At 46.8% G+C, this 72089-nt stretch overlaps 1 protein-coding gene across 1 annotated transcript; it reads left to right on the top strand.

Moving 5' to 3' along the window:
* The first annotated feature begins 25730 nt into the window (after positions 1–25730).
* LOC149354200 (uncharacterized) lies at positions 25731–58389 on the top strand. The gene is made up of 5 exons (XM_089577470.1): positions 25731–25977; positions 32123–32182; positions 36089–36206; positions 37406–37743; positions 57860–58389. The coding sequence occupies exons 1-5, from the start codon at positions 25857–25859 to the stop codon at positions 58048–58050; spliced, it is 828 nt and encodes a 275-aa protein (XP_089433596.1). The 5' UTR covers positions 25731–25856; the 3' UTR covers positions 58051–58389.
* Positions 58390–72089: the final 13700 nt, after the last annotated feature.

The following is a 72089-nucleotide window of genomic DNA, read 5'->3' as shown; positions in this document are numbered from 1 at the left end:
ACGTATGCCAGGCATACGTGGCAAGAAAAAAATAGTTAAAGCCACAGAAATGTTCTTATATAACTATTCCTTTCGGCAGCAACGAAGTCAAGAAGTTTTGTAAGCAATTAAGAGCGTGAAAGGAGCGGTAGGGGACGAGGCAAGTGCTAATAGAGTTACGAGTAGACCAGGCGTTAACCGTTCCACAGAACAAGCAGATATTTGGAAAAAGTACTCGCTGATAGATCGTATGCAGGGCGGATTTAAAAGAATAAATTCCCCCCCCCCTTGCTCCTTTCCTGCCTGGGATAAATTTTTATGGAAAATCCCCGTGGGCCCTATTTTTTCTACAGAGCTAGTTCAACCGCATTGTGCCAAATAGGATAAGGCGACCTTTCCTACTGTTCCCCTTCTCATCACCATTACTACTTTCACAATATAATAGCTGACGTCCTAAAGTGTGAGCACTACGTGTGTAACTAAAGAACCAAGCGCCCAGTCACCCATCGTCGCTCGTCAATGTTCATAGTGCGTGCTCCGAGGCGACCGTACGACGACTGCAATCTCTCTAATCGCAGATGCCGAGATTTTAGGAACCTCAACTTTCATCAGCCGAGGTGACAACTCAAGTGCTACTTCGACATGGGAAGCTTACGGGTTTGAGTGACCACTTGCTGGCACACCAGGAGTTATCTTTTTGAACACGCATAGGTGGTGACGTGTTGGGATTTTGTAATCTCTTCTTTGCTTCTTCCCGACCCCCTCTCCATGTATTAGGCAGCCAACCAGACGTTACACCGCGTTAAACTCCCTGGCTCTGCTTAGTAGAACGTTCTTGTGGGCTAGTTGGTTCACTGCAGAAAAGATTAGTACTGCGCGAATGGGACAGGACAGGAGAACGAGGAACACATACGACAGGTTCTGCGCATGTGTTGTCGCCTGTGTTCCTCGTTCTCCTTTACTGTCCCTTTCGCGTAGTACTAATCTTTCCTGCCTCTGCTTCACTGCCTTCTCTCTTCACTTCCTTTACAGCTGTCTTTACCGCAGCCCCCCCCCCCCCCCCCCCCCCTCCTGCTGCAGACGAGGACAAGTTCTCTTGTAGAAACATTGGCTGGCAGAATTGGGCTTCCCCCTCAACCCCTGCTAATTTTGCTTTGTGTTGCCAAGAATCCCGTCTGCCTGTCCTCTCCCTAGCGTGGTCTCACCTCTGTGTGTTTGCTTAAAATAAGCGTTTCATGAAATGCATCAAAACGCTGCCCATCTAGGGTGAAGTGTGAATGAGTTAACAAACGTACAAAGTGCATGCACAAGTACTGGATTTCGTACCAGTGTTAAATATTACGCCATCAAAAAGCGGAATTTTCACGCATCCTGCCGTCATGCGGTTGGCATAGGCAGCACAGTGCGCTATACGCGCAGCTGTCCCGGCGCAACTTCTATAGGCACAAGCACAGCTTGCGGATCTGCAGAGCTTGCGCCACCGATAAAAGCATCGTAAAAAACGAAATACAGCGTTGTGTCATGCTTCAGTGGAGCGTACTGGTGCAGACGGCTGGCTGAGAAGTGCGCCGCTGGATGTGGTCGGCAGGATTACACAGTCGCCTCTACCCTATCGCCAGGCATCGTAGAATGAATGTGGAGGCAAGGAATAAAGCGCGCGTGTCGATGAAAACAGTTTGCATCGTTTGTTTTTTCTACTGAAGCGATTATAGAAGTTTTTCCTTTGCTACTTTAAGAGCATTGGTGGAGAGCTATTTTAGCAACGATACATGCCCCCGCATTGAAGACATCATTGTGGCGCGCATCTGAAGGGTACTGCCGAGATTTAGCTTCAGGCGCCCACCTGTAATTTTATATTATGTGCGATGCTTATTGAGCGAGAGCTTCGGTATGCAATAATCTACCGAGAACCGTTTCACGAATGCTCTGATTTTCACACAGTTGGCCTTTTAATAGAGACCAATAACTCCAGATTTAAGATAGGTGCGTCAAGTTTCCATCTTGTTGTGTTCGTGAAATAGCTTTAGAACTTTCAAAAAGTTTGGTATTCTGCTATGCTCGTTGAGTGCGTGTGTGCTAGAGCGTGCATTATGTCTAACTGGCTTCACCGCTTCCGCTGTACGGGCGGCATGGGACTGACAGGAAGCTGCTTGCTATGTTAGTCATGCCCACCCTCTCGCCTCCATGTAAATGTCACAAAAATTCTTACAATAAATTAAAAAGAAACCAAAAACTCTTAGAGAGACAGCGAAACAGTTTTATTGTTTTATTTGTATTTGTTCTGTAATGACAAAGTTTGATTTGATTCGATTTATTTGTTTCCTTTCTGATACAGAAAGGGGAGCAAGAGCTAAAGGCGAAACGCCTGACGATGGCTCTTTCCCCGCAAACAGTTAGGCACAAACAGTCATTTAACATAGATTTATGCGAAAAGTTTCACACCAAAATCGTCACACCAAAATCTTCGGGGGAAATAAGAAAATGTCACAGCACTGAGGGAAAAAAAGGATAAATAAATTATGTAACGGAAAAAAATGCGTATGTAGCAAACAATAGACCGTACATGCCAACACAGAATACTTAGTACAAAGAAGCAAATGTACACAATTCTGAACATGGTTGTTGCAAGTTTAGCGCAGAGAATCAGTCAGAAAAATCCCCTGCGGTGGATTTTCTCGTCTGGAGGAGCATGCTACTGGGGAACTTTTCTGCTAAAAAGCAGTTGAAGTTGTGGAGTAGGAAGGTTAGTTTAAGATCACTTTCATTGCTGGGTTATTAAGGCGGAAGCCTTTAATGCCTCATAGTTGTAAGCAGGAGCTGTCGACAGAAATGTCACGCTGTTCAATTGGTCGAAACGGTCGTGACGTCAAAGTGCGCGAATTTCAAACGGGGCCAATTGTACTTTAGCCACTAACCATGCAACCAATTAAAGGGATCGTATAGTGATGCTCCAAGTAAGTTTGACAGAGTTTAATTAATTCCCTACTTAACCAATTAGTCAAACCTTTCTAGTCAGACCAGATCAATAAACAAAACCCAGTAAGAAATTGGCCGAGCTTGGGAATCGAACCCCGGTCTTCGGAGTGCGAGTCGAGCACGCTACCACTCCTCCATGCCAGCTCGATGGTTTGGAATGAACAAACGCGCGTCTAGTGAATACGGTGTCTTCGTTCACTCCCATCTTCCTCCCTTCCCGTTACGGCGAGGTTTAGGTGTCCACCGAGATGTGAAAGACAGATACATTTCCTTTCCTCAAAAACAAATTTACCGACGAGCAAAGCGTATTTGTCCGCGTTTCACATTGACCCAAGTTGTCGTGACGTCACCGCGCGCGAAATTTGACCGGTGTCCACCGAAATATGTGAGACAGTTACTGCGCAACTTCCTTTCCTCAAATACAATTTTCGACTAGTGTCTACTGAGATATGTGAGACATTTAATGAGTAATTTCCTTTCCTCAAACCCAATTTTCATTTTGTTCATTACGGCCCCTCTTTCTTCTTTCACTCACACTTCCTCCCTTCCTGTACGGTGCGGCTCAGGTGTCCACCGAGATGACAGAGAATTACAGCCCCATTTCCTTTCCTCAAAAAGTGTTGCGTTCAAAGGGCAACGCACCGCGCCGAACGGGTGGTGGCGTTCCTTCGACTCCGTGGCAGCGCTACAACACGCTGTCGCGTTCCACTCCTAAAGGCGAAGCTTAAGCGTCATTAATTGGCAGTTAATTAATATACCAACAAAATGTGCAGTGAACAATCGCGTAGCAGAGTGCAGCACTCAGGCTTTCGCCTTTCACCACTTTAGCCGCTAAAGTTCCTCGTAATTCTTTTTTTAGTCTAAGATTGCGTGTATATATATAGGAGCCGCTTTTGGATTTTGCGGAACGTCTTTGTTTCTATAACTCCCCCCTCAGCATTCACTGCTTAACAATAAACTTTCCAAGATACTGTAGTGAATGGAAATAAAGTTGCATTATATCCTTTATCATTTACTTCCTTAAAAAAAAGGCTTTTTGTCAGCGACAATATATTGCGTAAATGTGATAACCCCGGAACAAATTTTCCGACTCCGCAATTAAAACAAGAGTGGGCCCGTTTGCAGTCACTTAGCTAATTAAAATTTTCTCTCGGTACAAGCGACACACGCGAAGGACATTGTTGCAGTCTAACGCCATTGCACAAAGCATATTTTCACAGTTTACAGTACACAGTGTGCACTGGGCATATGTCCAGGTATGTAAGCCCCCACAGAGGCATACACATACCAGTGTATACCCCTAATGATGTTCGCTCTTTATTCTCACTATTTCAGGTGTCTGCTTCTAGCTGTATCGCATTCATGGCTGTCTCTACGCTTCTTGCACCAGCGGCTGCAGTCGCGCTGTTTCACTATAATGCCAACTGCCATTTTGCCGCACATTCGGAGAGGTTTTATTGCGCAAAACCCTCTACTTTGCTTTTTATGCCCTCAGCAAAAAACCGCAGCAAAAGAAGAGTCTTCACTTAGCATTGCCAAGTTCATACTCAGCACGTACAGACTCAGAGCTTCTAAGTTTCGGATAAAACTCAAAAAGCTTCCCTTTCTTCACTCAAATATCTCAGTTGTGCTCGGATCGCGTGCAGTTTATTTATTTATTTATTTATTTATTTATTTATTTATTTATTTATTTATTTATTTATACAAGTATCTGCAGCACCTCAAGGGCATTATTGCAGGAGGCACAATTGGAGGAAAATGAACATGTGACAAAAACTTAAAACAGCTAAGCACAGTTGGTAAAAGCAAGAAAGTAACAAAATACATAACATCGATAAGTCAGTTCGACAGCGAAAGGTCTTTAGGGCACCGCGGTGCAAAATTCACAACACAGAAATGCAAAGGGTACACTATTGCATGAAGTGCAATGCCAGCCAAAAGATATGAAGTAAACGGGATGATATTAATCTACGCCTGTCACAGGCTGTTGTAGCTTACTTCACCGTTTGTTATTTATTATTTTTTCTTCGCTCGCTCTTTCCCTCACTTCTTCCTGTAAGCCGTGAATGAAGTTCTGAACGAGAAGTTTCAATCTCGTGTATGTACCTACGACCATAACACACAAAAAGTATTTTGTCTATACTCCTTGACTGCCGAACGGGGAAAGCTGCTACTGTTACAGCGACTAGTATAAGCGAGTACTTACTTCCTTATTACTATTACTACAACTCTTATGCTACTACGTCCGCCGCGGTGGCTCAGTGGTTATGGCGCTTTGCTTTGGGACTTTAAACCCCAATAAACCAAACCAAACCATCTTATGCTACTAGTACTACTACTGTTCAATCTGCCCTTAACTGCACTGCTGCTGACACACCCAACAACAAGTAAGAATCTTAATTGTTATGTGGTCAATGTCACGGCTGTGGCACACTACGATGACGAAAACATCGTTCGTCCCAGCTAGGGCTTCATGCACAGCATGCAGCGCTGGAAACATACCCAACAATTCTGGACAAAAGCATTTTTGAGCGGGGAACCGCTTATGAACGCAGTTTTTTCATGTAATGGAAAACTTCACTACAACAATCAGCGTATTCGCAGATCACCCGATGGCAGTGTTCTATTTTTTTATATTAACGTTTTTGTTGTCATCAAAAACGTTCCCCATTGCTTTTCTATGGCAGTCGTAACTGTTCCATTCGATCGATGGAAACACTTTAAAAGAAAGATTTTGCTAATCAGTAGAATGGACAATTACCTTCAATATTTCTAAAACAGTCTCACAATTTTCCAATTTTCAAAATTTTTGTCCGAGAATGTGGACATGACAATGTATGCAGGCTGCCATTAATGGGCCCGCTTGCATGCTTCAAAGGGAGAGTGGTAACTGCATAGTAGGGGCAACGGATGTTGCAACGTTTTTTTTTTTTGGTCCTTGTTGTTCACAAACACAGTAACTAGAGTCACTGACATCGCAGATGATTCATTGCGGTGAAGTGCGGCGTACGATGTTTAATAGCCTATTTGACTGCACGATATAACTTGTTAATGATGTCGTCCTTGACATACGATCGCTCATTGAACGTTTCCGAATCCTTATTCAGAAAGCCGGATAGGGAAGCAATCAGGAAAAGGCAAGGGGGAATACCTCAACAGGCTTGCGTGAGCTGATGACTGTTGCAGCAAATTATTGAAGACCAAATAATAAAACTAAAAGCTGCAATAATAATAATAATAACAATAATAATAATAAATCAGTCAACCATTCTTTATTTCGAGTGCCTAGGAAAAGTAAGAGCCTTGGAGCTGGCGCTTTTTGGGAGGAAAGAGAAAAAGAAAGTAAACGAGAGAAGTACAGTGCAAATGCAATGCTTTCAGTGCTTTAGAATACAAAATAATTGGCAGAAGAAATACAAGTTGAGAGTTACATGAGATAAATGGGAGCATTAAATCACAGATTACAATACCAGGGTAAACAGATTAAGACAATGGGGTAATAGCGATATAGAACAGAAAAGTCAAAGCAGATTAGCAGCAGAGAAATTATGACGTGACATATACAGGGATAGATGAAAACAGCCACTGGAGCAGCGAACAAAAAGAATACAGAGAACAATAGAGCATGATAACGAGGTTAAGGGCAAAGGTTGTCCTGTACTTTCCATGTATTTTAAAAGATATTTAAGACCCATTTCTTCAGCACCTGCACCAACTTGCTCATTCGCGTTTGTTTTATTTTATTCCGTATTCTCTCTTCTTTTAGCTGGAATAGATTTTTTTTAATCGAACATTTTTGAGTTTGTGATCTTTTTCCGAACAGTAATTTTTTTGTGTATTCTCTTAGAATCAAAAATCCTATAAAAAGGCCTTCTGCGTAGATGGCTCCTACTATAGCTCGGCATCTTTGCATCTCTATGCTAATTATGCTGGAGAACGGACGAGATTTATCCCTTGTCTTGTTTTTGTTACAACGGGTAAAATGCAACAAAGAATACGTTTTGACATATTCAAGATCAAAGACAAAAATATGTTTACTTACAGTATTTTGCAGAATCAACATGCCCTAGAACATCAGCCACTAGCTATGTAGTCAGTACGACTGTCAGTTTCTCTTCTTTGCTTGTCAGTTCGCGTCTTCAGCCTCTTTTGTGGTGTGTTCTACACCTCTGTCATAAAAGTACTTTCAGCAACGGCCCACTTCACGCAACAATATGACAAAGTAGCACCTCAGTGATTTGCGCAATGCTTTAGGCTGTCACCGGAAATATCAATGAACGTTAACTGGAGTCAAGTTGCCCTCAGTCAATGTGAGCCTGCGTCTGAGGTGGTTATTCGGACATATTTTTCCGAGATCATATTTTTGTCTTCGCTCCCAGGCTACGAGGTTAAACGACTCGCACACATTTTGTGTTCTCCTCTGGAGCCACTTCTCCTCTGGAGAGCAGACCCGTGTCCAACATTCTCGGGCAAAAAATTTTGAATATTGTAAAATTATAAGGCGCTGTTATGAAAATATTGAAGGTAGTCGTTCATTCTTCCGTCGCGTAGCAAAATCTTTCTTTTATAGTTTTTCCATCGCTCCCATCGAGCAGTTAATACAGCCATAGAAAACCAATGGGGAACGCTTTTGACGATAGCAAGAACATTAATAGCAAAAAAATGCAAGCCTGCCGACGAGAGATCTGCGGGTATATTGATTGTTATAGCGAAATCTTACAATATATGAACAAAATTTCGTTCATAAACTGTGTCCCGTTCAAAAATGCTTTTGTCCACAATTGCTGGGCTTGTTATGACACCAAGAATTCGTCCGGGCGACTGTTTATGCACGACTCGCATTTGTCATCTAGCTCTTGTCCACTCACCAAGTGGCGCAGTTTTTCGCATACACCAAACGACAGGCATCGCCGTCCGTGGCAGATGTATAGAAATACTTTGTCCGAACCAGTCCGAACAGCCTAATACATGTTTACTAAGCACTGAACGTGCAGCAGCAGACAACTTTCAGAATAACCACTCGGGATGGAAACAACCACGTGCCTCACACAAGGTGTGAAAAAAAATGACGGACCATTTAGCATGGTTAGCCCAAACGCATATTAAGCGCGCTAGCACTTCGGTTTTCACTTCGGTTTTGGTTCGTGGCTCGATTTTCAAGGTCAAGCCGGGTTCAGGCAAAGATCGCTGAAATCGGACTTCAGCTCCGCCTTAGGATGTGACGCGGTAACGTTCATGACTTAATGTCCATACATGAGGAATTGACCATTCTCCATTTTACATTAATCTATATCGCTGGGAATCCTCATGCCCCTCCTAGCGCAGTGTTGAAGCGGGTAAGCGATGTGCGCTGCCCTGCAATGGCAGCTGCTGCCACCGGTGGAGCTTGTTAGACTCAGGTTTCTGTTCCCGAGCAACCTCTCGCGACTGATCATTGATTCAAATGCCACCTGCCACGGTGCGCAGATGGACCAGACAAACCGACAAAGGCGAAATCGGTGAGTGGGGCCTGTCCACTCTGCCCGCCCAGCTTTGCCCACGAACCATTTAAGTTCAAAAACTGGGCTGTTCTGGGTCTACTAGAAGGCAGAAGATTATGCAAGTCGCAGAATAATGTTGAGGAAAGTTACGGCGATCAGAATTGGTAGAAAAGCCGAAAATCTAAATTCTGCCCATTCCAGCCTTAAAAGAAACAATATATACGAATCAAATCAGTATAGGGGCTGTGTCATGAATGTAGGCAGTCAAGCAAGAAGCGAGTTCTGAACTTCAATGTGAAAAAAAGTACAATTAATGCTCAAATGGATCGAAGTCATTTGAGTACACGTTATAATGTGTGTTGTACTGTGAAAGATGGATGATGTCTGTTGCATGATGTACTAGATATGTGGGAAATGGTTGATTTTCTGGTGGTTTTCAGCAGTGTTCTATGGCAGATTCAACCAACAGGCCCGGACCAGATATAGGCTTCGAAAGCACCGCAGAGCGACGCTAGTGCTTCTGATGGGGGGCGTCATCTCTGGCAGAAAAATCGAAACTGGGGATACCCACTGCGCGCTTTCTTCCTTCGCCACTGCAATACCTCTGTCTTCCATATACGTGTAGACCTCTCGTGCTGCATCTGAGGCACGTCCCGATGCACAGTCTAGCCAATTTGAAGGTTATCACGTTCGTTCTTCTGAAAGCGGTCAAGAAATTTATTCCGCAACAAATATGACGGTGCACGATAGCGGAATCATTCGGCTAGCTGAGCTTATGCATTCTTTAAACCGTGTTAGAGGACTTCAGTCCCATTAGATAAAGCCCGAAGTGATCCCCTTCAAATCACTTTAGACTACCGTCTGCAGCGCGGCTTCAAAAAAACCTGCCTGTTTGACCGCTATTTGGGAAAACCAACGTGATTAAAGGGGATCAGCTCGTTAATTACGCGTACTCTGTGGAGCAGACGGTTGGCAACGACGAAACACGACTGAGTAAGTCAGTGGGTATATCATTTATGACGTGTATATCAAGGTAAATGATCATCTTGTTAGATGCTGAAAATGCCGAACGTTCATAAGCACTGCGAAACGAAACGGCGCACTCGATCGATGTTTTCCATTATCGAATATGTGGGGTATGCTTTAGATGTTTTGATATGGTATTCTTGTATAAGTAATTGTGTACTCTCGGGGACGAAAATTTTCGGCGTGCGGTAAAATCCTCGACGGCCGCGACTGAAAGCCCTGGGAGGGTACGAGACACGCGTGATTCATATGTTGGAAAACTGGAAGCATTTTGAGGCTTGGCATACTGTTCGCTTCATTATTTCGGTCCTCACGCCATGCTTGCAGTTTAGTTTTGTGACAATGTTGGCTTTATAAGGCGTAAAGCTTGCTACGGGAACGCTATGTTCAGTGTGAGTGGTGCTAACGGTAGACGCGCCTTGCGGTATCGTGCGCGCCACGCGCTAGCGTAAACAGCGCGGGCCTAAACACACATTCGCAACATTGTTCTCGGTGTTTTATATTCCGAAACTTCGAAGCAAATTCTTTAGTCTTAATGTTTGCTTCGTACGCGCTCTTGAAGCTTGTGGCAGAGGTGTAAAATTGATTTTAGCTGCAAAAATGTACATCGTGTCATGCGACAAGTTGCTGAATATTTGTAGAGGAAAGTTTAGAAAGGCAGTTGCCCTTCAAAAATGGCGGCAAATGTTTACGATGTCTCAGTCTCATTCCTTTCTCTGGTCGCAGCGGCCGGGATTAAATCTGACGACCTTGTGCTCAACAACCCAACGCCATAGTCAAGGGCACACCGGTGTTTGTAAAACAGGGAAACCATCGAAGCGGCTAAAAGTAGTGTGGCGAAAGAGTGCAATCTTACGATAAGTTGTGAGGGATTAGGGAGTCATCTAGAAATGAGGCTTCAAGCCTTCTTTTAAAGTTACTCCAGGATTAAGATCTGAACTCTAGATGGTGATAGCAGGAGTTAACTATTGAATATTATGTGTGATTGTGTATATAGCGATGTAGATCAGTCAGGTCACAGCTACGTGGGTGATTTGTGGCCCTTATTTAACATTTAAGTGCCGCTACGGTAGCGCAATTTCTGGCTCAATCCGCAAGGCTAATCCCATCTAAAGCTTGCAACAACCTCAGCTCAATTTAGGGAGAATATAAAAGCCAAGTAATGGCATCAGGTAAGGACCACAAAAAAAAAAACCGCAAGAGGGGAACCAGTTGCAGGGCATTAGACAGATACGTCTCAAGCTATGAACGGTTAATTATCACTATTTCTCAAAAGTAGGGCAGACGTCTGATGTATCCTTCCAGGGCTAATCTACAGAGGCGAAATTTGGAAGATAACAGAAAAAAAAACGTCTCCGCTGTGCTGAAGCCTATTGATGCAGAAAAACAATGTGGCGTCATTTTGTGCGAGACTCGGTATGCTGGGCGAAGAGAGAGTGCATGTTGTGTTTTTTTTGTTTTTTTTTTCTTTGAATCTGTTCATTTCACCCCTTCGTCAATCCCTTTCTTCACGGTAAGGTCAGTGTGTCACCCCACCACTGTAAGACTACTACACCGTCTATATCTTGAACTAATGGGAGGGTGGATGGCTTAACATGATTAGCCAGAACCTTGCTACTTCTGCTCTTACCGTCTTCGATTTAGCCCTATGCCAGTGATGCTACTTTAGGACGCTTCATCACTAGAATCCAGTGAAACCATTGGATTTATAACGACTATCGCCTCGAGCAGGGGATCTCAGTGCGGCAGAAAAATGATTACCTTAAAGGTCACGTTGATTGTTTGTATTACGTTAACGAGCTAACCGTAAATTGGAGATGCTCGATAAGAGGAAAAACATTTTTTTTTCTTCCCAGGTAGCGCTACGCTTTCTACAGCGAGGCACATTGTAATGTCTTAAAGCTATCAAGGCTACATGATAGGGAATTGCATTGCTTGACGGGTTGGAGCTTTCATCAAGATCAGGGTTTGACGGACACACAGAGAACTTCCACGAATGGTGTTTGGCGGCAGTCACGCGGTCGTATCTTCTCATGCCCCTCCTGTGGCTTCTTCTGGTCCTGCATGAAAAAAAAAACACATGTTTGAACCGGCCTACAACTTTAAGGCTTAGCGGTGCTGAACAAGCCCCGATACAGTGATGGTTGCTTATTCTCTCCCTCGAAAATTCTAGTGTAAGCGCAAATGTGTCACGTGAGGAAAAGAATTGGGAAATTTGCCTGAACGGTAGGCCGCGGTTGGCGCATGAAAAGGTTAAACTCAGATCGATGGAAGAGGGCTTTGTTCTGTAGTGCATACGTAACTTGGTTGATGATGGCAGTGGTGGCGACCATGATTACTTTACTTCTCGCAGTCGGTGATTGAAAGAAAAGCTGCTTGAAGGGGGCACCCTGGTAGCTGACGGGAGCAACGCTAGTAGGTTAGATACTGTGTAATTGCACTCTGTACCCTGCCTCCCATCTTGTTGAAACTAAAGTAGCAGCTACAGATCACACCAGAAAATAAAAATCCGAATAGTCAAAGCATCTCGCACGTAAGGAATAATTGCGACTTGCGGAAGCCAGCGGCTTCGGCACTTGTGATAGCCCGACGTACAATAGCAATCACACAGTTCAATCAAGGAACGTTCTAACGCGTGAACAGCTTTGACAACTCGGGTTCTGATTTGCTATGGCACAAGCTGTAGCTTCTGCGTCAGTGCAAGAAAATTATGATGCTAAGTACGAAGGCTTTGTCTGAGCAAGGCAGTGGAAAACAGGGAAACAGGCGGAAGTAGTGCACTGCAAGGGCTCGGGCCAGCCCAAAAGCCCGGGCCGGGCCCGGCCGGGACATGATTTATTTTGCCGGGCCTGGGTCGGGCCCGGGCCTGAAGTTGCGGGCCCGGGCCGGGCTCGGGCTTAAAGCTGCGAGCCCGAGCCAGGCTTGGGTCCGTACAGAAACAGCTGGTGTCCGACTTTTCATTCAATATTGCAGAGTGAAGTGCACAACTGCGGCATTGAAGCAGCGACACGGATGAGCTATGAGTTAAAGTACGCGCTGAGAAAAAGCTAAGCTTTATTCATTGACTTATTTATTTCCTTATTTCCACGCCGCGGTGCAGTAAGAGGAAAATTCAACCGGCCTTAATTGGCCATTGATCATTCGCGTTCCCAAAACATACCATACACTATTAGAAGTGCATTAGGGAAGAACATATTAGTTTAGGACGCTTATGGTCTTCAAGCAAATAGCATGAAATACTCAAGCATTTCAGCTTTTCGTTTCTGCTGAAAGGTGACCAGTTCGGCTATGAGCTCAACCTGTGAGATCGCGTTCAATAAAAAAATGTCATCCTACTGCTTGCTAGGCAGCTTTAATATTTATACTTCGCGGGCGGCAGAATATAACTGATTAGAATCATGGGTGAACGCAGAGTAGACTAATACGCGTGATGCAGCTCTTTTTATTTGGCTCTCGGAACTTCCGAGTTTATCTTTGCCCACCTACATGAGATCACTCTCCAAAAGACGGGCCTGCCGAGAACTACTCTTCATCACTTCCTTCTGGGTTAAAAAGAACCAACTTTCTGGAAGCCAAACTGCGGTTTCAGAACCTTTGTCGGCCAGTTCCTTATCGGTGTAGTAGCAGTCTACTAGCTTGCTCAGAGTGAGCAGTATACCTCAAGCGTTACTGTGAAACGGGCCGGGCCGGTCCCGGGCTGGGCTTCACTCCGGGATTCACGGGCCGGGCCGGGCTCACTAGAGCGATAATTTAGCGGGCCCGGGCCGGGCCCGGGCTTGAAGCCGCGGGCCTGGGCCGGGCTCGGGCTTCAGGTCTCGGGCCCGGGCCGGGCTCGGGCCTCAAATTGAGGCCCGTGCAGTGCTCTGGGCGGAAGTGAGGAATCCAAACAATTATAAGGTTGTGTGTTATCGGTTTCCTCACTGACACCAGGCACGTAGTAACTATTCAGGAAGTCAGCGTCTTTTTCTTACGGCATATTAAGAGTGTGAGGCATTTCCTCTGAATGAGGGCTTTCAAAACTACAGCAGCTTCGTGATCACCATGTAAATCTACATGTGCTTTTCTCGACCCCGGCATTTTCTCGACCCCGACAAAGAGAAAAACTTTGTCGTATTAACAATCAAAGCTGGCACTACTGCAATTCAGCCGAGTTGGCTTTTCTTTTGGTAGTAGTGTCACAAGGTAGCCATGTGGGCTAGTTGGTGTTGTCCTGTGTTGTCCGTTGTCCTGTGTTCTTCTTCTCCTCGTGTCTCGTTCTTTCGCTGGTGAAGTTATGTCTGATGTAGTAGTGTCAGGCCGACGTTATGAACTTCTTGAAGGAAAAGCCGAGTTACTTAAATTTTGCTTTTGAGCAGTTGGGTCCAATAACAGGTCCGTAGACGCGCGGTTTGGCCAAAATTTAAAGGAGGTGCAATTCTGGTGCCTTCTACCCTCTCAAGCAACTTTTACTTCAACAATTTTGTCGATATTCGCTCGACTATGAAGTTTACATGGGGGCGAGTTTTTATTGTGGCTGCATCACAGCCTTCAAGCTATATGTGTTCTATATGTGCTACAACACAACCGATAACGCAGCGCCGGAGCGCAAAATGCCGGACTCGAATCCAGTGCACCGCACTCGTGTAGTGCACACGAAAAATCGGTGTTGGGAGAATTTTGCGTCCACTGCACTACAACGTAGCGTGCACCCCGAATACCATCAGGCGCGACGCAAGGGACGAGCCAGGACGATGGACACGAACTACTTTAAGCACAAAAGGGCCTTCTTCGCGTATGGTGCGGGTCCAAGCGGGGGCATCACAACAGTAGCTGTGACCCACCTAGAACATACGGTAGCGGTGCTAGCGATTAGAAATTAAGACATCACACACAGAGAGCACGCTGCGATCGCATTAGCCGAGACCCACACCGAATTCGCATGGATCGTTACCGACTCCCAAACCGCCTACAGAAACTAAATGCTAAACAGTGTATCACTCCTCTCCTCCAAAATCTTAACCTAAGCCAGGCACCACGTCTCACACAAAGAACTCTTATGTATACATGGCCATCAAAGGGTCAAGGGAAACGAGCGTGCACACTCTGCAGCCCAACATCACCTCCCTCACATGACCATCCCAAACCCCTCACTACGCATCGTGGGATACTGCAGCACGGTCGCTTTGCGAGACAAACGTTGCCTGGACCCGCTAAGAGACTGGATAAATCAGGGCAGTGTCATCTCAGGCGCTTACAAGCCCTCTCCTATTCAACAGCCTAGATGGAGTGCACGCTATTAATTCCGAACCCTTCTCAGCTCAGTGCCAGCTCTGGCCAAAAGGCCGACCTTATCACATGGCATGGGCTTACCAAAGCAACCGAGCCATACCTCCTCTAGCGAAGCCAACGTGGGCGGATTGGGAGGCGGTGCTGTCCAGCTCCGACCTCGCGGACAAAGGTCTTTGGTTGAAAGAGCTCGGGCAGCGGCTCCAGCCAATGGAGTCCCGGACTAAGAATGCGACCAACCTCGCGAAAATAAGCATTTTGTACTTCTAATACTACTACAACTAATCACAAAACAATTGTGGAGGTTAAATAGTAAACGAAAATAAAGGTGCAACGAAAGTTTAAAACTAAATTTTCGCGCACAGCGATAATATCCCGCATTAAGGAGAGGTCGCATGCGATGCGGTTTCCCCACTTATTCTGATCGCCAGATTACAATTTTAGCCAGTGTGACGACAGTACGCAACCCTGTGTAGCCGACGAATACGTAACTTCTCGAACGGAAGCGATTGCGGGGTGAGGTAATATTGACGCTGGTCGGCGTTCCTTTCGAGGCAAACATTCCATCGATGGCTATGGATGGCATGAAAATCACAGAGTAGGCGGGCTTGCGAAAGCTGCGCGCAGCGAAAATAAAAAGTAGCTTCCTAGGAATAAAGGATAAAAAAAAACAGCAGCTCGCGATCACAGCACGTGAGGCCGTAAAGAGGCGGCGGTATTACTCCGCTATTCAATCAAAGCAGTAAACCAAATCAACGTTTCAGTGTTCCACGCCATTAAACAAATGAAGGCGTTGACATTGTTGCTATAATTTCATGTTCCGATTAGCTTTTTGTTAGGGTAACAAGAAACGGGCTCTCACTGAGTCGTGGATGCACAGTGGGTGCCGATAATCGCTGCAGGATAAACATCACTGTATACTTTAATTATATCTGAATACTACCGTAACAACGAGAGAAACAATTGCCAGACGACTATGCACAACATTGCTTTAGGACCGTCTGCGTTAATAACAATGATATCACGCCTTTTTTCTCTGGCATTTCTCTCACGAGGACATTCCCAAACGGCAAGCGTTCGAGCCCGCAGTCTCTGTGCAAGGGTGGTGGCGGACGCTTTGAGGATTTTAATATGCGCGTTGCATATTTGCGACCACAGCCGCCGTTCCTTTCTTCCCACCAGAAGGGACCTGCTTCGCGCGCCTGCTGCTTCTGCTGCAACCGCTTACCATAAATCTTTCTTCGCGTACACAGCGGCCCCGCCATATATACCAAGATTTCGCGCAGCCTTTCGGGTGACGAAAGCTCACGCGCGCCACCAGGCGAAGCCAGCCGGGCGGACGGCTAAGCGGCCGGCAGTGAAACACGAAAAAGGGACGCCCGTGCACCCCGGACTATCGGGCACAATAATAGGACTCCCGGGCGCGGGCACGAGGCCTGGCTGTGCAAACATGGCCGCGAGGTCGTGCGTTCGGCAGCCCGCCGCTCTTGCGTGGCTCTTTTCCCGACCGCCGGCGGTGTGGTGGCGTGTTGTAGACTATATGTGCTTCGGAGGCCGGGAGAAAGTGCACCGCGGCGGTTTCGTGCGGCAGATATTTGCGCTCGTATATTAATGACGACGCTGACGTCGGAGCGGGAGACGAAGTCGTGAGAAGGCACGATCGCAATGTGCCGCCTTGATGAGCGCAGCCGAGGGCCGTGATTAATAATGTGCCCTGCGGCCCGGTGGCGGATGAAGTGAAACCGATGAAGGTTGGCACGCCGCTTGAAGGGGGCCCCGATTGAGGAGGGTGGAGGGCGGAGCGCGCGAGCACTGCCGCACGTTTTGAGGGCCGCGGCGGGAAAGTGCGTCGCTCCTCCATCCCTGCACCGTTCACTTGACGTCTACGTGCGAGAAATGATGCACGGCTACGTGGCATATGCGGCAAGTGTTGACTTCTAACAAAATGTGCCGGTACTGTATATATATGTAGAGGAAATGATATATATATATATATATATATATATATATATATATAAAGAAAATTAATAAAAATGAATTGATCGGACTAGCCCTACTGCTCGTTACTAGATTTGTGCTCGTCATCCACCAGAAAACCGGAAGAAAAAGAGCAAGGAGATTAGTTCACAAGCAGATCATGCTGGAAGCCCTGCATCTGCACTGTTTGATGAAACACCTGTGCTAACGAAAACATGACTTGCAGGAAAAGGCTTTACTTTCAGTCATCTATCTGCATACTTGATACCTCAGTTGTGTTACTGTGCGCACACTTTTCTACACCTCCTATAAGTTGCTTATCTACATACCAATCTGCTGGTTTAAAAATGCCAGGGACAAACGCCAATATTTCCAGTTTACTTCCCATCCTCACTGACACGATTGCTGAGCCTGTTTTTTCTTAAATATCAATTATTATTTATTACATTAACCAGCAGCAAAAAAAATATAGTTGCCGTCTAAGAACTGCGCAGACTGAGAACTGTTCATGGACACATCCATGTACGAAGAGGCAAGGGAAGGAAAAAGAGGTGCTAATTACGGCATACACGACGGCAGCCAACAGCCCTCGAAACTAAGGAGCATAGGGGACGCTTTCTCTCTCTCTCTCTCTCTCTGTAAATGCATTTTGGGTTGAAGCTTCTAAAGGAATATTTAAGCAGTTGCAGTAGTCAGGGGCACACATGTATTTTGCCACCTGCTTTGCCTGCTGTGCGTGCGGAGTTTTGCAGCCTCTTTTTTTTTTTCTCGTGACCTTTGTGCATTTCGTGCTCCATGCTACAACTTCGTACGTAGAGATTGTACAGCCGTCGCCGTATCTCAGTTGGTAGTGCACCGGACGCGAAATTCGGATGTCGTGGGTCGGACTCCACCGGCGGTATGTGGTTATTTTTCTTCTGCTTTCTTATCAAATATCTTTAGGCCATAAAACATTAATACGTAATTTCCAAGTAATCAACGCCACAAATCGGGGGAAAAAAACGTTCCTTATGATCCCTGATTTCGGTGACTGATGCCTTCTGTCATGTACGCCATGACGAGCACCTCCTTTCCCTTCTCTTGTCTGCTCAATATCTTAACGAGGGCCTCGAATCTGGCAGTCTTGATGCCATAAAGTAGCATAAGAGAGTTCTCGCACAGCTCCCGCCCTCACCGTTCGACCATGTTCCTATGTGGCACTCGCGGTAATACAGGACGTAGCCGCCGCGTTGGCTGAGCTGTTACGGCGCTCCGCGGTTGACCCGAAAGACGCAGGTTCGATCTCGGACGCGGCGGTCGCATGCATTTCGATGGAGGTGAAATGCTATAGGCCCGTGTGCTGTGCAATTTCCGTGCATATTAAATAACCACAGGTGGTCCAAATTATCCGTAGCCCTCCCCCACAGCGTCCCTCATAGCCTGAGTCGCTTTTTGAAGTTAAACCTTGTAAACCAAAACAATACACGTTCTACATCCGCCGCTATGGACGAGTGCTGCCCTGGTGGACAAATACAAGGTTCGGTTAAACTGCGCATAAATACCCCTGAAAGCAGAAGATTAGACAGCCGTCGCCGTAGCTCAGTTGGAAGAGCATTGGACGCAAAATTAGGAGGTCATGGGTTCGGATCGAACCGGTGGCATGTGGTTGTTTTTCTTCTGATTTCTTATCATTTATCTTGAAGCCATTAAGTAATAACCCTTAATTCCCGAGTAATAAACACCAGAAATTAAAAAAAAGATCCTCTATGCTCATTGGTTTCGGTGACTGCTGGCTTCCATCATGCATGTAGAGGTTGCTTGTGTAAGTCTTTGTGCAGCCGTTTTCAAGGCTTGAAAATACAAATGTTCTTGAAAAACGGACTATTGGAGAGGGTACAGCAAATACACCTCATGTATGAATGCCCGTAAAGAAAGACGGTCGCGGCAGTTAGGAGCAACAGCCGGAGTGGGCAAAACATTAGCTCAATTGGTCTGCAAGAACGCAAGAAATATCGGGTGGGGATTGCCTCGTAATAATGGAGAGTGGGAAAAAACTCGCCGCCCATAAACATGGACTGAAAGAAGCCAAACAGCTCGAACAGGCAGGGAGAGATAATCACATCTCATAGCTTCAAAGGAAGAACCCCACACGAAAATCTGAATACCTTATGAATGCGCTGAATGTACAGCCCTACGCAGTAAATAACCTGCACACCGTAAGGGATTCTTGTTGCTAACAACATGGCGCATTTGAGGTAGCCCTATGTATACCGGATATTGATAGATCATGAGGGACAAAGGTTTGAGCATGCACAGAGTCGGTGGGAAAATTTTCCAGTAGTTCGCTCTATGCACGCGTTTAGAGGGACGCCAATGTATCTGAGCGGCACACACGTCTATGCAGCGACGGTATAGCTGGGATAGATCCTCATAATCTAAAGCATGAACAGCAAATCCTTGAATAGTATATCGCCGCACCAGGGGGAGGAGGAGCGGGAGGAGAATGAAAGGTAGGGAGGTTTTCAGCGCAAAATTCAATCTAGAGTACCTTAAATGAGTCAATGTTTCACAACTGTTTGACTGTAGAAGGCACCCTGGCCAATCCCGACTTTGGGTATGTGCCATTCCAACAGAGAACAACGACAACAACCTGAACACGATACCAGTTTGCCACCGTGCGCTGTGGTAAAGTGACAAACTGAGCTAAACTGGGCAAAACTGTTCAGTCAAGGGAACAACTTTATCGATGCTGGGCTTTAGTGCGCAGAAAAACGCTTGGTCACCGGCATAAGCTAGTACTTTAGGCGCGCTCTCCAGCATATGAATATCAAAGACGGAAGTTCTTGGCAGAGTACAAATGCACAACGGCTGTAAGTAAAGTGTTACAGAAATGTGACAATGGACGCTCTGCTGCCTTAACGTTTCCTCCTTTTAGTTTTATTGCTCAAGTATACCCATAGACTATCAGGACAACTACCCCGGAGCTGAAAAAGACATTCATGGATAAACGAAATTTGAAATTTCTGTACTCCCTTTGTTAAAAGGGCGGAGCCGGGACGGCAAGCTGTGGCGGTCGATAGTAAGTTGTTCGCTTGTGCTGAATGCGTTTTTATGAGCAGCGTTGATCTTTTAGAGCAAAACAGGGTGAGTTTATTGTTATGCACTTACGCAGAAGTTTTTGGCAGGCCTAATAACATCGACGCGTCACTTATAATGCCGTTCTTCCCCATAGAAAAAGAAATGAAACCGTGAGTATTGACATATAGTACTTCGAAGTCATAAATCGTTTTTTTTTTTTCGCACGCTTTGGAGTAGAATATGGAAATTTAGATGCAGTAAGCTGGAAATTTAAAGAAGCACTGAGTTAAGCTTATCGAAATTTTGTTGAAGTAAAAATTGATTCTCTAGCTCCTTCTGAATATGCTGTTGCTTTCCCCGCAGCGAAACACGCATTTACTGCAGCCAAAATTGCATTTATAAATTTCCAATTTCCCATCAACTCGATCAAGACTCGTGATGTATACGCCGTAAATGACTCCGTATTTCCAGTTTTGAAGTGAATGGTGATGCAGGCTATAGCTTTGGTATCCGCGCCCAAAATCGCGTTGGTGGCGACAACTGCATTTTGGTTTTTCGCCTTTTTTTATATTATGAAAGCTCTTTTTTGCATGACGGTAGTATGTTTGCCGTTCGAATGCGGTAACCGGCCGATGCAGGTCACCTTCGGCTTGCCGTCGGTGTTCATTTAACATTCTGCCTTCCTGAATAAAAACATCAGTTCCAGTGTGTTATATCCATTTTATTTACCGGAAACGAATAGTCAGATCATCAATTTGCAGCTTCATTGAATAGTTTCTCTGAGCCCTTTCTCGATAATATATGAAGTGGTAGACTCAGAGCAACGAAAGGAAATTGCACACATTCGTAACGCGTGCTCACGCAACTTCACAGTGCGTTCACGTTCGACACGTTCTGAAAAACCGTGCGAACGTTCTGAAAAATCACGGTACATATTTATGCGCATTCTGAGCTGCCGATACCTTCAGTTGAAATAAGCTTTCCTTGATGTAGCAGAGTCTGCTGACGTCCGCAGGTAGAGCGATGTTGCCCATATCGTTCTGAAAGAACTTCGTCCCAATATTTTACCTCGTTCTATACTGTTGCGGACTTCGAATAGAAAATGTTACCGTTTCATTAGCCGGAAACACGCCATCAAAGTTGGGGGCTTAAAGAACAGCGAAGAGAGCGAGGAGTATCGCTCAAATGCACACGGAATAAAGGACGTTCGTCCCTCCGTTCATCTCACTGTTACACCAAGTGTAAACATTTAGTAGTAAACGCAATGCTTCGCCCCACAGTTAGCCTTTCCCCTGAGCAACCACTGTACCCAGAGAGCGGTGACAGTCGTTAGACCCGAAAGGACAGGGAATCGCTAAGAGTTTGCTGTCGCGTGCCTTGGCGTGGAAACTTTTGTAAGAGAACGCACCTTATGCTTTTACTCTATGCATTCTCTTGACAAAGCTATTGCAGGTTGGTTAGATATACCGTTGCGTCTTGGAACGGCCGTAAAACCCGCTTCAAGCCAGAAGTGACCGACGCCGAACCATCGGCATTTCCACCTTATAGCGCTGCGTAGCTCGCCTTCAGCTACCTTGAACATGGAACCGCACGAAATCTGGGGCGCCTTCCTGGTGCGTCCCGTTCTACTCCAGCGGGCGCAGGCTGGCGCCGCATCTCAAATCTCCCGGCGTGAGTCAATGCGCCTTCCTGCTTGCTGTCAGCGCGAATGCGTTCGGACGCGCGCGCGGGCGGATCAATGACGCTAATGAAAGAAGGCCACCAACCCTGGCCGTAAAAGGGGCCCCCGCATTCCCGTCCGAACCCGTCCTAATGGGGACGGCGCGCGCCCTGATTAGGGGCTCTATTAATAAATACCAGGCGTGGTCCCCCCCGCTGCCAGCGGCCGCGCATGCGTGCAACGGTCCGCCGGTCAGCCGGGATAGGTCCCTAATAGGCTGTAATCGGCCGACTGTTTTCCTAATGTGGCAGATGGCACGACGGCCGCCGTACACATCCGCCGCGTGGTCAGTGGAGCTTCCCTTCGCACGCACCGCCGCAGTCGCGGAGCTGCGACTGCGGGCGCCTGCGTGCGTTCGTGTCTTGCACCCTCCCCACCCCCTCCGGACCACAGCCGCCGCAATGCTTCACCGTGTGCGCCTTAGCGTAACGCTCACGCACGGGGAGAGAAAGAAGGAGAGAGCAAACGATGCCGACCTTTGGGTCCTCCGCGCATTGACATATCTTGCCCGTCTGCCGGGCTGTGTGTTTACATGACCTCAGTTGCATAGACATAGACACGCGGTCTTTGGCTGAGACGTCGGAATTTTTTTGCTAGTTTTGAGCAACTCATTCTGCAACGTGCTTCCCTGAATGGGGGTTCAGGGCTCCTGAACAGCCCTTGTGCAAGCAGTCATTTCATTTATTCGCTACGCGGTTTTTGGATTCCAATGCCGAAGTTAGCCACCGCCGGCTAATTAGCACCTGCTGAGGAGGGACATGGTACAGAGTTCCATCGTTACGTCTGCACCCACTGAATAAGTGTTAAGTTTATGAAAAGAGGGTAGCATAAAAGCGTGGATGGGGAAGTTCCCGTGCCAACGCAGCCAACGCCGCGACCGAATAGAAACCGCGATAGTACACAGAAAACAACAAATCGTTGCACTTTTGACTGTCAGAGCTTCACGTCCATTCCAGTTTCCTGAAAAACTCGCGCGTAATAGAGTGTAAGTGCTGAGAGCTTGGCGGGTCGAGCAAACAGGCTTTGAAAATAAAAAATCGTTCTAATACGTCGACTGTTGGCAATGACCACGCCGAAGGTTCCGGGGAAAGTGCTTCATAGTTTCCCGTGCAGATTTGAGACTCGTATGCCGTAGCTATCTCTGGCATACTCTCCTCCTCTCATTTATGTGACTTTCTATTCATACCAATGCCGGACCGGTTCTTCCCATGTGCGGCTCGTTTAAGAGTTCAGGATAAGTAGCGGAGACAGTTGAGATGTTTAGATGCGCCTCCAACTCACCTTAAATCTCACCTGTTGTTAGCCCTTGCGACTACTTTCAAAAACAATAGTGAATACCGATGAACAGCACACCCTTCCCGCCGAACCGAATGCACTCCTATACACTCGAATACATTCCATAGTCTCCAAGAGGTAGCAGCCGGTGATCAACCAAGGAGTCATCATGACACGTTTACTGAAAATGTCCGCAGCCAACTTTCATAGCGGCGGCTGTTTAGTCGTCGAAAGTGGTAACAGTAGCGTCTAAAGGAAACATTAACCCAGGAGATATTACATTTATTTGCGAGTGCATTCATCATTTCGAACAATCTCGTTATCTTTGTTATCTGCGTCACGGGATATTGTTATCGTTCCCGCCGATTTAATTCCTTCAAATCACCAGTAACGGAAAGAATGCACCCATTAGCAGCGACGATGCAGTGAAGACCCTTTAGCAGATAACGGTCAGTGTACACCATTATTGGGCAGTGCATGAATCTATTTGTTTTTCTTCCCTCTATGGGCGCACCTCACCACGATTTTCCTTGCCTGGCGCGAACTTCCGTCGTCACACTCTACTCGGAAACGACTCAGGGGCTTCTTCATGCGCACTGCTCAAATAACTTTAGTTTCCCAGTGCCTGTGTTTTGCACATGCTGTTCTTTTTCGGGTTTTTGGTATGGTATGGTATGGTATGGTATGGTATGGTATGGTATGGTATGGTATGGTATGGTATGGTATGGTATGGTATGGTATGGTGCGGTGCAGTGTGTGATGTGTGGTGTGTGGTGTGCATGTGCATATCGTTCCAGAGCTACACTTTGACCGTGTTGAACACCGTAGGAGGGTTCTGGGGACGTGCACTGACATCGCACACCACACGAGCGCTTTGCAGCGCTAGCTGTTAGGGCGAAGGTTCGCGACTAAGGCGTAGTAGTGTTTCCCGTGTTCGTCGCCAAAAGGCGTCCGCGATCACGTGACTTCCCCGTGCACATAGTCGGTGCCTCGTGCCTCGCGCTTACTTCGTGATCAAGTGGGATGCGTGGACGCAGTAAGACGGCACCTAACACCCTGAAACGCCGTTCAAGATTCGGAATGGCACTATGGAGCGGCGTTCTGCGTGCCTGCTTAGTAGCAGTCGCAGAAGTTACGGTAAAGCCGCCAGCGGCGACTTAGCAAATCAGTCGCGTTGCGGGAGGGCTGTGGATGTCGCCGAGGCACAGCGTCGCGCTCTGGACGCTGCACGTATGTAGGAGGCAACAGCCACACCTATGTGGAAGGCAACAGCCTACAGTCGAACATAGGACGAATGCTCTTGGGACGCTGACCGCTAATGTGGTGCATGAAAGAAGCTCGAGCCCGTGTCAACGCATTCATCACACCACAAACGGTGGTTTAATTCGTGCCAGAACCAAACCACAATCGTCACCCTCTGACGCGCTGGAGCAACATTCAAACTAAATGAAATAATTAAAGAAGTGCAAAGCTGGCAAGCGTGCACTGATCATCCGCATTAACACGGGCGTAAAATCCATTCAATTTTTTCGGCATTTCGCCTTGATCGAAATACGCCCGCCGCGTCCGTAATTCGATCCCGTGACCTTGGGACTCGGCAGCGGAACTCCATATACACTAAGGCGATGTGGGTGGGGTGAGGGTGGTGGGTGGCCGGTGTTTGCTTTCTACACCCAGTGAATCTTATATCCAAGAGAACATTGAACCTCGCTTCTTAGGGTTAAGTGTCACCGTGGCTGTACGCATAAAGCCTGTTTCACATGCAAGCGATAACGCTAGCGAATCCTGCCGCCGCGGAGCAAAAACCTGCTTTGAGTCGTCGAGGCGGTGAGCGGAAGGTTCCAAGTTGGAAATTTTCGCTGCGACGCGCCGCTCAATTGCTCAGTCCATGTGAACCAGCCTTAAGACGCCGCCAACTTAAACAGGAGATCGGCCGCCCTTCTCCACGATTTGAAGGTGGGGTTCAAGAATGTTACTTTTTCGTGGAACGGGCCAGGTGCAGACCAATAGCATGATACTTTTTTTTCTTTTTCCGACAAGTGAGCGGAGAGTGTTGACACTGCGGAAATTGATTCGGTAAAGATTAGCAATGGGAGGGAGCTAAAACGAACTTAATGAAGCGCTTGATGAGCTGCAGCAAGATGAGCGCTGTTTTAAGGGAGCCTAGACGTCTGCTTTTAACTTGTCCCTTGCCAAACAGATCGGGTGATGTTTGCGGCAGAAGCTTAAAATGCTGGAAGGCTCAAAGCTGGGCAGGAAGTGCGGTCCGTATTTGTCACTTACTACATAGACTGAAGTGCCCGATTGGAAATACAGCAGAAATTACTCTCTTAGCCCCGCCTATTTTCGTTCATTGGTGGTCTGTTTCAAGGAGGTTTTGATCATTTTGCGTGGCTTTTCCTAAGACTATGGCAAATTCAGCGGTGATACAGTTGACAGATCTTACGGAAATTCTTCTCAAATTTCTCTCACGCGCCTGCAGCTGCTCATGAGACGCGTTCACGACATGACCACACAAATAAAACCTCAGCGTCCTATCAAATGCCAGTGACTGTGTGAGACTGCATGTGTACTAATGCAGTTGCGCAATACAGTTGACGGTTGCGCTCCGTACTTGCCACTTTTTCCTGTTGTGTTCGTATTGTGTACTTAGCGTCGAACTATCAGGACCGACAAAGAAAAAAGGAAAACCGCTGAGCAACACTGTCGAGGGAGGCTACACGGTTGCGCACACAGGGCTCGGGGCAGATGATACAAGCGCCAGAGCGGCGCGGATTCCGTCGATCGCGCGCAGCAGTCGCGGGATGCGCCAAGTGAGAGGAGAAGAGGGTGAGCCACAAGAGGGGGCTGCCGCAGGGAAGCAGCGCGAGGAGGACGGAACGGTTTCGACAGCGCCGTAAGCTCTCTTCCCCCCCAGCTGTGCGCTGTGGTGCGTTCCGCGGCAACCGCCGCCAGATAGGACGCGCGTCGGCGAGGGGAGTGAGGAGGGCTACGTCGTCGCCCAGGGCGGGCTGAGAGCGCGCGGGCGTTCCCGGAGGAGCCGGCGGGCGCGACCGCGTGGACAGCAGCGGCAGTGCAGCCGTGATTAGGCAGCGGCGAGGATGCCCCGGTCCTTCCTGGTGCGCCGCTGCGGCAGCTACGCGCGCTGGAGAGCCGCCGTCAGGGCGCTCGCCGCCGACGAGGTCCTCCTGGCGCGCCAGCACGTGCGCACCTCCCAGCACGGTGAGTGACGGAGCACGAGGGGCAAGGCTGCGCGTGCGCTGACTGGGCTCAGTGGAGAACCGAAACAACGTGGCCGGGCTGCGACTGCTTTCTGCGACGACGGGGCACAGACTGCTCGTCGTGGAGAAATCACAGTCGCTGAGCTGTGCCGCCGTTTTTTCGGTAGCTTCTTCTCCACTCGGCGAGGTGCGTGTTAGGAAGCGCAGTTACGGATGGGTCGTCTTTCCATTAGCAAGAAAAGACGGCGCCATCCGCCTTTGGTTTTCGCCAATCCGAAATGGGGTGTACAGATCGCCTGCGACTAGAGTTTGTTTCATGTTCCATGTCATTACTGCATCTTGTAATTCTATTCAGAAATGTGCGCATAATTCTGCGGCGGTTGCTCGCATAGATAGACACAAGCAGAGGCAGAAAGCAACAAATTCATACTCCGATTGTACTCTGTCCAGGCCTGCTATTAATGTTATCGTTCACCATTAGGGCCGCTAAGGCACAGGATATACGTGCAGCGTCACGTACAGTAATCTTGACTGTGTAGAGATTACTTTGAGGGCTCCTTTTTTTTTTTCATAGCGAAGACTCCCTGAGGCCTTGTTTCCCAATTTTCATTTGTGTTCTGTGGGAACACAGATCATTACACTCAGGGATTTTCCTAAGTAGTGCGGAATGCGTTCGTTCTCTAGTTTTCAAAGATCCAGTCAGAAATGCGGAAATTCAGCTTGAATGTTTCGTTAACATTATACCGTAGATTTAAAGTCATGCTACGTGAAATTTCTGCGATCAGTTTGTAATTATTTGGCGCCATTGACACAATTCAGCTCACATCGCTAGGAAAGTGGATTAAGGTTAACACTATTGTAGTGCCCATTCACCGCTTCCCCTCCACGAAGTCACGAAGCATTCGCTGCTTATACGCGTAAGTTCTCCCAAGAATTTCTGCACCTCCTTGCGCTTTATTGCACTTAATTTCAAACAATTCATTAGTTCCACAAATTATGTAATAATCAACCGCACTAAAGCTTTAGTACATTTCCAATTTCCGGTCGCGCGCAGGGATTCGCCAGTACTACATAGGGCGCCTTTTGTACAAGGAATCAGTGACATAAAAAAAGCAAACAATATTTAGCTAAAAAAAACGTTTCTACATTACAGCACTGCAGCGAGTGCAACAAAAGGAATCATTTCGCAAGGGAAGGAACAGTTGCGATCTTATGCAGCCCGTTAGCAGCGCCGCGAGAGTTTTCTCTGTGTATAATCTCGGCTCCGAACTAATAGTTTGAGCAGGGATGAGACAACATAAAATGGTAAGAGGGTGTGTCAAGAACGCGCAGAGCAAGGGGAGTTTCTTTCATGTAAGATGCTTACTCTGCTACGCCGCACTGGCGATAGACGCTGTTTCCTTAGTGTTTCGTCGTTAAGCTTCACGCATGGACAAGCGTTATGCGACAAGGGAACGCTCTACCACTCCCTCGCAACTGCTGTTTTGCCTCGCCAGCATCTCATTAGGTTATACTGTCGCTGTAACGCTTCACTGTAATGAAGGTGTGATGACGTGCTGTCATCGTTTTGTTTTTTTTTTGTTTTTTGAGAAAATTAAACGCTTGGTAACTGTCTTATTTCTCGATGAGCACTTCAGCCGCACCCTAAGAGAATAGAAAAAGAAGGGAATGAAAGAAGAAAGGGAGGAAGAGGTGCCGTAGTGGAGGGCTCCGGAATAATTTCGACCGCCTGGGGATCATTACCGGTCACTAAAGTCGCACAGCACACAGCCACCTTTTGCGTTTCCCCTCCAAGAAACGCGGCCGCCCATGATGAGGGTGATGAAGAGAACGAAAGAAAAAAGCGAGAGAGAAGGAAGGTTTAATTCGCCGCGTAAATCGAGCGTGATCACAATCATGGGCTCTCTAGGGTCAAGAAGAATGAAGTCCGAATTGTGCCTGATAATATTCAGTTTTGACCAGGGCTTGGAAGTCGGGGGGGGGGGGGGGGGGGGGGGGGGGGGGGCAGCGGTTTCAGCTGCCGTACTTGCGCACAGCTTGAAAACTGATTTTTCTGCCCATATGATTTCCCGCCGCTCCTTTGTCAAGTTGACGATACTACCAGCAGTGCGCTCTTCGGCTCTCTGTGGCATTCTTTCGCACTTTGTTCTACGGCAGTGGGTACACAATAACATCTCCGCTATCGCAGTCCCTGCCTTCTATACAGTACTTTTTGTCCACCCAGAGACTTCTACTATTCGCTCTTTGCGTTCATTATTACGCACCATTTTCGCCCACTATTCTTCTTACCGCTTTCAGTCCGTTCTCTCGCGTGCATTGCGCTGTAGAATTCAGTACATGAACTTGTAGATGTTGTGACAAAATACCTTGGGGATGAAACTCGTTTGCCCCTGTAAACGCGCTAGGAGTAAGCTAATCTTTCTACTACTATAAATATACTGCTGTACCATGGACGCTCCAATTTTGAGGCTGTTTACTCATGCGGAATTATAATTGGTTGTCGTAGGATTTCTGAAAGTAGAAGGAAGATTTAGGTTTAGGTTTATTGGGGTTTAACGTCCCGAAGCAACTCAGGCCATGATGGACGCCGTAGTGAAGGGCTCCGGAAATTTCAACCACCTGGGGCTCTTTAACGTGCACTGACATCGCACAGCACACGGGCCTCTAGAATTTCGACTTCATCGAAATTCGGCCGCCGCGGCCGGGATCGAACACGCGTCTTCCGGGTCAGCAGCCGAGCGCCGTAAACACTGAGCCACCGCGGCGGGGAAAGTACAAGAAAGAAGCAATATGGTTCCGCGAAAGAGTTGCGTCACTGATCTCATTTTTTTGCCAAGTACCTGGCTCTATTTCTAGTGCATTGAGACCAATCTGACTATAAAATTGTAGTCATTCTATAAAATTATAAGATAAAATTATAAAGTTATTGCGCATGCAAGTCCTACGATAAGGCCGAACGGCACGCACAGAGCCGAGAAAAGCACGAGACAACAGCGCATGTGCGCAGCTACATATGCCAGAACCACGTCGCATACATAAACTAAGAATAAATTTTGAGAAAGAGAGAGAGCGAGGGCAAGTCAAGTGCGCGGATTTAGTTTTCATTTTTCTTCTTTCTTCCTCCCGGCAAACTGCGCACGCACACGTTGCGGAGAGGGCACTTGGAATCACTGTTTTTGTCGGAGCGTCCCGTTCGCGTAAATCAGCGTTCGTGCTACTCTAGAGACATCAGCAAGCAGTCTCGCTCCATGCAGGGCGCTTGTTGAGGCGCTCCGCGCGCACTGAGATGTTGCAAAAGCAGTGCCCGCGACCAGCTGTTCCTCGCTCGCTGAACAAAGCGCCGCACACAGATGTGAGCCCATCATCACGACCATGCGTGGTGACATGCACGGTGCTCAACTTGCAGCTCCGCAGGCGGAGAGTTTAGGACAGCCTTACAAACTCCACGCAGTTAGATTGGAGCACAGTGGGGAAGCGATTTTGCATATGATGGAGCCAGCTCATTACTGCGAACGTATACGTGAACGAATCCTCCTCACACGCGAACCTGTGGACGGTTCCGCGTGAGTACCTTCCGCGCAGCACATAATTTTCGAGCCCCAGACAAGTGCGGAGAGCTCCGGAGTCGACGAGCCACTCGTTGAAAGCATGCCAGCCGAGATGCTATCCACTACCGGCTGCGGTCGGCGGGTACAACGGCGCTTCTGTGCAGCCTGACTGGCACCTGCTGCTTTGACTGCATCAGAATCGACACGGATGTGTGGGTCGCGCTTAGTAGTGCTTAACACAGCTTCAGAAAAAAGTAAATAAGAAATAGTCGGGTTCAATATTACATGAAAGAACATGTAAAAATATTTTTTTTCTTCTGTGTTTTGTTTCTCGCTGTTCAAGCTAAGGATCACGAGATAGAACCTCGAGATAGACATGCGGAAATTAGGATGAACAAATGGACCTAGCCAGGACAGGCATTGCGTCAAAAAAATAATAAAAGAATAATCGTCTGTCCTTTAGAGTGACCGAGAGAATATGAAGAGAAAGAAAATAGAAAAGAACGGTTGAGAACAAGGTGAAGGGATGGAGTACTCAAATAAGATCTGCAGAACAAAATACCGTTACAAGCGCTCTCCTAGAGGGAACAGGTTGCGCTTGACAAGTGAGCCTTGAATTAAAGAACAAGCTCCCAGTCTTCTCTCCTATCTCCATGGCAGAAAAGTGGCAGCGATTGTGGACGCCGATAGTGCATGCTATGCACGAGCAATAGGCCACTTCTGATGCTCCTGCTTCCGCACTGTGAGGTGAAGACCGTGTTTATGGCGGCATTCTATTTGGTGGAATCGGGCATCCCTACGAAGGAAATGCTACAAAAGTCTTGCCACGCTTGTTTCACGCCGAGCGCAAGCGAGTACGCGAGTGTGTTTCTCTTAGAACACAATATAGTTAACGCATTGTGCTGCAGGCCTGCTGCGTAAAATTTTAATTTAGGTTTTTGTAGTAAAGAAGAATGGGAAGAAGCAATCGTTCCGAATGAAACTGTTTGCATGTGGCTGCGATTCAATGAAATTAAACTGAAAGTTTCTGCAGACTTCCAATATTATCCCATCAGTTCAGGCATCGAGCTAAGCTACGTTTATATTTTTCCTGCTGCCTCAGGACGTTAGCAGCAAGTATAAATCAATCGCGAAAAAGTTTCCGTCCTCATGAGCCTATTGACGTGTTCTGCATGTGTTTAGTTCAGATGATGGAAGTTATGTAACATAAATAATCTTTCTTTCTTTATTCCTAGCTTGACCAAAAAAAGGGGGGTTTTGCAATAAGGTGTGGCGAAGTAATTAACTAGACTGCAGGATGCGAACTAGAGGAAATTCCAGCAGTATGCCCAAACTAAATAGACGAAAGAAGGGCATATAAGCCCACTCATGAAAAAGCTGTCTGGGATTGCCTCAGGGGCGCATAGGGCGCCTTCGCCGCACGGGATTATTGCGAATATGTCATCAACTTTGCGCAGAAAACGTAGACGCAAACAGTGTTTTTTTTTTTCGCGGTGCCGGAAGTATATATAACTAAATGGAACAAATTTACAATAGCGTGAATTGACATTTACCATTTTAAATGTTAGCGGTCACATCATATTCCCCTCTGTATGGCAGTCACAATATATAGCTGTAAATCAATATCTTGGTCTCAACCACTCAACTAGTCGGCTACACATCATGACCCATGAAAAGGCGCGAAAAAACGACAACGACGAAGAAGCAACACGGAAAGGGCCGAACAAGCGCTGCAGTTGGGGAGATCTGGTTAAAGCCAGGTTTATACTACATGACCAGCTTTGGCACACTAGCAGTCGGAGGAACCATCTACGCGCTCTTGCGTCAGCTATGTCCTGCCACTCTACTTCGACCGTGTTTCGAGAAACGCTGAGCATGTCAGCTGACTACCGCAGGCCGCGCGATAGGTGGCTACAAGCGTCCAAATTGGGAACCAGTCAGCTCCCAGATTTAGACGCTAGCAGCCTACGCGTATTTTCATAACGTGCATATAGTTAAAGTGCTCTATTGCTCCACCTCCATTGTTGTCGTATTTGTCGCGGTGAAGTCAGTGCATTCTCCGTAGTTGGATGTGCAGCGCGCGTTGCACAACGACCACTGGATCCTCCCATTCCTGCCCTTTCTGGGTTTAGTGTGCTCATGGCGCGGTCGATAAAGCGCCGGGTTGGGAATCATCATCATCATCATCATCAGCCTGACTACGCCCACTGCAGGGCAAAGGCCTCTCCCATGTCTCTCCAATTAACCCTGTCCTTGCAGCATTAGCCCTGCAAGCATTAGCCCATGGTTCGCTGTGGGTTTACAGCTTAAATCATATGAATTACGAAGGCAACCTAATCGGAATTTCTAATGCGGACTAGTTACTTAGCTACGCTATTAAGTGCTAGTCATCACTCGATATTGTAGACCTCAAAGTGATCAGTCAGTTTCATATCTGCGCAAGTAGCTTGAAAAGCCCAGAGCAACGAGAGACTGAAGTTAGGAAGACTCAATAAATATCATCTTAGCACCTATAGGCGCTCTCTTTCACATTTACGCGGTTGATTATTTATTTCTTGACTTGCTGTCTTAATCGTCGGTCTGTTTTTCTCTTTTCAGTTCTTACGTCGACAGACAGATGCTTGGATTTCAAGTGGACTGCTTCACAAAGCGATGAAGGTCAGTCCCTCGAATAAGTTCAATCCGACATTGTAATACGAACGCCATATGACATCTCGCTGCGACTCCACAAACTATGAAAGCACAACATTGGGAGAAAGCTCTGCATCCTGGCTTTTGAAAATGATTCGCGCTAAAACATATAACTGCCAATATTTCTATCGTCATTGAGTTGTTCCCAGGAGAGCGCACTAGCGTTCGCTTTTTTTTTAGCACATAGTAACCACTAAGCTTACTCTCCACAACTGAACTTGTCTTCTGAAGCAATCATTTTAAGGCATTCCTCTTTCAGCGTTCGTCCAGTGGCTGAAAGAGCGGAATGGGGCATGTTGAAATTTGTAGGCCCACGCCCTTTACTTGCAAGTACTCAGAGCTCCCCTCTCCGCAGATGACATTGCTTTCATGCCGTTCACAGAGAGAAAAATGACGCTTTTTCCACTGCGACCTGTTTGACGAGCCCAGCGGAGCATTGGGACGTCGCTCTTCAGTGCCAACCCACAACTTAGCACCTTAAAAAATTCTGCAGAGACATTTAAGGCAGCTTACGTGGGAATACGAAAGTATGTCGTGGACGCAACATGTAAATTGAGTTTTTTTTTTTTTCCGGCGATGAGTCTTTTTTTTTATAGCGATGACACCATGCACCCACACGCACGCACACGTGTATGAGACCACCCAGAACTCTGTACAATGAGCGGTTGCACCGCAATATTGATACGAAAGTCTCTGAAGGCGTACAGTTGAAGGTGCATATGTCCTTGTTTCGAATCCCTGTCGCAAGCTGGCCTCCAACTTTGTCAGGACATGTAAGCTATAGGCAACTAAAAATGTTATGACACCGCCAGGAACGTTGTGCGACAGACGGTTGCTTCACAATTTTGGTACGACTGTCGGGAAAACTGGCGCCGCATGGAGGTTGGCTAGTAGCGAGTATATATAGAAGAACGACATATACAGGATTGCCTGAAGCGGCAGTGCTTGGCTTGCTGTGTGCGTCATACGCCCCCTTGATGACGTCACCCTGTTCTCGCCACTGCGGGGATTTTCTGTACCATCTGCGAGTGCACACACGCTGCCGGCTTTTGTCGTGGGGGGACTGTAACGCTTTGCCATTAAAAACGCCTTGCGTGTGTGACTCGACGGAAAGCTTGTTAAAGAACCCCAGGTCGCCGAAATTTCCGGACCCCTCCACTACGGCGTCCCTCATAGCCTGAGTCGCTTTGAGACGTTAAACCCCCGTAAATTGTAAACTGTAAACAGGAAAGGTTTTGGTTTTTGGTGTATGGGGGTTTAACGTCCCAAAGCGACTCAGGCTATGAGAGACGCCGTAGTGAAGGGCTCCGGAAATTTCGACCACCTGGGGTTCTTTAACTTGCACTGACATCGCGCAGTATACGGGCCTCTAGAATTTCTCCTCCATAGAAATGCGCCCGCCGCGGCCGGGATCGAACCCGCGTCTTTCGGGTCTGCAGCCGAGCACCATAACCACTGAGCCACCGCGGCGGACTAAACAGGAAAGCTTGAGTAGAAAGGGACATCAGCGAGAGAGGCACCGCGCCGCCGATGTTTAGGCAGTCGTGATCGTTCGTGAACACTGCACCTGTTGCACAGTTTACGACGTCTGAAACACATTTAAGTACGTAGCAACTGGACACAAACTGTCATTTTCTAGTGACAAGGCATTGTTAAAACTGGCACAGTTTCTCCTTTCATAGAAACCACTAGTGCTGACGTGTCGCAGACCGCGCCTGTCTACCTCGAGAGAAAGCCACTCTTCCGTATCGCCTGAACGCCGAGCGATTTTATCTACTGGCCAGCGTGGTTGCTCAAGACTCAACGTGCCACGTTGCCTTTGTGCTAGAACAGGTGCCGTTGTGGGTGATGTGCAGCGCTCCCTTTTAGTATGCCCATGTTTTCTCGGTGAGTGTCCCACACCGCTGCGAAACCTGAGGAGGTGGAGTGTGCCACTCGACAGCAGGATCTCGGCTGTGTTCTCTGAGGGATGACCAAGTGGAAAAGCGCGGGGTTGCTAATGCCCACCCGTGGGCAAATGTGTGAGGCGTCCTGCCCTCTTTTAGGTTCAAAAGCTGTCTAACTGACAAATCTGTTGAATTTTTTTTTTGATGTTTATTGTTCAGGTTAGTTCATAAATAACATGCTAAGCGCCAAATATCGATTACGGCGTTGCCGGTACGCGGAGAAAAGGGTGTTCAGAAAGTGAGAGGGGTCTCTTAACTTTGTCCATCTATTTAGACCTTAAAGGACACAGGATATGCAATCCTTTTTAATGAAAATGTAGAGAAGGACCAGCTGCCAATATAGTTATTTTAAGGCACATTTAGCCTGATTCTTGGCATCACTGCATCTACCCGCCCTTATGCCTAATGCATTAGGTCAGTTGAAGAATTAATTTTGTATTTACGATACGTTTAAGGACTACTTCGCGAGGTTTCTTTTGTTTTCAGAGCTGATGTTCCCAATGTAATAGAGAACTAAACCAAAAAGAGAGTAAACATTCCACGGAACAGTCATTCCCTGCTCTCCACTCATCTAATTTGCCGTTGTTCCCTACAAGAATCCCTTCTTTCCGGACCTCTCATACCTTTCGAACATTGAAGTTTATCTTGATCTTTACTTTTTTTGTTCGATATGCCGCTTATTACGATGTATCTTCGTTCCTTAGTTCTGCACTCCTTTGGTGCTACGGCGTTCAGCTGTCGAGCCCAAAGTGGCCATGGTGGCCGTATTTTCGATGGAAGCAAAATGATAAAGCGCCTGCATGTTATGCGATGTTAGTGCGCGTTAATCAACCGCAGGTGGCGGATATTAATCCCCAGCTCTCAGCTAGCCCGTCTCTCATATCTCGTGTTCAGCAACTTTGTCCCCACGTACCAAACAACCACAATATGCGTGGCTGGAGGGGTGCACCACGCTTTCGCTGCTCATAAAACAGCGGTTCTCCGGCCATTTTTCCGGTATATAACGCTGACAAATTGATTGGCTTCTTCACTGAGTGGCATGTGTACCGGCTGGATAAAAAAGTCAACTTTTGCACAAACCTAAAGCAGGTTTTTCTGCTTGACTTTGCAGCTTAGTGACAAAGCCCGTCGCTGGTTCATTTCTCTCGCTTGTTCAACAGTTCTGGACAAAAGCATTTTTGACCGCGGAAAAGTTTATGAACACAATTTTTTTCATACATTGTAAGATTTAACTATTACGCTCAATATATCCGCAGATCTCCTGTCGACAGGCTTGGATTTTTTTTTTCGCTGTTAGCGTTCTTGCTATCTTCAAAAGCGTTCCCCGTTAGTTTTCTATGGCAGTCATAACTGCCCCATGCGAGCGATGGAAACACTTTAAAAGACAGATTTTGCTACACATCGGTAAGTTTGAAGGAGCTTTTTTTTTGACAAATTTTTTTTCCAGGGTTAGAGCACAAAAACAACTACAAAAATTCAATTTTCTTTAGAGCTTCCAAGTGTGACTTTGCGAGCCACTAGCTTGAATTCGGCTTCGATGGGAAGTTATAAACCCATTTTAATTTTTGGAAACTGTGACGCGTAGGATCATTGCAACTCCAGGGACAGATGGAATAACGCGTAAAACGTGCGTTAATATTTCATTCTCTGGAGTTGTAACTCCGACCTGATTAAAAGTGTGTTATACCAGGCAAAGCGCTGACGCTTGTGCATGTGAACACGAGGAGCAGATATAGCGAGAAGTTTACAGGGGTTGTACAGGTGGAATTACATCTAAGTCTCCCACTTTTTCCACATGACATGCATGTTAAAAGCAGGCTTTACAAGGTGATTTTTGTTGTAGTGCTTACTTTTTGCACCTGTTCTACTGGCTTTTATAATATAAGAGTAAGCTTAATGGCCTGTCAACAATGGTTTGCATTCGCAGAAGTTTCGAGAAGTCCCAGCATTACACCTCCGTGCCAAGAGTCCAGTGGAAGCGTGCCTAGTGTCCTCACAGACTACTCCATTCAGGCGCTTCTTGGTCTGAAGACGGAAACGACAAGGTAAGGAGGAGACGTAGAGAAAAAAAGTTACGCCAATCTTACTATGCAAGTATCTACTGCACTGCTACAATCGCTTAGAGATTATGCCTATTGTACGTGCTACTGAAAATTATTGGCCTCAATAGAAGCTCAACAGAGAGAGGAGGAGGAGGGAGGGGGGATTCAGCATGATTTTCTATGCGAAGTATTAACCTTGAGAAGAGTCCCTCTCCACCCCCCCCCCCCCCCCCCTCCTTTATGTCCACCTCCGCGTTCAAGAGCGCTCCGGTCTCAACTGTCGTAGCAACTAGTGATAAGGACATGGTGAGGGTAGCGGTAAACAAAGATCTTCAAAGAAGAAATGGAACAAATCTTCGTGGATCTTTAGTATCTGCATTAAGTATGGGACAACTTCAAGCGCGACAGAGCAGTCTTCAATTTGTTTTAATAAAGGAGAACCCTCAGCTGCTGCTTTTGCACATTGTAAGGACGACCGTCCTTCGAGTGCAACAGCTCTTCTAATGTATGCACTTTCCGGCACTGCAGAGGTTACGTATGCGGTGAGGGGCGTGCTCTTGACAATGGCTGTACGTGCCTCACCTGGACAGCAAAGAATGGTTGTTTCAAGTTTTGCTGGTTTTATTGATAAGAGTTCTCATACATATGAACTGTTCCTGGAGATAAATAAAAAAATAAATTAAGCGTATTTCGGATAAGCAAGAAGCATTGTAATGAAACGTTTTGTGAATTTCGCAAAGCGCGCAGTTTGCAAAAGGGGCGATGTAACCGGCTCGTACCCAAACACATGGTGAGTTTTGCTTGCATGGCAATTCGCCAGGTTCAAAATGTTCCCGGAAAACATACTTTTCATATTCTTCGACGTACAGTGAGTAGGGGAAGAGCATTTCCCTGCGAAGAAACATCATTGAAAGAAAGACTGCAGTACGTAATCGTCTCTGACTTATTTACGCCGTTTGTATTGGGTTCGTATTCCGGCATCGACTTTCTAAACATCCTTACAATAACGACAGTTTCTATCCTGTGTGTTCATGAGCAGACTCCTCAGGACGAATGTCATGACAATCTTTGACACTGCATAGATTTTCGTTTTGTAGGTGTCTCTGAACTTCGCGCTTCAAGTTTGGAAATCCGCAGATGGACTGCCGCTTCCGCATTGACTTGCCGTCCTCACACACTTTCGTTATTCTGCTTTCCCACAGTGCTGCACATGGTACACCAGTCGGCGCCCAATCCTTCCCTTCATCTGAGTCGCCTCCGCTTACACGGAGCACGGTGCTCTTGTCGGCTGGCTACAGTCCCGTGGCGAGGAGGCCTGCGCCTGCACCTTCCGCGGAACGCAAGCCTCAGGACAAGGCTCTCCGTCCCGGCCTCGGCCGCATCTTCGAGTGCAAGCAGTGCGGCAAGACGTTCAAGCGCTCGTCGACGCTGTCCACGCACCTGCTCATCCACTCGGACACGCGGCCTTACCCGTGCGAGTACTGCGGCAAGCGCTTCCACCAGAAGTCCGACATGAAGAAGCACACCTACATACACACCGGTGAGCGCATCCTGATGCTGCTGCTGCTGCAAAGTGCCTAACCTCGCGGAAGACGCAGAGTCCTGGCCTATGGCGAGCACTAACGTCGCGGAATCCCAATGCAAATTACTGTGTTGATCCTTAGAGGCCTCACTGTGCGCGTTGCTAAAGTTCCCTTTGCTGGAAAGACGCGATCAGCATAAATAAGCCGAGCTGTAATGAGAGCTAGCTTTGGATGCAATTTGATGCCTGCACAGCCTCATGGGCAGAAAGAAACGGCGTAATGGTTGAACAAGAAAAACCTTGCTACGCCTGAAATATTGATACTGAAGAGCAGTCTCAGTTCACAGTTTTTGAATCTGAACACGGCTGTCCGTGTCTCCTATTCTAATGTTCAGCATCTATATACGATGTTTGCTAAACGTTGTTTGGAAAGATATAGCTGTCTGTTTAAGCCCGATATGCCCTCGTGCAGAGAAAGTTCGGGGCGCCGATTGAGCTGTTGCACGCTTTCGGTGTCCCGGCAGAGCAATGAAGGATGACTCAGTGGCACGCCTACAACTGTAAGTGAGCTGTCGGCTTGTTACTTAGTGCTGCTGGGGTGTGATATTTCAAAGCCTACAAGCCTGCTCCTCCAAAACGTGCTGACGTTGGTAATGAAGCTGTACCGTACGTTTGGGGGAATCCCCCTGAGGCCCAAATCCTAATGGCTTCCCCGAGGTGAAGTAGTAGCAATTATTCTTTCTCAAAATCCTACTCTGCTCTTGGGAATTCCCCTAGACACAATGATTTAAAATCGCTTCCGATTTGTGGTATGGATCATTAGAGCTCCGCTTTGCCATCTGTTGGTCTCCTGGCTAAATGAGTTTGTCCAACAGCTGCTCTATCCTTGTTGTGCTCTGTCTCAGTTCGAACCCACGGACGAGGACAATTTTTTTCTTTTTAATGAAGGGTTTCTGAGAAGCCCGTATAGCTTTCTTCCTTATCCCTGGGAGATGTCAGCTGCCCTTATCGTCTCGTTTGGCTTTTTCTTTTCCAATTTAGAGGGTCAGCTTTCTTTCGGCATTACTTCATATGTGACCAAAGTAAGCGATCTAAATATCCCAGTCACCTTGCTGATTTTGTTGCGCAGAAACAGTGAACACTACTACACCAAATAAAGAGGTTTTCTATGTTGTGAGCGCATAAGAATTTCAACGAAGCGCACACACGTGCGGCTAGCGAATTTCTGAGCTCTTTGGTGCCCTGCATATTAAGCTGTCACCCATGAAGGAATTTCATGTTCTATTTTACACAGTATTTTCTTAGAAAGGTCAGCAAAAACGGCTCATGTATATCAGTTTTCGCTTCCTTCCCATTGAGCATTTAAGTAAAAAAAATAAAATTTTCGGCACCAAGCCCTGGGCTGTGGCTGCATTACTTCTGACCACCTCGAATTATTCGACGTGCGAGAGATTCTTAGTACCTGAGTGTTTATGTATTAAAAGACTGAATGCGTCAATGCTCCGGCCTTTGACAACCCATTTCCTGTTGTGACAACATAAAACACACTGAAGGAGTACCGGATAGCTTCAGTGTACTAGACAACGTTTCGACAAGAAGACTCGTCTTCTCATATGAAAATGAGCCCTCTTGTCAAAACGTTGGCTAGCGGACTGAGGCTCCCCTTCCGCCCTTTCCTTAGTTTGTTTTGTGTTTTCAAGAATCTCGTCTTCTCGCCTTCTGCCTACCGTGCATCCCCTGTCGTGGTCAGGAGTTATTCTGCATCTAGGAAATCAAGTTGCTGAGCCCGACTGAAGTTAGGCCGTGTACGACCTCGTAAGTTTTAGGAGATATCACGGTAAACGTAACTACACGGAGACGTATGCACAAGGAGAGCTCTTTACATGATGTCGCACCATCTCTAGTGAAACTTAAAATTGCATGTACAAAACCATTTTTTTTCCTCGAGGTAAAGCAAAGCAATAAGATTAGCTATAAGTTCTGGTAGTGACAGTAAATATAGAACAGCGCGCGTACGGAGCAACGTGTTGGCACCAGACGGCGCGACGTTCCCGTCAGCTGCGTGCGCGCCTGCCGCATCGGGGCCAATCAGCGCGTATGCAGCGGTACACTGCGGAAGCGGATCACGGTAGCGGATCGTGTATCGTGCTATGCTGTAACTCTCTAATAGCGTAGATCTCGTAGCAATGACCAGAACAACGCCTATAGTTCAAGAAAAGTCGGTATTTACCACGTGTAGCTTCGGTACAGTTCGGCAAGTGAATTGGAAGTGTTTTGTTGTCGCAAAACTTTGTTGCCGCAGACAAAATAAAAGCAAAATTATGAGTCATATCACATCTCTCTCTAGGAAGACAATGCATTGCTTCCAAAAATAAGCTCGCTGCGCTGCTATTGCTTGGCACTTTTTCCATTAACGGCATGTTGTTGTGACATAACCAATGGTCATTGGCGCCAGTAGTTCCAGTAATGACAGCGGCGTTAGTCACCCGTAATTTGGACTCTGGCGCAGAATGCCTTTTGCAGGGCTTTTCCGCTCGATGGGCTGTCACGGTTCGCGTGGATGCTAAAACATAATTTACAGGAAACCTTCAAGTTTTGTTGTTCTCCTGTCTGCGGTTTCCGTGTCTATTTATTTTATAACCCCATTTAGTACATCCGACTGGCTGTGCTTGCTTTGCGAAAACTTCGTCGAAACGGTAGCGCACTCGGTGGACACTTCGTGTAGCGAGAATACAGATGAAGAAGTTGGTGCACCAAACCGCGCGACAGGAAATACGCGACACAGAGACACAGGGCAAATATATCTATTCTGAAACTTTAGCTCCAAAGTGATTTAGCTTTGCGGTCTCTTTAATGCGTTCACCTACAGAGAAGAGAGTGGTTTGCCCCAGCTATCAGTGATGGCTCAAAAACGCTGTGGTGCAGATGGGCACAATTCTATAGCAAGCACCTTCTCTGTCGAGCTCTCGGAAAGCTGCAACAAGAACTAAAAATAATATCCTGTAGTTGTGCATACTGCATATTGCCGCCCTACCCCTATCCACTCTTTTATCGCTCCCCCCTTTCTTTCCCTCTCCCTGTCCTCTCCCTGTCCTTTTATTCTCGCTAGCCGCAGCTCAGGTGCTTCAGGTTTCGATGGCAGATGCCGCAACTAGCAACATTTATTCCTTACATTTTTATATTTATTAATAATAAATAGCCACTAACAACAGCAACAACTAAAAATCGCGCCATCCTACAAGCGTTGAGCTTTTGGCGCCATCTACACGTGAGAGGAGGAAGCTTTGCATTTCAAAGGAGTCTGCTCAGTTCTAAGAGGCGGCGCCACCAGTAGGACGTTTCATCTTCTCACCCACAATCTCGGAGAGCTTCACGCGGTGAGGTTCTGGTGAGGTGGAATAGGCCTGGAAAGCTCGGGGACGATGAGGGCAAGGGGCGGCGCAGCTCGGTGGTGAAGTGAGGGTAAGAGGGCAACTTGAGCGTCTTCTGTGCCTTCTGCTTTATGTGCATCCTTCTGTGCTACCTCATTATTTCCTCGCAAGGACATGTTTCAGTCCACTGCAATTTAAACTTAATGACCTCATTAAACAACTAAGCGTTGATTTCTCCGAGGTCTACCTTTTTACCGTGATTAATACTGTTTCTCTTGTATATCAGTCATTTATGTACTGCGCTCTTTGACGTATTAGGGGCGCCTTATCGCTTTTCACATAGACAATGCCTCTTTGGCCGTGGTTGCCGCTAGTATTTTTTTTTCTTTCCTTGCAGCATACGCGGCAGCCGTAAAACATTATAGCAGGTTGCGGACTAGCAAAGTGAATAGCATAAAAAGTCACCAAGGAACTATAATAAAAGAAATTAGAAAAACAGTTTTAAATAAACAAGCTTTTGGAGATAGTACGCAAACAAACAATGACATCAATTTGCCAAATGCAATAGCCAAATGCGATTTGCCAAATGCGATACTTAGGCCAAATGCGAATTCGGTGCGCTAGCAGTTCGGTTTTCAATTCGGGTCCGGTGTTAAGATCCAATGTTCACGGACAAGAGTTGTTCGGATAGTGATAATGGGTTAATGTTCATATGTGCGGTATTGATCATTCTTCCCGTTCATAGATCCCTTCCTCGGAGTTTTCCTCCCACTCCTGGCACAGAGGTGGAACAGTCAAGCAATGCGCCGCTGCCCTGCGATTTATGGCAGGTGCTGCCATCGACGGGACTTGGGTTGCTTATGTTGGGCTAGGACCCAGGTTGATCTTCCGGAGCTACCTCTCATGATTAAATGAGCTGCCGCCTGGCTCGATGGGCAGGTAGCTTGGCGCATATATATATATATATATATATATATATATATATATATGTATATATATATATATATATATATATATATATATATATATATATATATATATATATATATATATATATATATACACACACACACACATACGAAATTTAGAAACGCTTCATTTAAGTAAACATTTATTGGGAGTCGACGTTTTGGACAGAGCCTGTCCTTTTTCAAGACTGAAGTTACATGGTTTCATCTGTACAGGTATTCGACACATGAGCCAAAACAAGCAGACGATGCAGGAGGAAGAACAGCTCAAGGAAGAGAAAAAATTAACAAAAAATACCCAAACGGAACAGGCAGGGGGGAGGGTAAATGTCGTCGCCCGCCACTCACGTATGCGGTCGCGGGGAGAAAAGACGAAAAAAAAAGAAAAGAGAAAAAAAAAGCGGGAGGGGAGAATGGACGGAGAACCTTAGTCCTAACACAGCGGGCAGCTAGTAAAGTGTATGGAGACAGACAGTGGCCAAAGCACAGCATAGATTTGAGATGCACTCAGATATTGTCCACATAAACGAGTAAACAAAAAATACAACGAAGCAAAAGGGGGGGGGGGGGGGGGACTTCCGCCAAGTGCAACTTCCCGACTCCACCGCGTTTACATGAACCGGTTTTCGGTCGGGCAGAGATCGTCGCTACCCCTAGCGTCGAGCAAGCAAACCACACGCATGCTAGAGGAGGAGGAACGCGCGGACGAAAAGTTCCCTTTCCCTACTGCTGCTCTTTCCGGTCGGTTGGTTCGCCCGTTCGCGTGCGCGCTCTCTTCGAAGCCGGCAGCGGCTCGGTTTGATTTACAATGGGTGTCTCCGCTGCTGCGTTGAGCTTCATGTTATGTTTGAATCAGCTCTATTTCATGGAGATTTTAGTTTCATGGATGAATGTGCACAACATGGTACTTGCCGTGGCGATGTAACGTCAGAACGTTCGCTTCCGCCGCTTCCGAAGCCGCACGTCAAAATGGTCTCGTTCAAGACTGAGCGACGACTGGTCCGATCCGAACAGCTCCTAACATCCGCGAATAAATTACCCGGGAGGTCTCACAAGGACGAATTTTTCAATATTTACAAGCGTAAACCTTTTCTTCATGTTCTTCCAGCAGGTGCGCAGCTGTTCCCATGCAAAATTATTACCCATACCGCGCATCTCCCGCTCCAATTCTTTATGTACGTCTTGATTTCTCTGTCGCTTGCTGTCGAGTGCTTCGCTCAGGTGCGCGCTGCATCTTTCTACAGCAGCGCCATCTTGCGTCTGGCCGATTTCTCCGCCATGTTGGCTTGGGTGGCCGCCGCTGCAATACAGGCAGCGAGTACTCACCGCTCTGTTCAGCCTTATCCGAGTGTTGATTTTTGCATGATTTTGACCTGCAAAGTGTTGCACTGTATGCACTCAGCAACTGTGAACAAAATGGCCCGTGCTTCGGCGAGCGGCAACGCGGATGTTTCTTTGGAAGTTGTGCCGCAAATCGACAATGGAGGTGCACTTCTACTCAAGTGTGCGAAATTCATTTAACGGCTTTCTGGTATCTATAAAGGAGACATTTATCAATGCGAGCACAAAATTTGCTGAGCCCTTCTATGTTGTAGTTATAATTATAAAAGAAAAACCGCTCCGTTCCGGGCTAACAGCAGTGTTGCTGTCAAGCGCTCAAGCGGTGAAAAACAAACAAGCGTGCACAAAATTTTTTACAGGAGAGCTATTTTACAGAAGAGCTATAACAGAAATGTTTCACGCAACCCGCAGTGCTGCTGCATCATTTCCCGGAATTATTACTTATGTTTTGATTTTGCAAGGTTCACAGACGACACAGATCTTAGCGACATCAGCAGTAGGTGCTCGCGTGTAAGGTATGTGTAGCTGAAACAGCCCGCAAACGCACTGCCGCCGTGGCTCTCTGTGTTCTTCACACTGCTCCGCTTCAAGCCGCCTTCGCTTCCTGTAGTTGTTTGAACAGCAGACGACTGCGCGGTGGTTTCCTGAAGGCCTCGTTTCAGCTTAAATCGCGCATACACCCAAATCGGGCTACTACAGCTAAGCAACCGCATACAAAAAACACGGAGAACCGCAGAGAACGCACGGGACGCACGGATACCGCCTTTCCGAACCAGCTAGAGAGGAGGAAAGCAACATGGCGGTGTTCGGCCAGCGCCATCTTGAATTCTCTTTGGTTCGGCGCGCATCTGGAAAAAATATCTCCGAGTTCCTGATCAGCGCCAGCCAGACCAGAGAGGAGGAAAGAGCAGGAGAGGAGGCGCTAAGCCGATGCGGCAGCGTATACATGCTTCTTCCAGCCGGGTCGGGAAGAGTCAACCCACCCCCTGCAGTCGGGCTGGCCCAGCTCGACTCGACGGTCCCTTAGCTCGACCCCCTAGCGTATACATGAGCCCGACAACCGGTTCTCGGCCCGACAGCCCCCTTAACCCGACTTTTGTCGGGCTCATGTAAACGCCCAGTATGAATGGCGGGAGTGCTTAAGGTTCTTTGATTGCGCCGCTCTTGTCAAGATGGTCGAACGGGGGAAGGTAAGAGCGCGGTGTGCGATGAAGACATCGGTGTAAGCGTATGGGAGAAAGCTTGCGAAGGAGGAGGAACGGCCAAGGCTTGTCAAGCCGGCACTCCAAGGTCAGTACTGGATTTGCAAGAGGCGTATTGAAGACAAAGCGCCCAGGTTCTCATTGATGCCTTGGGCAATTGCTCCAAACTTATAAATAAAGTACGACTCGCGTTGCTCCCGTTCCCAGGTGTTGGTGAACCCACCCTGTAAAGCTGTTAATTTAAATGCTTCAAATGGGTGTTTTTTGCATTGATGTGTTTTGACAAGGGAAGGTTAGGTAGAGATAGGGCATGAGCGCGGTGGTTATTAAAGCGAATTCGTAGAGGGTTAACCGTCTGCCCAATGTACTGCATACTGCACACACCGCATTCTAGGAGGTAGATAACGTTGGAGGAGTCACAATTAAAGTCGCCATTGATTTTCCATTTAAAGCCTGAGGCTGTGCTTCTTGCACAGCTTGTTGTTTGCATATGTTTGCAGACCTGGAATCTACTTTTGGCGCAGGGTCGGCAACCCAACCCCAGGTGGTTATGTGTTTTTGAGTGTACGAGAATGTTTTGAATGTTGTTCGGTCGTCTGTAGACTACGTGAGGGGGAGTAGTGAAAATTTTGGCGAGGCGCTCGCTTTGTTCGAGAATGTTGAAATGTTTTTTAAGGATTTTGTTTACGTTGGAGGGATTACTTGTGTAGGTGAGTACCAAGTTTGCCCGGTGATCTTTTTCTTTACTGCGTCGGCGTCCATCTTGTATTTCCTCTCGGTTGAGTTTAGATGCCCTTTGAATAGCATCGTCGACAATGGCGGGGGGAGGAGGAGGAGGAGAAAAGCATTTATTTAGTAATGTACAGAGAGGTGCTCGGGGAGAGGCCCCTAGTGGGTCTCACCCCTTACAATACTAGTCGGAGTCCCTCATTCCGGGATCCCGTTGGTCGAGACCGCTACACAAGTCCGCCGAACCAGGGCCTGCTGGGCCGATAGTTCCAGGCAGCTGAGTAGGGCCGCCTCCCAGTCCTCTCGGGTAGGGGAAGGGGTGATTGGGGGGAGAGAAGGATTTTTTCTGCATGCCCAAACCATGTGGAAGGTGTCGGCCACCTCCCCACAGAATGAGCAGCGGCCGTCAAAAGAAGGATTAAAGTGCTTGAGAACCGCCGGGCACAGCAGGGTGTTTGTAAAGAGCCTGAGGAGAATTCGTTCGCCAGCTTTACCCAGTCCTTTCATAGGAACTGGGTATCGCCGGTGTTCGGCACGATAGTGCTCAGTAATTTCTTTAAAAGAAAGGAGAGGGCTGTGATCTGAGTTAAGCTCCTCCCAAGGGACGCCTGGTGCCCGGTGAGTGAGTGCGCGGGCTGCCTCATGGGCGGCTTCGTTACCTGGCATGCCTTGGTGGCCGGGGACCCATATGATTGAGCGATGAGTTGGATCGCCGTCGCGAGTACTGCGGTGTAAAATTTGGTGAGCGAGTGGAGTGATCCAACCGAACTCAAAGTTACGACAGGCTCCGCGAGAGTCTGTGAGGATGAATTTAGAGTCGGGATGGGAGGCTGCGAGGGCGATCGCCACCTCCTCCGCATGCGTTGAGTTGGGCGCTCTGAACGAGAGGCCGTCCACCTGTTTTCCCTCGTGTATGACTGCAGCCGTGTACCATTCCCCCCTGGAGCGGTAGGGGCCTGCAATGTCGACGTAGAAGACGTGTTGCTTTGAGCCATAGTGGCGGTGCAGGGCATTCGCCCGCGCCTGGCGCCGGCCATTATGGTCCTCCTTGTTCATCTTAGTCGGAAGGGGTCGAACGTAGAGGGCGCTTCTCCACAGTTCTGGCACTCGAACCCGTTCCATGGTGTGGTGATCATGTCTGATATGTAACCGGTCCAAGAGGCGGCGACCGGACACGGTCTGGGCGAGACGCGTGTATTGGTTAACGAGATGCTCCTCGCGGAGTTCTCGATAGGTGTTCACCACCCCCAACGCGAGAAGTAGCGCGTTGGAAGTGGATATCGGGAGGTCGAGGGCTCTCTTGAAAATTTTGCGGAGTACAATCTCCAAGTGATCTTCGTCATGTTTCCGTAAGCGGAGGTAAGGAGTCGAGTACAGTACTCGACTTGTTACGAAGGCATGCGCGAGCCGCATCGCATCCTTACTTCGCAACCCTCCTCGCTTGTTAGAAACGCGGCGAACCATTCGGCCCACCTGGTCGCCGACTTTGCGGAGTTTGGCAAGAGTTGTGTCTGCCTTACGATGTTGATTAATGAAGAGACCGAGTATTCGTAGCTCCTTCGCTTCACGGATGGGGCCGCTTGCGAGAGAAAGCTGAACGGAGATTTTGCATTTCGGAGAAGATCGAATATGCACAAATTCAGACTTGGACGGGGAGCACTGGAGGCCGCAGTACGTGGCATAGTGGTCAACTATGGCGGGGGGATATCTTTGCTTGGTGAGGACTTCTCGCATGCGATTGCAATTTCTCACGAAGTCTTGATCTTGTGAACAGATTCTTTTAAATCGATGTGCCTGAGAGTATGGAATACTTGTTTTGGAGTGACGAGGATGACAACTTTGAAAGTGTAAGTATTGTTGACGGTCTGTCGGTTTTCTATATACTCTGGTGTTAAGTGAGCCTTCCTTTACTGAAATCTCGACACCTAGGAAGTTAATTGTGGTGTGGGAGTACGCGTGAGTGAACGATATGTTGGGGTGGACAAGGTTGAATTGTTCAATAAAATGTAGGTCCAAATTTAAAAAAAAAATGTCATCCAAATAGCGTTTGTACAGGATGGGCTTGATGAGAGAATCTTGCAAGAATTTAGATTCAGTACTATGCATGAAGATGTTGGCGTAGGTGGGGGCCATCCTTGTACCCATGGCTGTGCCATTAATTTGTAAGTGTTGATCGTTGAATTCAAAGTTGTTGTATTCGAGTACGATTAGTTGTTGTATTGTTGTATTCGAGTACACGTGGGGCAGGGGACTCCTCTTTTCTATCTTGCTTGTACGCTTCGGTCAGAGGTCTGATGCCATCGGAATGAGGAATGTTAGTGTAGAGTGAGATTACATCTAATGTTACCAGAAAGGCTCCTTCCGGAAGTTTAAGGCCTGCTATTTCGCGAAGGAAATGGTTTGTGTCTCGTATGTAGCATGGATGTGTTGTTGGAATATGCTTGATTAATGTGTCAATGTAACTGGAAATTTGTTCCGTAATCGTGCCAATGCCAGATACTATAGGGCGGCTAGGATTATCCTTTTTGTGGATTTTCGGTAGTAAGTAGAATCGACCTGGCGACGGGTGTGGTGCGGTGAGGGCTTTAGAAAACCTTAGGGTTATGTCCCCTTTTTGCGCAAGCTGATCCAGAGTCTCTGCTATATATTGCTGGTATTGTGGAGTTGGGTCTTTTTCAAGAAGTTTATAGAAGCAAGTGTTAGAGAGTTGTCAGAAGCCTTCCTCAATCTATGCTTCACTATCCATGACTACTATACCGCCTCCTTTATCTGCTGGCTTTATGGTTACATCTGTCCGTCTGCTGTCCGTCTGCTATATATACAGGGTGTCTCAGCTAACTTGGACCAAGATTTATAAAAAACTAAGCGTTCTTCAGAACTCAAATCGCGTGGATGTATTTAAGGTTTATCTAAAGTTACAGTACCGTTTTTTCGCTCCTCCTATTTGAATAATTAGTCGAGATAAATAAATTAACTTTTTAAATATAGCTTGAAACGTTCAGGCGTCAATAGGAAAGTTGTGGAGCTCCACAAATATCGTCCAACCCAGGCATTTCCAACGAGATAGACTTAGCGTGGCCGTTTTTATTCGGGAAAAACGAAAGCCCGCGGAGTTTAAAAAATACCACGTGACAGCGCGCTCCGTGCGCCCGGATGCGCCGCGATTACAGCGCTCTCATCCATGCTTTGCAAGAAACCATCACCCGCTTCGGGCCTTTCGTGCTTCCCAAGACAGGGATTCGCGATGCGCTTGGTTCCAAGATAAACGCCGGTGGATACGGGCGGCAATGGAAAGAAAGCGCGGCTCCTGTTTTTCAGCCCAATTCACACGACGTTATCAGGCTTGTTATATGCGTCTTTGCTTGTTGGGATCTTGCTCCCAAATTCAAACCCATGAGATTGTCATCGTTCCTCCGCATGCATTCTGCTAACGTGAGTGTGCAGTTATTGCCGCAGAAACGGGAGCCGCGCTTTCTTTCAACTCCCGCCCGTACCCACTGGCGCTTAGCTTGGAACCAAGCACATCGCGAAGCCTGTCTTGGGCAGCACGAAAGGCCCGAAGCGAGTGATGCTTCTTACAAAACACGGATGAGAGCGCTGTAGTCGCGGCGCATCCGGGCGCATGGAGCGCGCTGTCACGTGGTATATTTATGCGAAGCATATTACTAGAGCTACACTACAGCCCGTCGAGCGCGGCGGTGGAGCTACCATTGACCTTTAGCGTGACCACGTGACACCACGTGACAACATGACGTCACAGCAGAGGAGAGATGGGCTGCCGGCTCGCGCGGTCGGCCGCGGCGGTGGAGGCTCCACATCAGAGGCGCGGCGGCTGACCACGTGACAACATGACGTCACAGCAGAAGAGAGATGGGCTGCCGGCTCGCGCGGTCGGCCGCGGCGGTGGAGGCTCCACATCAGAGGCGCTGCAGCTGACCACGTGACGCTACAGCAGCGGTATAAAGCTGAGCTTGCCTTGCTCTCCGGGCACTTACGAGGCGGCCAGGTGTTGGGATGCCGCCTAGAAGCAGGGCTGATTTGAACGAGAAGCGAAAGCTTGAGCGTGCCACAGAGACCGATGAAGAGCGGGATGAACGTCTGGCTTCGCATCTGACTAGGCTTAACCTAAGCTAAGCCTCAGCCATTTTTTTAAACTCCGCGGGCTTTCGTTTTTCCCGAATAAAAACGGCCACGCTAAGTCTATGTCGTTGGAAGTGCCTGGGTTGGACGATATTTGTGGAGCCCCACAACCCTCCTATTGATGCCGGAACGTTTCAAGCCAGCTTTAAAAAGTTAATTTATTTATCTCGACTAATTATTCAAATAGAAGGAGCAAAAAAATGGTACTGTAACTTTAGATAAACCTTAACAACATCTACGTGATTTTAATTCTGAAGAATGCTTAGTTTTTTTATAAACCTTGGTCCAAGTTAGCTGGGACGCCCTGTATATATATATATATATACAGGGTCTCCCAGCCGCCGCTCGCGGATGTCGCGGAAGAACGCGCCGTCATTAACCGTTTATTCCGGTGTGATGAAAATAGCAGTTTTTGTTTTCAGTGTTCAAGTCAATGTGGAATAGAAAAAAAATACACACAAAGCATTATCAGATATCTGAAACCTTTGCGAGACAGGGCATCATTTGTTATAATTCTGGTTTCTTTCCAAGGTGTGTCAGCGGTTGGATGCCTGTGAGCTCAACTATCTATTACTGTCGTGCCGCGTGCAACCGCTTCAGAGAATTTGCAGTGCTTAAAGCATGCCGTACTCAAGCGAGCAGAAGGCGAACGTGGTTTTAGTGTTGGGAGTGGCACGGGGCGACAAGAGGAAAGCTGCCGAGGTATACCGAAATTGGCAGTGTGGGGGACGACCTAGGGCAAATACAATTATGAGGAGTTACTTGACGCTCAAAGAAACAGGTAGTTTATACGGCACAGAAAGGGCACCATCAGGGAAGAAGCTGAAGGAGACATTTTGGCTTTCATGGCTGCAAACCCTCATGCCAGCGTGCGGGATGTGGGTGCTGAGGTCGGAATTTCAAAGTCCTCAGTGTCAAGAATTCTTACCAAGGCTGGAATGCATCCGTATCACCTCCAACTGCATCAAAAGCTGGAAGATAGAGACTTTCAATGTCGGCTTGATTTCGCAAACTGGATCCTGGTGAACAATGATGAAATACCGGATTTTGTTGACAAAGTGCTCTGGACAGATGAGGCAACCTTCTCGAGAAATTCTCAAGTCAACATCCATAATGCATATTACTGGAGCGATACGAACCCACACTGGGTGGCCGAGACCAAACACCAGTACCAATGGTCCTTCAGTGTGTGGTGTGGTATCTTTGGAGGAAGAATAATTGGCCCCATATTTTTTGACCACACGCTGACTGCTCAGCAGTACCTTAAAGACATCTTGAAAGGCCCAGTAGAAGATTTTCGCTGTGATCTTCCTCTTGCGCTTTTAAAGCGAACTTGGTATCAGCATGACGGTGCACCAGCTCACAGCAGCGGCCTTTCCCGAGCCTGGCTTGACGAAGCCTTCAAACGCCAGTGGATCGGGCGGCATGACCAGTGCCCTGGCCTGCAAGGTCACCGGACTTGACACCTCTTGACTTCTTTTTGTGGGGATATGTGAAAGACCGCGTGTACCGCAAACCTACAACTACACCGGAAGCGCTAAAGACAGAGATTGCTGAGGCTGCAGCGAAATACCGTCCTGCGTCATCAAGAACGCTACAGCGGAAGTGCTGAAAAGATGCCAGTACTGCATTATGGCAGATGGCGACTTGTTTAAACATATTCTTTAGACAGACATCACAGCGAATGAATCTCTGCAACCGTTATCCATGAAAAGAGCCATCTGTGTGAACTCTTGTACGATGTGGAAAAGGCATGTAAGTACTATGAAATCACTTTTTTCCTGACGAGAAAGAATGGCCAGGAAATTAAGAAGCGTTCTGGCTCAATTTACAATTTTTCCTTCGTGAAAACCAGCGTGATTCACCCGAGGTTATCAAGCTTATTTAATGCGTCTTTGCTTGTTTAGGTCTTGCTCCCAAATTCGAACTGGAGATTATCATCGTTCCTCCGCATGCATTTTTCTAGCTCGAGAGCACAATTATCGCTGCAGAAACGGGAGCCGCGCTTTCAACTGCCGCCCGAACCCACTGGCGCTTATCTTGGAACCAAGCGCAACGCGAAGCTCTGTCAGTCGTGGGCAGGCGAGAGGCGCGAAGTGGGCGATGGTTTTCACAAAGCACGGATGAGGGCGCTGTAACTGCGGCGCATTCGGGCGCTCGGAGCGCGCTGTCATGTGGTATTTTTTAAACTCCGCGGGCTTTCGTTTTTCTCGAATAAAATCTACCACGCTGAGTCTAACTCGCTGGAAGTTCCTAGGTTGGACAATATTTATGGAGCTCCACAACTTTCCTATTGACGCCTGAACATTTCGAGCTATATTTAAAAAGTTAATTAATTTATCTCGACTAATTATTCAAATAGGAGGACCGAAAAAATAGTACTGTAACTTTAGATTAACCCTAACAACATCCATGTGATTTCAGGTCTGAAGAACGCTTAGTTTTTTTTATAAATCTTGGTCCAAGTTAGCTGGGACACCCTGTATATATATATAGCAGAAGTAAAAACAACCACTACGTCCGCCGTTTATGAACGTGGGTGGCGCTGATGAACACTCTCAAGGTTAAGTAACTTGTAAACATAAATACCCCCGAAAGCAGGAAATCAGACAGCCGTCGCCGTAGCTCAGTTGGTAAAGCACCGCAAGCGTAATTCGGCGGTCGTGGGTTCGGTTCCCACCGGCGGCATGTGGTTGTTTTTTCTTATGTTTTTCTAATAAATTATATTTAAGCGATAACAGATTCAGTAATATTCCCCATTGATCAACACCACAAAGTAGATAAATATTTTTAAAAATCCCCATATATATATATATATATATATATGGGGATTTTTATATATATATTTTATATATGGGGATTTTATATATATATATATATATATATATATATATATATATATATATATATATATATATATATATATACGAGGTCTGTTAGAAAAGTATCCGACCTTTGGCCGAAGAAAAAAAAATGGCATAACTGGAGCGTTGGAAACCTAATCACCTTCGAAGTAGGCTCCTTGGGACTCCACACACTTCTCCCAGATGTGCTGCCACTGTTGGAAGTATTCCGAAAAGGCCTTTTTCGGAATGGAGTTTAGCTCAGCTGTCGTTGCAGCCATAATATCCTCTCTTGTCTGAAATCGCGCTCCTTTCAATGGCCTCTTGATTTTCGGAAACAACCAGAAGTCGCAGGGGGCCATATCAAGAGAGTAAGGAGTCTGCCGAACTACAGGAGTCTGGTTTTTCGCCAAAAAATCTGAATCAAATGCGAGGAATGTGCAGGAGCATTGTCATGATGGATGCGCCAATTTCCTGTTGACCTCAACTCCGGTCTCTTGCGCCGCACAGCATCTCGTAGGCGACGGAGGACACCCCTGTAGTACTCTGTGGTCATTGTTTGACCCTGGGGCGTGCGTACTCGCGGTGTGCCACACAGCGAGAGTCCAAGAAAGCAGTCAGCATCACTTTGACGTTGCTGATCATTTGGCAGGCCTTCTTTGGTCTTCGGGACGTGGAATGCTTCTACTGTGACGACTGGGATTTGCTTTCCGGGTCGTACCCGTACACCCAACACTCGTCACCAGTGATTATGGTGTTGATGAAGTCGGGGTCACTCTTTGTGGAATCCAGCGTGTCCTGTGAGACTTCAACACGAAGCTGCTTTTGCTCCACCGTGAGCAGCTTCGGCGCGAATTTCGCCGCAACTCTCTTCATGGCCAAATCTTCGGTGATAATGGAATGTGCAGAAAAACTACTGATGTTCACCTCTTCCGCAATTTCTCGGATAGTCACACGACGGTCCCGCATCACCAGAGCGTTCACTTCGGCAATGACCTGGTCATTTCGGCATGTTGATGGCCGACTGGAGCGTGGCTCGCTCTCCACCGATGTGCGGCCATCTTTAAACCAGTTGTACTATTGCTTAATTTGTGTGCTGCTCTAAGCATCATCACAGAAAACCGTCTGAATATTCCGAATGGTTTTCACTTGGCTGTCGCCCCGTTTCTGGCAAAATTTGATGCATTAGCGCTGCTCCTGTCGCACCGCCATTTTGCTTGCACTAAAAAACCGACGAGAGCACTGCGCACTACCTCACTCAAACTCTGCCTCCCAGCGACTGACGCTATCGGCAGGCGGGAAAAAATTCGTGCATGCGCACGACGGTTCAAGGTCTGCTGGTGCAAGCGCGCTTGTTTCATATCCATCAGGTGTTCGCAAAAAAATAAGGTCGGATACTTTTCTAACAGACCTCGTATATATATATATATATATATATATATATATATATATATATATATATATATATATATATATATATATATATATATATACACACATTAGTTGAACCCCTTAATAACGAAAGCCCTCAAGAACGAAATTCTCGCGGCAACGAAAAATTCCGGCGCCCCCGGCGAACTCCCATAGGGTTCAATGCATTTGTGCCCTCTCAACAGCGAAGGGTTTTTAAAAAGCAGTCCCGCATTAACGAAAGTTTGAGGTAGTGAACTGCAACATTTTTTCGGCACATCAGCCAGTCGGGAACATAGAATGGGCAAAACTGCAGCAGCACACTCATCCGACAAGTCGGGCGCGTTCATTTCACCTGCCAACAAGCACCGGCGCAGCCATTTTTGTTTACTTTCGGTTGGTTCGTTAATGATGATGATAGCAAAGCAATTTTTTTTTTGCCCGCTGAAAGCGGCTTTTTGCTAGCCCGTCTGTTGGCAACTACGCACGCACGTGACGTTTCATGTGACGACACCGCCAGCCAACCTGGGAAGAGCAAGTAACCCTTTTTTTTTTCGCTAGTGCGCCGACCACGCTATCTCGCCGATCTCACCGGCTTGGTTGTGTACAGTGTTTTTTGTTGTTTTTTTTACTGTCGGAAACATGCCGCCTCCTGTAAAGAAGCGCAAGTTTTTGACGCTGCAGGAAAAGGCTGCAATCGTCGCCGAAGCTGAAAAAGGCAGAAAAAAGACGGACATTGCGGAGGAGTTCAGTATCCCGTGCAGCTCACTTTCTACGATTCTGAAATCAAAGAATGACATCATGGCGGCACTCCAGAATGGCGCGCGCGCTCAGAACAAGACTTTGGCAACGCCGGTCTACGAAGACGTGGACAAAGCCGTATTTCAGTGGTTCCTGAACCAGAGAGCGAACAAGGTGCCTTTGTCTGGAAGCCTTCTGCAGCAAAAGGCGATTGACTTCGCGTGCATTCTGGGGCACGACAACTTTAAGGCGAGCGCCGGATGGCTAAGTCGATTTAAAGCGCGGCACTGCATCGTCGCCAAAGTGTTGTCGACGACGATGAAGCTATGAATAGCTTATCAAGCTGCGAAGCCAGAGTCGTCAAGCTCCTGCACAGCAATGTCAAGCAGAGCAAAATAAGCGCCTTTTGGTTCTGGAAGGTAATGGGTGTTCTTATTTGTCCATTTTCGCGACAGCAAAATTCTCACGACAACGAAAAGTTTGTCCTTCTCCGGCGGTTTCGTTATTGCGGGGTTCGACTGTGTATATATATATATATATATATATATATACAGGGTGTCCCAGCTAAAAGTAACCAAGCTTTAAAAAAAGACGAAGTGTCCTAGCCCCGTGAGACCAACTGAGGGTTGTTGCCAGTCGCGTGTCCTAGTCTGCGGTATTTTTTTATTGTGCAAACGTAATTAATTAGCAGAGACTGATTAGCTAACTTTTTAATTATTGCCTTTAGGAAGAAAGTGTCAATGCAGGAATTGTAGATCCCATAGAAAAATAACCGGTTGCGGTGTTTCCATCCAAGTACCACTTATACAGCTTCTTTTATTTGCCTTAAAAGAAAGCCCGCGAAATACAAAAAGAACCACGTGATAAGGAAGCAGTTTCAGCGCTCCCAAACGACCGGTCAAGCAACGACATCTGCTTATGTTTGCAACGCTGCCCCGAACAGGGTTCGGCGTTTTGAGGTGGTGGCGAGATATGCGTCATGAAAAGTAAGCGGGCGTTGCTTTTCAAGGAAGTGAAGCGCGGCTCGCATGGAGCGCTTTTTCACTCGAAACCTCGCCTCGAGTGATAGGCATGTGGCCGTGCCGCCGAACTTGCACCGCCACGCGCTGAAGGAGCGGTCGCCCTAGCGCCCATGTAAGAGTTGCTGGCGTATATCTCACAACCATATATCTCGCAACCATTGCCAAGGTATTGATTTCCGCGAATGTTGATGAATAGCAGCAGCAGTACTTACGCCACCAAAGAGAGCGTTGCACGAAACAAATCTTCACCTTCTTGTTACGTCGAACGCAACTCCAGACAAGACATATTAAGAAGCATTTTTCTTTCGTGTAACGTTCATGTGACTTGAGCTTTTTGCACTTGCCTTAATCTATTCACGTGCCTTAAAGAGACACTGGCGACAAATTGATTGGTTTGGTTTATGGGGTTTAACGTCCCAAAGCGACTAAGGCTATGAGAGACGCCGTAGTGGAGGGCTCCGGAAATTTCGACCACCTGGGGTTCTTTAACGTACGCTGACATCGTACAGTACACGGGGCTCTAGAATTTCTCCTCCAAAGAAATTCCAGCCGCCGCGGCCGGGATCGAACCCGCGTCTTTTGGGTCAGCAGCCGAGCACCATAGCCGCTGAGCCACCGCGGCGGCAGGGCGACAAATTGAGTTTGGGCAGTATACCGGGTGTTTCTTTTTAGAAGGCCCAAAATTAAAAAAAAGGGTAAATTGCTTTAGATTTATTTTAGCACTGGGGCTATACTGGAGGCTACGGCGGGCGGCAGGCAAGAGGAAAACTGCTTTAATTAGTTCGCTGATTAACTAAATATGTTAGTAAACTTTTCTAATTTTTATTTTAAGGGGAGTGTTGTATTCGCAGAATTGGAGATCGTCTTCCAAACAGTTCAACCGAGAAAAAACAATTTCAATTAAAAATTTTTCACACACGGCCGATTTCGCAAGTAAACTGCGCTGCGGCGACGCAGTTCTTTTGGGCGCTGATCCCATAGTATACACAACACCGCCGTTCACTTGAAAACGGTGATCACGGATTCCTTTTCAGTGTAAGCGTCAGAAGATTGAATCAAGTGGCAGGAAAATTTTGAAATGGAGTTTTCGCAGCAATAAACATGCCTTTTGTTGCCGGAAAAACGTCAACATCCCCGTAAAAAAAAACACGGAATCAATCTTTACAAAAGTTGGATGCAAATGTCGTCAGTGTCCCGTTAAGGAAACCCAATTGCGGTGCGAGTTATTTCTGTCAACACTGAAGAGCGCGAGGCCTGAAAAAACATTTTGGGGTATGTACCGGTGTGTGCATTGGATTCATCTTGGTATTGACTTGGAATTCGGATTCCACAGCTTCTTGCAAAGTGCTCACAGCGCTCAAACCGGAGGTCGAGCGTAATTTTCTACCTGGGTATCCATGAACATTTCACAACGCGTGCCTTTTGCGCTTACTGTTCGCTTTCCTGTTCGGACTTTTATGCTTGAAAACACCGGAGTCAGCAGTGTTAATGCCCGTGCTTTCAAAGCACAAAAGCTTCCCATGATGGGTTTAAAATTTTTTTCGTCCAAATTGATCGCTGAGGGCTCGTATTATGCGTTTATTGCGTTATTATGTTGGCAGCGTGAAAAATGAACTCGGGCGTTAAAAATTGTAGGAGACACTTAAGCTCCGCCTTACGGCTATGTCGCAATGGCGTTAATGTGTTAATGCCCATATATGCGGAATTGGTCATTCTCTACTTCGCATTCATAGATCTCTGGGCGCCCTCATACCACAGATGGCGCAGTGGTGCAGCGGTTAAGCGATGCGCCACTGCCCTGCGATGGCAGGTGCTCCAATCGTCAGGCCTTGTGCGGCCCAGGTTGCTCTTCCCGAGCAACCTCTCGTGGCCTATCATTTAACTGCCACCTGCCATGGTGGGCAGTTTGCTCACATTCCAGTGTGATGATGCCACAAGGTCACGTGACTTAGTATGACATGACAAGACGTGACAAGGCCAGTTTGGCCTTAGCGTATAGCCAGCCGCCTGGGCCTCCCTACCCCGGCTGATTTTTCACCCACAATGCCGACGACGACGACGACGACGACGCTGGGTTTTCTGCAGACCGCGAGCGTTAAATTTGCTTAAAATGAGGGTGAGAAAGTGGGAAAGTGGACACCTTTTGCGATGTAAGGGTCAGAGTGAGGGAAGGTCGAAGGAAAGTACGGAGTGAAGGTCTTAGTACACCGTTTTACCACGCGCTGTATGTCGAGCATGTCTGCAATTCACTCGGTCACATCTTTTCCAAAGTTTTACGAACCGTGTGATTCACGAAGTGTGTCGCTGTGACTTGAGTGTGGCAGGTTGCACCACATGCTCAACGTATTGCTCTTCTTATACTTGCAGGCGAGAAACCTCACAAATGCAAGGTTTGCGGCAAGGCGTTCAGCCAGTCGTCGAACCTGATCACCCACAGCCGCAAACACACGGGCTTCAAGCCGTTCGCCTGCGAGGTGTGCGGCCGGGCCTTCCAGAGGAAAGTGGACCTGCGCAGGCACAAGGAGACGCAGCACCAGAGCTCGGATGCAGCGCGCTGATTAGGCTCATTATGGAGGGACCATGGAGCGATCTCGACTGTTGCTTACTCTAGTCTCCAGACAATGAACGATAGCGATGCGCGTACTGTTGTTTTCATGTATAGATCAATATAGACTGTGCTATCGCAGCTTGAATATTTCCTAGGCATATTTACATCATCCCGCAGGCTGGTAACCGACTTCTTGTAAGTGTGCGGAGCATGCTAAGCATTGTATGGACTTAAATAAACACCTTTTTTTACTTAGCCAAATCAATTAATGCATCATGCTAGTCACAGATATGCTTGCTGTTCATTGCACGTGTGCGTGTCTTTGCGATCTACATCACAACAGTTTTGACTCAGGCGGCTTGCACCATAAGCATTTACGATAGTTCACGGTCTAAGTGCGGAACTGTCAAATGATAAGATATGTCCTTTTCGTCTTTCTTGATTCTCCGCTGTCAAGAAAAAGATTACACCCTCTGCTGCTGAAGTGCGTGGCCCAAAGCATGCACATGAGCTATATGGGCTCGGGGCTGTGCGGGAGCTCTGCCGCTCATTCGTTTGGAAATGAAAGGCTGCGAAGAAAGGCAGTTCAGACGCTCTCGTGAGAGGGCTAGGAAAGACACCGAGGATTATGGTAAAAAAAAAAACGCTTTTTTTTCTGTTTCTTTCCCGAGAGCTCGAAGACAGGCAAAAGTAAATCCGGACTTATATAGTCTAGAGGGCCTGCAAATTAGTCATTGGACAATTATTCCTTTCAACATTCAAGCTGTGATTGACGGATGCGAAAAAAAGGGCGGAAGAAAGTGCTCTTGATGTATTATTACGTTTCATTTCTAAACTAATCCATGGTTAAGTCATTGCACCATGCTTACTTTTCAGTATGTAAGGAACGCCGAAACGACAAACGTTGCGCGGTTCGGTACTACATGAGAATGAAGCTAGATGTGGTGAAATTCTTAAAGTTGTATTTTTTACTCAGTTGCTATTTACTCGCTGTCAAACATATAGTCCAAATTGCTTAATCAGAAAAAAAAGAAGCAGCTTGTTGTCATTTTTGGTTTTGGCAACATTACGATATTTTTTATTTCCTCAAAACAAAGTCATACCCGCTAAGTGCAAAGCATGGGGATGATAGAAGAACAAAGTGCGATCAGATCAGAATACTCTCCTGCATTACAACGTGTGCAGACCTCCACGTGACAGTCCTTTGTATTAATTTGCGATTCTCTCTGCCGCTTACCTCATCACTTTGCTATATTCTACCACACAGAGTCACCGCATAGCGAGTGTAATTGATGGAAGCTCGAACGTGAGTCTTCCAAGCTAGAAGAGTTCAAGCCAGTATCGGCTCTTAGCAACTAAGCTGTCCCACAGGTGCATGTCGTCTGTGTCAGCTCCTCATCACGTGTATTCTGGTACTGTGGTGCAATTTGCTCGACAGAGATTTCCAAAAGATGTACTGATAAACTTGTCTATCAGCTTCCTTCTGTTCCTTGGTGCAGTCAGATTTCTTCAGTATGCGCCCGGATCTCACAACTTCTCTAGACTGGCTTCTGAAGAGACCGTAACCAGACTCGATCCTCGAACCACCGCCGTGTAAAAACTGAGCAATGACTTTCTGGTGGCCACTTCTCGCACCTTTCAGTTTTGCTCCGCATGCGCCTTCGTTGGTTCACAAACGCGAATAGTGCAGCCAAAGCATTTACCACCGATACCACACACACACACACCAGCAAGGGGCAAGCCTTGGTAACACAGAACACCATATTAACGAGCATGTCAACGGAGCCTTGTCACTAAAAGACACTCGCGCTTCAGCTCCTGCCGACCCGGGGACTTCAAAGAGTTTACCCATCAGTTTACTGTTCGAAAAGTTACCCTAAAAGTTTACACATCAGTGATTTTAGACGAAAGAAAAGAGGAGGACCTTCAGAACTTTTAATGCTTGTTGCAGGGCTGAGTGAGTGTTTCCCAGAAAGCGGCCTGACAAAAACGACTTGGTTGCGACGACTGAGGACGAAATGATTGGCTGTGTTGGAACGCAAGCGTTCCCTCAAGTTCTGTGTAACAGAGCTAAGAATCATGCATTGAAGTACTTTCCTGCTGTTCTACTTCAGACAGTTCAGGTTGTGAATATCACGCCAATCGCAGTTAAGCGGAAGTTTCAGTGCACCCGTGCGTGCATCCCAACATACTGACAGGAAATGTACACCGAAATTGTAGAATGCACACGGACGCAGCCAATCGGATGAGCGAAAGTGCATCGTCCGCCAGCAAAAATATCAACCTTTCATTAAAAAAAATGGCAGTGGCTTAGCTCTGCTTAAGCTTGGATATACAAGCGAGAAGCTGCAATTATGCCTTGTTTGACGTCATGGCTGTCGCAGTTCGCGCACAATGCACTGGGAGCACCGCAATAACGGTGTAGGCAAGAGCGTTACATAGCCCTCCTTGCGCAGGCGTAGTAACTGTGGTAAACACGCGGCTGCAACGAACGGTCAAACGGTGGCGAGGATGCGAGCGTGCAGTAGTAGCGGCGGTGAGGAGGCGGCGCACATGCGCAGTAGTGCGCGGCTGTGCCAAAAGGTCAGGCGGCGGAGTCGGCGCGGTGGCGGCTGCGGCCACCTGCGCCGCGAGTGACGTCACTCGGTTTCGCGCATGCGCAGCTGTGGCAAATCTTGGCTCCGACGGCTCACGCGAAGCGCGGCTGTGGTGCGGGTAGTGAAGCTTTTCGCATCAAAACACGAGAAAGTCTTTCTGGAGGCTGCAAACTTTGCCTGTCACCGTATTTATTTTATTTGCACCCTCTCTCTCTTAAGCAACGACAACCCGTCGCACTGAAGCCAGATTGCGCCATGCGTACCTTGCTTGCGCAACTGGCCGCGGTCGCACCGCTTTAGGACTATAAAACACGTTCAACCGCCTCAGACACAAACGCATATACGGCTACGCATATACGTATATGCATATACGGCATATACGACTGAGACAGCAGTATAGTCTCTCTTTCCTCGCCTACTTCGGATACAGCACGGATGAAAGATCGCGTAGAAGTGAAGCAACTAGTCAAAGAAGTCGTACAGACGCGTTTCTACGAATCCGTGGTCTGCTGTGCCTCTGCCTCCGCAACAGCCGGTACGGGTGAGGTCATAAGAATGCGCAGGTTTGCCTCTGTCTTATACTTGATTGCGCGCTTTCTACCTTCCCGTCATCGTCTCCTTCGCATAAGGCTGCAAGTGACACGACAAACTCTCCGCCCCCCCCCCCCACTCTGCTCAGCAACAGCAGTTTAAGCCATGCATGGTCTGCAACCATGTGATGGACTATTTGTTACATCACTATATGTTACGACACCTTTTAGGTACCGCTCAGCAAAGGCGCTTTACAATTATGTGCCAACAAATGTGTTACTGTTGTTCCTGTGGCTCGCACAAGCCCGGTAATTTTAGTCGTTTCAATTACTACTTTTATTATAAAAGATAATACAGTAGATTACTAGGGTGAGAGCAAGAGATAAACTCCAGCTCGCTTCATAAAGAAGTTATTCTCCTTGCGCCGGTTAAATTGTCTGTACGCCACGCTACTAACTGCAACATTATCAGCCAAACGATATGGTTTTCAGCCCCTTAATCTAAAAACAAAACAAAACAAAAAACGTTAGAGAACACTGCGGCAACCCTCATTTCGAGAATGCGAAAGCATTGACGCCTCCACGGAGCTCTTTGTCTCTCTTTGCCTCTCTTTGATACTCGTTGCCCCTCTTGCTTCTCTTTGATGCTATTTGCACCTCTTAGCTCTTAATTAGCATCGCATTGGCCTTCATTCGCACATTAATTAGCTATTTAATTGTCATAATTTGCTATCGTTTAATCACCCTCATTGGTTATGGTTATCGATTGCAACATTGTTTTGCATTTTTTCTTAATTAATCACCTTCATTAATCACATTTACTCTGATTACGCCGATTTTCAAATTTGGTGCCAATGCTGTTATCCCGTCCACCTACTGTACACCTCTCCAGCCTATTCGACCAACCATCGACTTTTGCTTCTAATTAATTAACTAATTAATCTATGTCAATCAACCTTTTTTTTTGCAGTAATTATCACTCACCAAACGCATTTCAATCCATTTCAAACTTTATTTTCACTCCTTTGCCTATTTTTCCACTATTCTGCCGTCCACGGTTGTTTTCCCGTGCTGTCACTATATCAAATTCCGCGCTATTTCGACGGTTTTTCGACCTTTTTGGCTGTAATTGATTAAAAGCATGCTATCTACATAAAAATTTTTTACGCATCATCCTCTCATCATTCTCTATCGATTACAACCATTCGTTTGATCTTATCTCTTCTGAGAACGCCACAACCGCTGCCGACACGTTTTGATGACACGACCTCGCCCAACATTACTAGATTGCATGGGCAGTTTGCAAACTCCGCTGCAGTTCGGCGGCCAAACGCGGCCCCATCCGGCTCCCTCTCGTGAAGTGGCGCGATGTTTGGCCCGCTCCGGCCGGTCTCTCGTCACACGAACTATCGCTATGAGACGAGCACGCCGCCATGTTTCACGCCACTTTACGCCGGTAATTCCTGTTTAACGAAGATATTTCCAAGGTAGGGCACATATATTATTCTGAATGTGCAACTACAGTGGCATTAAGGCTGCGCGAGCGGTCCTGGGCGGCAGAGGTACGATCGGGATGTCTGAATCATTAGCTATTTCGATGAGACATCTGGTTCTTGGTCGGGTATAGTTTTTTGTTTCATTTACTTCCCTGCAAACTAAATGACTCTTTGCTTACGGCCAGCCACGACACAGTAAATGAGTCGCATGTTGCCGAAAATATCGAAACCTAAGGCCAAGTACCATCGGTTTGAAGCAAGACAGTCAACGATGCATGCGTGTTTTTTAAAGGGAGATGCAGGACTACCACCGTGAAACTTCGACGTTATTAAGGTCATAAAACGCGAAAAATGACGGTAATAGCACAGGTCAGATTGAAAACAGGTTATTCAATTCATATAGGAAAAAACATATACATCTTAATGGGAGCCACTTTTAATGGGCCAAACAGTTGCAAGAGACGTGCTTTTACAAGAGACAAGAGACGTGCTAGAGAAAAAGTGCATTCTTGTAGCAATAATAAAATTCAGTATCTGACAAGTGAATGCCGACATGTGCTCAGCACAACCCAAGCGAGCAAGGCTGCACTTGTCTAGCTCTTCCAGCACTTTGCAGAAAATGTTTGCAGCCTTGGCGATGGTCAGTGTGAATTGCGGTCGCACATTACGTAGAACGCTTATCTTGTCTTGGTTTGGGAGCAGACAGGCCAACAGATCGGCCGCACAGACTCACGGACGCATAGCTCGCGTGCACCGACGCTGTTGCGCTTCTGTGTTGAGTTGCAGCCGGAGCCAACGCCGAAACGTCGCTCGAAACGCACTTATATAAATGTGGCAAGGACACAGAGGAGCAGCGATCAAATTGCAGCGCAGTTTAGCCCAACAAAGAAACGCCTGGCACAAAAACGCTTCGCTGTAGTCTTCGCTGACGTGGTCAGCGCGGCTACTATATCGAGAAGCCGGTCAAACAGCGAGGAGAGCGCCCTCGCTCGGCGGTACAGGCAAGGGCGACATGCGCGGCGTCGGAGTTTGCAAACTGAAAAAGTAATCTAGTAACGTTGACCTCGCCCACATAGCCAAGTAATACTTTCGAATTGAAATCACTTCCATTTAGTAAATTTACCATTAATGCCGTGTGTTGCCGGTGGTGGTTATGCTATGCAGCTGACATAGCTTTTGCATCTGTAGCTCCTGCATGCTACTGCTCCAAAAGACCAGTGCCCTCTGGGCACTTCAGGATGCACGAGCCCGCGGGAGAGATAAGCGACGTAAGAATGCCTGGCCATCTACATTACTCTGGCTACAACCGGCGCGCGAAAGAGAGAAGCCTAGCATGTCATGCGCAAGCGTGTATAAACCGCGAATACTTATGCATCGGAAAACTTTCCCGGAACCGGACTTCGAGCATAATTATTCAGCCCAAGCGCTTGCGACTGACGCCACGGTAGAGGTGCTGACAAACGCTAGAAAAGCGTGTGTTCGGGACAACAACACAACATAAATTGTAAAAAAACTGGGCAAGCCAGTGTGCCGGAATAGTCTACCCGTGTGGTCTATGATTGAACTGTAGAAATGCATGGGAGTCAGATTTTGCAGGAGTGTAGCAAAGTGATGAAGATAAAAGTATGCCGTGAAATTTGCGCCATGTAGCAGCATAGTGCAGCGCTCCACACATCTGCCTATTACTCATGAACGGCGCATTGCGTACTGCTTTAGCGTCACCGTAACTAGAAACAGATTTTTTTCGTTCATGCACCCTTTAAATAAATTGTTGTGCAGTACCTATACGCAAAAATATGCGCCGAGGCCAGGGAGGCTGCAGCAAATGGCTCGAACGCCGGCGGAAGCGCGCCGGTCGAACGCTTTAACAGGTGCGTGGGGCATATGAACAGTACTAGAAATGTTACCATTCAATAACGGTTCTGCGGTTCAGTTTATAGTGTTTAGACGTGTACTGATGTCCACATGATGTGAAATGTAGGGTTATTTGCAGCAGCAAGATGCGTGCTAAGCCGGCCCTGTGAAATGTATGGGAATATGCATCGCCGACGAAACATGCCGATTTTCCGGCAGATACCTTAAATGGACATGCTGCAGAACTAAAATATTTTGTTAATATTTATGCCAAGTGTCTGAAAATTTAAGTGCTCATGAATAATATGTCAGTTCTTGTTAAATGTATTGTAAATTTTCGCCTGCCTTAATTGGTCAAAAGCCGCCGCGGTGGCTCAGTGGCTATGGTGCTCGGCTGCTGGCCCGAAAGACGCGGGTTCGATCCCGGCCGCGGCGGCTGAATTTCTTTGGAGGAGAAATTCGAGGCCCGTGTACTGTGCGATGTCAGTGCACGTTAAAGAACCCCAGGTGGTCGAAATTTCCGGAGCCCTCCACTACGGCGTCTCTCATAGCCTTAGTCGCTTTGGGACGTTAAACCCCATAAACCAAACCAAACCTTAATTGGTCAAATTTTTCAAGCCGTGCATCTGAAATATCAGGATGTTTTTTGTGGATTTTTGTCGTCAGTATAGACATAAGAAAGCATAGAAAAATACTTAACTTCGCTCACTTTGACGTCTTTTATGCAGTGAGAAAAAGTGTGCCATGTATAAAATATCTGAAAGTTTTAAGAATTAATAGGCTTTAGAATTTCTCATTTTGACGGGACTACAATGGCTGCAACAAATTCCAATCCCATTTGAAATCATGAATTGCAATAAATTCTGCATGAGGAAAGGATATCCACAGCACGTACAAAACATTACCGATACCAAGGACTGCTTAAAAATAAAAGGCGTGTTAGGAAAATTACTCAGATATTCGAATACAAACTGCCGTTACCATTTCAAGTGCACGAATACCGTACAATATAGCCTCGGAGATGGAACCAGTGTCAAGGTCAGTGATCTTGACGGGAAGTAATTATACAGGGCACGTAACACACGCAATAAAGCGACGTTCAAAGATGCGTTTAGGACCGGAGATGGATCGTGGAACATAAAACGGTGCAGCTGGGTAGTTGTAAGTTGCAGCGATTTTTTTACTTGGTGAGCTGCTAACGGCGGTAAGAAAATTTGGAGTGGTTAGTAATCACGATCCCAAGTTGATAATAATGAAATAAATGAGTACTAAAATCATGAAAAGAGCAAGTAAATTCAATTCTTTGTTAGAAATACTTTTAAGAGCCACATAAAATGCACTGTTAGTAACGAAAGCCTACCAATATATAGTTTTGAAGACTGCCAGTGAGTACTGGAGCTCTGCGAAAATTGTACAGCAACTGGAGCAGAAAACGTTTCCAGCGGCTCTAGTGTGTACGTAACCTATATGCACCATAACGCGACAAACGGAACAAAAGCACGCAACTAAACCGCAAAACAAATGTAGGGTCCCAAACCCCCAAGGGCTTTGTGGCGCCATCTAACCCGAGCCAGTGAAAGCTGTAGTACGTGGCTGCCTCGGCGTCTTGTCGGAGGAGGGCGCGCTTCCCTTGGAATCTCGGTGACATCGCTGTTGCTGTTGGTTTGCTGGTAAGATGGTAGAATGTCAAGTTTTACTGGCGTTGACAAAATTGACCTAAGCGCTCATGTTCAAGCGCGATGTTTTCGTTGAACAAGCTTGGTTGGTTGATGCAAAAAAAAGGGAGAGAAACTAGATAATCACAATGCACAGATTCCTGCCATAGCCTAGTTTATGTACTATCGGCAGCAAAAGTTTACGGGACGTCGGCATGCGGAAAAAAATTTATTCCGCTGCAGTTGTCCCAAGCCAGTCGCTGAAAAGTATGAAGATGTCAAGAAACACACGTGTTCCTTCCTCTGGTAATAATACCAGGCGATTTGGTCGCGAGGTAGAGCTGTAATAAATGTTCTTCCGAAAACTCGCGTCCCGTAGACTTTTGCTGCCGATAGTACATACCTGTGTTTTATTTAATTTCAATAACCACGTATTAGTTCCGCATATAGTTATGCTGAATATCTTATAAACGCAAAGTAACCTTACAGAAATCACCAAGCAAACTAAGAGAAAGTGCTCACTAACTGTTGATTGCAGCAGTAATACAGACGTGATAGGACACACGAGGCGCATGACGAGCATCCTAAAAGTAACAGCAAACAAAGACTAAGCCGTCAAAAGTGCATTGATCGCTCATTGCAGCAAGCTGTTGAAGGTGGTGGCATACTCATCTAGTAATACTGAAGCTGACGAATATAGCCTCACGAAGATATATTATTGAATACTTTTTATGACCTATAAAATGGCCATGTTTAATATCGCAGTGAATTTATCGGTTCGTGTGAACTCGTGGAAATGACGCAAATTGTGACTCCGCTTTGCAAAAGATCCTTAACGAGCATGAAACGAAAACTGCGAGAATCGAGTTTACAGAGCCAGTATGGGAGTCGTTTGAATGCACTGTTGCAGAATAGAAAAGGAGCAAACACTAATGGCCATTCTATTGGCATAACAGGAGCAGAGGCAACGGACAATAAGGGGCAGAGCAGTAACGCAGCGAGAGTGCGACTTCTTGCTCCCCCATTGGAACGTTCCATGCAATCCGAGAGCGGTGCGCAGGCGAAGGTGCATCACGTGACGTGCCTTCCCAGCATCCCTGCCACAGCCGGCCGAAACCGGGGAAATTTGTGCCGATAGCTTCTTCCGTGTTTCTGTTTGGCGTCGATCCACTGCCATGGAAAGCGAGGCCGAACATATTCTGCTTTCGCTAATTAAGTGCTTTAACAAATCATTTATGATCTTTCTGTCTTCGAATGTGTACTGTTCACTTATTCATCCGAGTAGGCACACACCGTTTTCTTGTCGTATGCCTCGAGTTTGGGTCTTCTCTGCGGCGGCGAGAACAGGTGTTCAAACATTTCAGCGTACACTTCAGAGTGTTCATCACTGCTGGAGCTGCTCGATTAGCTGCTTGAACTCGAGCTAAAGAAACTATCAGTGCTTTCGCCGTCCATCTCACAAGTACATTCGCGATTTAACAACGCTTTGCCGCCGTCATTGCTGCCTAAAAAAAACACAACCAAAGTAAAAGGATATGACACGTTTGCGTCGCATGATCTCATCCGTACACCGCTTCTCGCGCGGAAGCAGCTCGAACTGCTCTCGACTGGTCTCGGCGTCGCCAAACGGCTCGCGTTCTGCTATTGGATCACAACTCTCCTGCTCCTGTCCGCCCATGGAACACAACAACTTGCAAGAGAGCACTCTGAGCGCAGTTACAAGTGCTCCTGTTAGCCCAATGGAAACCGATATCGGCAAGCAAGTATCTGTTGAACCCTGCTGTCAAAAAAGCATGAACTGAGCAGAGAGCTGTTCCTAGCACTACCTAGTCAAGTTACAGCACACTTCCTGTGATTCTAGTGTGTGATTTGGTGCTGTTAGAATGTATTTTTGTGAATGCGATACTCGCCAAAAGTGCGGATGCGCGGCTTGGATATTTGCATGATGGTCTTCCAACGTCGTACTATACAGGCTGAAAATTTAGTTTTGTTGCTAACCGGTTATCGTGCGAAGCATTGTCTCGAGTTCTCCAGAAAACATGACAATAGTCGAGCAAAAACATCTCAAAGGGGGTTCGATTCCTCTGATAAATCCTAATAAGGTTAACGTAAGGGGCAGCTAGGGAGTGTAACTATTGACGGACGTCTGTGACGTAAAAAAAAGCCACTGGATTTTGTGAAAGCATAAGTGGATGAATAAGTCCCTCAAAATAATTTAAAATGCGTGGAAACTTTAAAAGCGGCACGACGTATGCAAGAAAAAGAATATAAATAGCATATTTGGATTAATTTACATTTTGCTTTAAAAATGTGCTCTTAGCTGTTACAAATAACGGACTACCATCGATTACAATGGCGAACGGTGCTCATTCGGCATCACATCGTTCAAAAGCAGTGTCCTGCAAAGTGTGCATTTGGTAGTGTTTAGGACGGCAGCTTTTATAGATATTTGTTCAGTGGGAACAATATTACGACAAACAGGAGAGGGGATTATTATCCTTATTTAAACCGGAAAGATGGCATTAATGTAGTATGAATTGCTTGCGATGTCACGAAGCGTTTATTTTGCACAAATAATTAGTGATGCATTTATTTCGAGCACTTCATCGAGGCACTGGTAACCAGAAAGTGCGCTATAGGTCGTAAATAGTGTAGGGCTCTCAAATAACTGAAAAATATATATAGATATATAGAAAGCCCAAATGTAGAAAACAGGCTTCTCAGAAAAATAATTGCTGGCTTCGAAAAACTATAACGGCCTAAATTCCTTTTTACAAGGAAGTATCTGCATGAGCAGTTTCGAAGTATGTGTTGTGATAGAACGGCGGGAGTTTGGAGAAAGCTCAGTCGGTTATTAAATTGCACTCAGTCGCTGTCAGCAGTGAATCACCTTTTTTTTTTGAGGTGGTAGTTGCTTACATAGTGCTAACCTTACCAAAAGAGTTCAGAAATTTCCCAAGAACGCTGTCATTAAAGTACACCATGCTTCGCCTTCGATCAGGAGCAGATTTATGGGTCTCTCTTGAACGCGCCGGTTGAAAAGCGGGAGACGGTGCTGTAGTCATCTTATCTGGGCTATGCATTGCTCGAACTATGATCGCCGAAAAGGGAATTTTTCATTCTTATACCTTCAAAAAATTTCTCCCTCAGCCAGGATAGCTGCGGCTTCGAATGGCGGCGGCTTCGAATGGGGGTTTAAAAATTATTCGTAAATTATCGGCTCGACTTTGAGGACTTACAGCAGGCATGAATGCTCAGTATCATTTACTGCACGTATACTTTATGCTTTTTGTAGCTGCCTTCCAAAACCCTTGGAAAGACCCTTCCAGATAAACGAAATTTTTGGTCTGAAGAAATAAAATTAGGCGTACCTTGTTAAGTCTAGATGAAGTCGCCTTTTCTGCGTATGAAGCGGCATAATTCTTTGCCCTACGACATCTCAGCCGGCCTTGGCAGTTTTCGAGGAACTGTAAGGGGCAATGGATTCTTGTGCGTTTGCTTCAGGCCTCCAATTCCTGGTAAAAGGCCGCTGACGTTCTCTGGGTCACTAGCTGCGATAATTGAGGCATGCAAATCCATTGCAACTGACAACTTGCACGTCGTAGTTTTCACGCTCGTCATTCATTGATGAGCAGCATGATAAGCTCGAGGCGATTCCTCGAAGAGAAAAATTTCAAGGATAAACCAACATTACGGAGCCATTATGTACAAATTACTCATTTGCCGCGCTTCGCGTCGACGTCCGGTGTCGGTCTCACGCGAATTCGCCCTTTTAACTTCGTAAGGCACAAGTGACGTCAGCAGCCAGGGGCTGTCATTGGGTGACGCTTTCGTAGGCGGAGTGGGGTTCCAGCTGGTAATCTTTATTAATGCGTCATCATTAGAAGCCCCATGGGGAAGTTGGTGTCCGTCGAATGTGGGTGTAGGTGTGTGTGTGTGTGAGGGGGGAGGGTGTAGTGTCGTATTTATTAAATAAATAAATAATTCGACCTCTTATACTTACAGCCACAAACGGGACTCGAAGCCAGGCCGGCGCAAACAGATCACCTTCGCTGGCCGCTGCTCACTCGGTCATTGCCGCTTTTTTTGTTTCCTTTAACGATTTCAAGGAGTGGGAATACAGTGCAATACGAGACAGGTAGTTATTAAAAAAACTGCAGCATTTTTACCTGACAGCGAATATTCTAACTTCTTGAGTTGTGTCAACTTCGAGCAATACAATTTCATCATCACAATCTGTCATCTTCATCACATCATGGGTTTTTAAAACACTCTCGACAAAATATTGAGATACAGATCTGGTCTCGGGATCACAATTGCGGTAAGGAATTGTGATCCCGCCACATTACATGCCACATTACATGCAAACCAAGCAGGAATATGGAATCATATATAGGGTCGCACCATCTTCCACAAGCAGAAACCTAATTCCGTGAGGTTGCCCCGCCGCGGTGGCTCAGTGGTTACGGCGCTCGGCTGCTGGCCCGAAAGACGCGGGTTCGATCCCGGCCGCGGCGGCTGAATTTCTTGAAGGCGAAATTCTAGAGGCCCGTGTGCTGTGCGATGTCAGTGCACGTTAAAGAACCCCAGGTGGTCGAAATTTCCGGAGCCCTTCACTACGGCGTCCCTCATAGCCTGAGTCGCTTTGGGACGTTACAAACAAACAAACAAACAAACAAACAAACAAACAAACAAACAAACAAACAAACAAACAAACAAACAAACAAACAAACAAACAAACAAACAAACAAACAAACAAACAAACAAACAAACAAACAAACAAACAAACAAACAAACAAACAAACAAACAAACAAACAAACAAACAAACAAACAAACAAACAAACAAACAAACAAACAAACAAACAAACAAACAAACAAACAAACAAACAAACAAACAAACAAACAAACAAACAAACAAACAAACAAACAAACAAACAAACAAACAAACAAACAAACAAACAAACAAACAAACAAACAAACAAACAAACAAACAAACAAACAAACAAACAAACAAACAAACAAACAAACAAACAAACAAACAAACAAACAAACAAACAAACAAACAAACAAACAAACAAACAAACAAACAAACAAACAAACAAACAAACAAACAAACAAACAAACAAACAAACAAACAAACAAACAAACAAACAAACAAACAAACAAACAAACAAACAAACAAACAAACAAACAAACAAACAAACAAACAAACAAACAAACAAACAAACAAACAAACAAACAAACAAACAAACAAACAAACAAACAAACAAACAAACAAACAAACAAACAAACAAACAAACAAACAAACAAACAAACAAACAAAATTCCCTGAGGTGTGAGAAGCAATGGTGCTGGGCAGGGTATCCTAAAGAATAGCGCATTATTGCAGTAGGTAAAGATATGCTGAAGGGTTTTCTCCTCATTACAAATAAAGCAGTGTGTTGCCCACGGTACATAAATACCCTTTCCAATCAATCAGCTCTTTACTGGCAGGGTCTCTGAAAAGAGTTGGAAGATGAAGATATTTGCCGCAGGGGGGACCCACATCCTTCAAACTAAAGCACGTGCCACGAATTTGTGGCGTCCTATGTGCGCAGCTGCAAAAACCAATGCTCCCCCCCCCCCCCCGTTCTGTTTTCAGTGAAAGTAGATCTTTGTCGCTAGAATACGGTAATATATCGATACAGGCCCACTTATTATCCTCAGTGTCCCTTAAAGTGCCAAATTCTGTCTAAGGCACTAGGCAGGCAGGGTGCTCCGAAGCTCGCTCAGCCTGCGCCGCCGACTGTACGCAAATTCGGGTATAGTGGCACCCAGGGAAGCTTTGTGTACCGGCAGCAGAGAGACCTTGAAGAGCCTTGCGTTTCCTTGTGATCAAGTGCGCCTCCGGGGTCCTAGTATATCATTGAGCACTAC

Source organism: Amblyomma mixtum, chromosome 3 (genome assembly GCF_055824585.1).
Source record: "Amblyomma mixtum isolate Tamu chromosome 3, ASM5582458v1, whole genome shotgun sequence".
Classification (NCBI taxonomy): Eukaryota; Metazoa; Arthropoda; class Arachnida; order Ixodida; family Ixodidae; genus Amblyomma; species Amblyomma mixtum.
The sequence above is the reverse complement of the archived record's forward strand: the minus strand, read 5'-3'. Positions and strand labels throughout refer to the sequence as shown.

Bases quoted from the DNA above. Each gene is read 5' to 3' on its own strand.
- LOC149354200 (XM_089577470.1), top strand. From the start codon at position 25,857: ATGCCCCGGTCCTTCCTGGTGCGCCGCTGCGGCAGCTACGCGCGCTGG. The intron at 25,978-32,122 runs GTGAGTGACGGA...TTCTCTTTTCAG, and splicing joins CGTGCGCACCTCCCAGCACG to TTCTTACGTCGACAGACAGA. The intron at 36,207-37,405 runs GTAAGGAGGAGA...GCTTTCCCACAG, and splicing joins CTGAAGACGGAAACGACAAG to TGCTGCACATGGTACACCAG.